The following is a 55,055-nucleotide window of genomic DNA, read 5'->3' on the forward strand; positions in this document are numbered from 1 at the left end:
AGTACAAAAGTACAAAAGGTACACAAGTGGTCGTCATTACACACAGGCAAATATCCAGCTGTAGGGTACATTCTGTATGAGTTGAAATATAGTATTTTAGGCTTTGAAAAGGATTGCCTGAACACAAACAGCTTTACTAAATTCCATCTTTCTCACGGGGTAAAGATGTATTTTTTGGTATGCATGATAAAGATTAAATGACAAATTTCATGTCAACTTAATTATATTTTTTCCTCTAACGTTAAACAGCACAAATAAAAGAACTAGCACTTCTCCAATTTTTATATTTTATTGTCATAGTAGTTTGCTTTAATAACATGTGAAGGCGCTCAAGCACACTGCCAGAACGCCATATAAGAGAAACCAAAAGTGGGTAAAAGCAATGGGAGACATGTACAACTAGGGTTGCAAAAATTCATTAATTTTCACAAAATTCCCAGGTTTTCCAGAAATCCTGGCTGGAGGATTCCAGATTTCCTGCCTACCCCCCCCCAATTCTGAATTTTGGGAAGTTAGTGGATATTTTCAACCCTTTGTACAACCAAGATAATAACATTTTGGTTTCAACTTGTTAAATTCTCAAACATCTTTTTTTTGTAAATAATATATTTTTCTGTATTACAAGCAAATCCTGGTCCTTGTCTGGTTACAGATATAACTGCTGCCATTTTAAAATGTTCAATGATGGAAGAAAAAATAAAAATAAAAAACTAAGAGAAAACAATTGTGTTTTATGGTCATGAGTAGACCAGAGTAGGGGTGTGAGGGAATGGGTTTGGGGGCAGGGCCTAACCCAAAAATGGCATAGCTGAGCTCTCAATATGAGAAAGCTGACTCGTGTGTACTTGATCTCGTTTTTCATTTGCTTAAAAACAGGTTTCTTTTTCAGATAAGTTTTTTAAGCTGATCATCGACAGGTCAAAGGGGGGAGAGAAGAGAGGGCCGCGAGCAGAGTTCCCATCAATGACCCCTGACCCCACTCTTCACCCCCACCCCACCATGGTGCCAGACTGTGACCGGGGACTCCCATACAACCGCTTCAGTCCCTCTCAGCAACGAGCTTCAACACCTTACCAATGGCAATGGTCTTACCTGGGGAGAGGACACAGACATAGGTTAACAGCAAAGCCTGTCTACTCAAGTCCAAATGGGCTAGTTTTAAATTGAAACTTCATAAGTGGAGACCCTCCACTCTCCGACCCCCTCCTACAGACTTTCTCCCTCTTTAGGGTCCCAATGAATGACCCATCCCCTCTACCACACTCCCCAAACAACAGTACTTTTCACCACAAATGCAACTCAACCACTAACAGAGACTTTAATCTAGAGCTGGGCAATATGACCAAAATAATCGTCACTGTATTTTTACAGTATGACCAATTTAAGTTGTTGAATAGTAAAGTTGTACATTTGCTTTATGAGTAGTGAGTGATCCTAGAGTGGCAACACATACATTCTACGTGATTTCAATGAGTCTTTCCCCATTCTGATTGAACAGTATAAAACAATTCAACCAAAACAAATGTCAGCACTTATCATTTCTGCATCTCCTGCACTCAAATGCAATGGTGGGAAAAATGACCGAATCGTCATACTTGAGTAAAAGTAAAGGTACTTTACTAGAAAATTACCCCAGTTAAAGTGAAAATCACCCAGTAAAATACTACTTCAGTAAAAGTATTTGGTTTTAAATATACTTAGGTATAACAATTAAATGTAATTGATAAAATGTACTTAAGTATCAAAAGTAAAAAATAAATACATAATTATTATTTTAAGCAAACCAGACGGCACTATTTTCTTGCTTACGGATAGCCAGGGGCACACGCCAACACTCAACAATAATTTACAAACAAAGCATTTGTGTTTAGTGAGTCCTCCAGATCAGAGGCAGTACATGACATGGGATGTTCTCTTGACAAGTGTGTGAATTGGACCATTGTTACATTTTGAATGCTGAGCAGGTACTCAGTACAAGTACTTTTAGGTGTCAGGGAAAATGTATGGAGTAAGAAGTATATTATTTTCTTTAGGAATGTAGTGAAGTAAAAGTTGTCAAATAAAAATAGTAAAGTACAGATAGCAAAAAAAACTAAACTTAAGTAGTATTTGAAAGTATTTTTTACACCACTGCTCAATTGAGAATTTCCATAGGGCTGCACGATATGGGAAATTAATCAAGGACTCATTTTTAACCAAATGTTGCAATTGCGACTTGACCTGCGAATTAGAGTAAAACTGTTTGAATCATGGAAACATAATGACTATTCTAATTCTATAGTTCGAATATAATAGTGGGCACTTTGAATACAGTGTTTGAGATGACGACAAATTAAAATGCCAGGGAGGAGTTATTGTGACAGGGAAGGAACTAAAGTGTTGATACGTGTTTCCTAGGGAACCCTATAAGCTTTGGCTACATTGCATGTTCTCTCTTAACTACTTCATGTAGCTAACATATTCCGCTTTGATTTAGAAGATACTGTTGCACAAACATGCTGATTTAGGTCTACACCAGCGCTGGTATTATCAGGCTGTATTAGCTAGCTACGTTTGCTCTTACTCAGTACATTTATTAGCTAGCTATTGGCATTAGGGGCGGCAGGCTAGCCTAGTGGTTAGAGTGATGGACTAGTAACCGGAAGGTTGTAAGGTTGTAAGTTCAAACCCCCGAGCTGACAAGGTACAACTGTCGTTCTGCCCCTGAACAGGCAGTTAACCCACTGTTCCTAGGCCGTCATTGAAAATAAGAATTTGTTCTTAACTGACTTGCCTAGTTAAATAAAGGTAAAATAAAAAATAAATAAATTAGTGGCTAACAATTAGTGTCTCACAAGATTTAGGGTCAACTTGCTACGAAAAGACAAACTAGCTGTTTGCTGATGTAAGAAACAAACGAATAGTGTCATTATAGAACGCTAGTGGATTTATATTAAGAATCAAAGTGAAAACAGCATCGTTGTCATCAACATTGTTGCATGTGCTGCATTGACCATGCAGACTCAACGCAAGTGTCTAGTGGTTGAGGAACATCAAATACGCTCCTTGAGTGACAGGGGGCGTGGCTAGGTCTGTGTGGAAAGTGGCAAGGAGAGAAAGAGTGGAGAGAGATGACAAGTAGTGAAGTAACCTATAAAAAAAATGACATTACACATGGCGTATCACATTTAACAAACCAAACATTCAAATACCGGTATAGAAGGTAAAGAAAAACCCAAACCGGTCGGTCCCTGCATCAACACCGGTATATCATAAAATACGGTATATCACCCAGCACTACTTTAACCTTTGTTTCAGTTTGGAATACATTTAAACCATTGTTCCTTCCAGCATGGCCATTTAGGGACTACTAACATTTTACATATATACTTTCATCATTCAACAGACGCTCTTATCCAGAGCAAATTACATAAGTAATCAGGGTTAAGTGCCTTGCTCAAGGGCAAATTGCCATTTTTCAAGTAGTCAGCTTGGGGATTCGACCGAGAGACCTTTCCTTTACGGGCTCAACGCTAGGCTACCTGCCGCCGACTAACAGCCCCAGTGATAGCAGACCCCGTACCTTCATCCCGTAGGGTGAACCGTCCCATCTGGGGGAAGTCTTTGAAGGTTTCAAGGCAGATGGTTCCGGCGGTGCGCAGACGGGCAATGCACACCTGGTCCTGTTTCACAAAGCGCGGTCGCGTCTTACTTTTCTCTCCCGACTTCTTGTCTACCAGACAGATTAAGGCCTAGATGTGGAGCGGAACCATCACAGTAACTATCCTGGCAGGTCTTTACAACACTATTTGTCAGGTGCAGCTCAAAGGGAATACATTGCAGATTCAAAATGAAGATGGTTCCTTTTGAAGGTTATGGCATTATGACAGTATCATTACCGTAATTTGCACTTCTTCGATGCAGGTGTGGATGTGGAGGACAGCATTGTATCCAGGGCAGATAATGGACTTGTGTTCAATGATGACAATCTGTGAGAACACACAACACGGAGTAAAAACAAACACCAATAAATCCAATATGTTTACCATTAGGGCGACATTCAGACAGGACTACGGTCCAACTCCAACTGCCTTAGTATCTGTGGTGGCATGGTGACTGGCGTACCTGGGCGTCAAAGGTGCGTCCAGAGTGGCAGAGGTTCTCAGCGTTACAGAGGATGAAGCCTGGCAGGATCTCCTCCTCCTCGATGCCCTTCAGTCTCAGCTTCAGGTTCTCTCCAGGAGAAGCATCGTCTGTCTCCACATCATCACTCAGCAAGCTCAACACCTCCACTGTGTGCTACAGGGAGGGATGGAGGAAGGATGGAATGGATACGCAGCCATTAACAAGTTTATAATAAGAGATGGAGCGAACACCTTTATGGTAAAAAAAAAAAAAAAATAGAGGGAGATACCGTGTGGCACAGACAAATGGTAAATACGAGAAAAAAATACCTATGACTAAACAACTCTGGCTTAAGATACTTGCCACCCCATTACCTAGGATTAGCTATAGCTCTAATGCTCTGATCGGCGTTGGATGTTTCATGGCAGACTGCTGGAGAATGTCTTACCCTGTTTGGCATCATGACAAGCTGCTGTGCTTTACTGATGGACCCCGACTCCAGTTTCCCCAGGATGACAGTACCCATGTCCTATAGGGTGGGGAACAACAGTAGAAAGAGGCCAGATTAAGTAACTCAAAGTCAGAAAAAGGTATTCTACAGTTGTGTGAGAGGGTTAAAAACTAGTGTGGTTTAATAGGCTTTTTATTACCAGGAAATAGGATGTTACATGTACAGTGTAGCTGCTGATGTGGGCAGTACGAATGCCATTAAAATACTGTCATGTAAAGGACAACCGTATCTAAATAAACATTTAAATATAATGGGTTGGTTGCCATATTAATGGCAGTAGAATAAAAAAGGTTTCATAATGTGGTCGTCTTCACCTTGTATTTGTCTACGATGGGTAATCTGACTGGTCCGTCGCTCGCTCTGTTTAAGTTTGGCAAACTGTCCAGATGTGGAATGAATGGTAACCCTCTGGAAGACAGAGAGGAGATAAACAGGTCAGGACAGTAGTGTCAGAAGAATACTCAATCCATTCACACTGAAATGTTATAGTACCTTTCGTGTGGCTTCATTAACAGAGAAGGAAGGACAAGAACAGATAGTACCTCTCCATTTGACTGTTTTCTTCCGTTTCATACCTAGTGAACACAGTCCAGGGACAGCAGTGTAAAAGCTGGTCATACTCACGTATACCAAGTGCACGACTCAACAGGCTCCTTGAGGTTGGCTCCTGTGAGGCCAGAGCAGGGCATGAAGTGAATGTCTTTCTTGGGGTTGAAGCCAACCTTCTTCAAAAATGGCACTAGTTTTTCCTTGCATTCTTCGTACCTGAGTTCAGGTTAAACAAAAAATAAATTGTGGGTTGAGCTGGATTTCAGATACATGAGAATAAATGTTAAACTCTCGAGCAAATCTTGTAATGATGTTAATGTATGCATGATTTCCGTTAAGGTTCTACAAAGACCCTACATCAACAAAGGGTTCCACCCTAGGCTTTGACCATAACCACATCATCTTCTCTGTAATGGGTGTTTTCTTGTTGATGTAAACTGGAGCAAGCACCCGTGACTACCAGTTTCCTGTAACCTGATGTGATTTCTGTGCTCTAAGTGGTAACTGCGCACCTCTCTAGGCTCCAGTTCACTGTGGGGTCGTCCATTTTGTTGACAAGGATGATCAGATGCTTCACCCCCGCCGTTTTGGCCAACATGGCGTGCTCCCGTGTCTGTCCACCCTTCTCAAAGCCTGTCTCAAACTCTCCCTTCCTGGCTGAGATCACCTAGGCAGGAGAAATACACATTGAAAATCATTCATTGGGGCGGTAGGGTAGCCTAGTGGTTAGAGCGTTGGACTAGTAACCGGAAGGTTGCAAGTTCAAATCCTCGAGCTGACAAGGTACAAAACTGTCGTTCTGCCCCTGAACAGGCAGTTAACCCACTGTTCCTAGGCCGTCATTGAAAATAAGAATTTGTTGTGAACTGACTTGCCTAGTTAAATAAAGGTAAAATAAATATAAAAATTAAAGGAACTCTGACATTGCTGTGTAGATTTCAAAACAATGTATTTTACAATCAAGTAAACAAATATTTATCGTTGTTAATTTCAAATCTTTATTTTTTAATAATCTTTATATTTACCATTTCAAGAGATCTTTCTCTCAACTGGATATTTTGGTATTTGCAGCCACAAGTTATTTCACCCCCCCCCCACACACACCTTGAAAAACATCAGCATGACACAATGGACTCACCAGCACAGCCAGGTCAGCCTGCGACGCTCCTCCGATCATATTGGGCACAAAGCTTTTGTGGCCTGGAGCGTCCAGGATGGTAAAGTGCTTTTTCTCAGTTTCAAAGTACGCTCTGCCCACCTCCACAGTCTTCCCCTTGTCTCGCTCCTCCTGGTTAGTGTCCAGAGCCCAGGAGAGGTACCTGGCAGACAGAGAAAGGGAGGGGGTTAAACCCTTGTCATACTGACAGGCTTTAGTCATGCCATTTCATATACTTTTTGCAGTAGACCCTGGTAAAAAGCAGAGTGTAACTCACCAGGTTTCCCTGTTCTTCTCCTTGGCTTCTCTTTCATACTTCTCCAGAGTTCTCTTCTCTACCATGCCTGTTAAATACCTACCAGTGAGGAAGAGGATAACCAGAGGGAGTGATGAAGAGAGAGGGGGAAGGAGCAAAGAGTGGAGGGGTGGTGAGAAATGCAACAGGTGTTAAAAGCCCCATTGGACTGAATGAATCATAACCACAACAGAAAGAGATACTCACATGATTTGTCCTCCAATGGTAGACTTGCCAGCATCTAGGGAGAGATGAGGGACAACAGGGAGTTGTGAGAGCAGATAAAAATGGCCTGTGCTGTCTAGCCTTGTAACAGGGCTGATTAAATGAAAAATGAATACAAAACATTGCCTGGTTTCCCACTGTTTCCTATTTATTCCCCTAGATTTGTTTCTTTGACAGACCCCCCAATCAGCAATCCAGGTGTGACAGTGACAACTATACACCATGGATGTTATATAGGGCTGCCAATAAACAAGTTTTATTGGACCAAATGAAACCCCAAGAAATAACAGAGCAACACCGAGATGACCCACACACCTAAGTGATAGTATGTGAAACCACTGCAATAGCCATGAAAAAGAGGAAGAAAGAAGCAGATGTGCCCCCACTCACCAACATGACCGATGAACACCACGTTCACATGTTCCTTCTTGGGCGCGTCTGGTGGTAGGGCGACCACTTTAGGTATGATTGGCACGTCTTCCTCCTCCTCTAGGACTTCCTCCTCCAGAATCTCCTCAACAACTATTGGTCCCCCGTCACCACCAGGCCCTCCTCCTGGTTCTTCCTCATTGGACTCCACCCCTTTCAGGTCCCATGTCTCCTCTGTGGTCATTTCAGAGTCGCCGTTCTCCACCGGGGCTGCCCAGGGACAAACCGAACAGAGCATTAGTGGTGTGGAAAAAATAATAATGATATGAGTTTGAAAATAGATTCCTCTGGTTTCAGGTCTGATGTGAAAAAGCCTACCACCGTAGCTAAGAATTTGGTAAATTACATTTCTCTACAAATGTTTAAGTTTAGATAGATAAAATACATGTAATTAGTTTGCCATAACATTTCATATTCAAAGGGGAAAACCTAACTAGGGCTACACTACAGGCTGGCAATGATGTAGAGTACTCACACAGTACAGTTAGAGCATATTAATTAGCCATGAGGGTATTGTTCTACGAAGCTTGTTAATGGTTACTACAGCTAAACTTCTGGCATCAGTTTTGACAAGATTTTACAGCTAAAACTACAGAATGCCAAATCTACAGAACATTAGAGCTTAAGGTCAGAGTTCATTCCAATAACATTGATACAATTTTCCTTATTTGATTTCTAGAAAAAGCAGTTTAACATCTGAAATAGTGTAACCATTCAGCACCCTACAGGCTTTAAAGACCGTAGTAGTGATGACAGACCATGCTGACACTTAGAGCATGGCTCATCATTCCAACTATGAGACGATTAAACACTACGGATTTCACTCTGGTCCTGAGGACCCAAAGGGTTGCACATTTAGTTAACTTAGTACTACACACCTAATTCCACTTAATCAAAGGTTAAATGAGTTGATTAGTGGAATCAGGTGTGTAATGCTAGGGGAAAAACTCAAATGTCTACCCCTTTGGGTCCCCAGGACCAGGAAACACTTGCAGTAGAATATGGGCTAGAGGTCAGTGAGTGTGCCATGGCAGCCTGGGCCTGGACATGTTTGGCTGGACTTCAAGCCTTTCTTCCATCCTGCACATTCAGAACTTTTAGCCTAATGTAAATGATGTAAGACCTCAACAGTAAGGAATGCTGAAGTAATTTTGCCAGTCACAGGAAAAGTCAGACTAATTGAATGGAGTGGCTGGGGATCATTCTGGACCCCTCTTCCCAACAGAGAAAGGTCCCGAAGCTTCTCATGTCGGTTTCTCTACTTTACCCAGTCTCAGCTCTACTCAGACGAATGGTGCTCATTCAATAAAGTTAGATCAAAGCGATTTCGATGTCTGCTAGATCACATAATGATAGTCTTCTACATAATATAATAACTAGTATAATGTTACTAGTTACTCTTGTTCAAAACTCATAATAAGTGCTTTGATTTAAACTAAACACACAGGTAGGCTAAGCTACAGCTTCTTAACACCATCTGCTTCAAACTTCACTCACTGGCTCGGTTACCATCCACGTGGACACAGGTTCACGCTAACATTCTCAAATCTGTATAAAAACCAACATGCACATTTCCCCACCAGAGATGAGTTTCCATCAAATATTCCTGTTGCAGATATAAGGCTGTGCGTGATGACAGTGCACATAAAAATACCCTTTGGGGTACAAGTTAAATGGGTTTCCTTCACAACGTGAGTTATGGAATTGGCATGCGCGCTCTAGCCAACAGCGCTATCTGCATGCTTTTGGCTAAAGAGCACATATAGCCTACCTGATATTATTATTTAGACAAAAAAAGCGAGATCATTTTAAATTTGTCAAAACGGTATCCAAGCATCGATCATCACCTTGCACTTTCACCACCCTGTGAAGTTCAGAACTTATTCCATCTGTAGTCTAATAGGCCTAAACCGCATGCTTTCCCAACGAGTCGTAGTGGGAGGACCAAACATGTCAGACTGACTCCAACTTTATGGTGGTTATTATATCAATATTTGTGCACAAGTGTTTCCACCGACATTTCATATAATTCAGTTAAACCAACAAAAGATCCCATTGTCTAGCGTAGTTATTTTGTCGATATTTTGAAAGTTCCCCACATTTGTTAGTCCCATTAGGCACATTTAACCGACATACTTTACTCGCATAAAAAAAATGGATGGAAACCTGGTTACTGTTCATCATTTTAGACAACTGTAGGCTACTTCCAAACTGTATAACTCAAGATCTAAATGAAAATCCCCATGAAACTGATCGAGATCAAACGGTTGGTATGCAGACGTTTCATCGGTAAAACTTTAATTATACCTCACTATGAGGTTGAGTGCACACTTTGGGGTAAAGTGGAAAATGGAATAGGCAGAGGCTACAAATACAGTTTCCACCCCCGCCCCTAACTTCTCAAAACGAATGAGCCAAATCATGTTCTGCGCATGTTATTTCACACACACACACACACACACACACGTTCAAGTCTCTCTTTACTCAATTCAAGGGGCTTTATTGGCATGAGAAACATATGTTAACATTGCCAAAGCAGGTGAAGTAGATAATATACAAAAGTGAAATAAACTATGCTTTACTGAACCCTCAACCAATTTGATTGACATGTAGCTCGTCTCTCTGCCTCAGTTCTGGAAAGCTGATTGAAACGAACATTCCTAAAATATATATGAAGGCTCTGTGTTGTAACATATTGCTGAAAATAAAAGTGCAATGTGTGTGTAAAATCAATATGTAAACATGACCCAGACATTGTGTAGGCCTATGCTATAATGTTTTCTTACAAAGAAAAATATGCGCACGTGTGACTCGAGTGAAGCGTGTCTGTAGCACAGTAGTTCTCATTTCCCACTCCGGGGTAAAGTGATGGGCTGTCACAGTGAAGTAGCTCTGTAGCCCTGGTGGTCCATCCATCTGTAGTAAGTGCAACACGGGGTGCATTGGTCAATTAATTGACAATTTCCTCTTTGGCTTGCTTACATAGAGCGGGGACTAAAACCTGTTTGCTGACACAGGTGCGAGAGGGCAAAGTTTATAACGTGGCTTGAGCACTTTCACGAGGTGATGAAACCCCCTTTTCTTCTCAACAACCGAGAATGGGCGCAAATATCTGCAGCTATAAAACATAGCTATCGCTCTTGTAATTTCCGTGGCAGAGTCAACTGCAAAGGGTTGCTTTAATGCAGATGGGAGACCGTTATTGTTTTGCATTTCCATCTTGCTCCAGTGGTTGGAATACTGTGGTGAAGTCAGCTTAAATGTGTCATGTTTGAGGCGTTGGCAGGTGTATAGGCATTTTTGTTGATCAGTGGCGACATACTCTGTTAATTTCCGCTGTAATCTTCTGGGAAGCAAATAGGTTTCCAAACAACGGAGAATCGTCCTGGTTTTTGAACACACTACTTGTACAGAACTAGTTCCTGGCTGCGCCTCACAAAAGAAAATATTTAAATGCGCCAAATTAGATTTGAGTTTTGATTAAGCTCTTGTTGTTAACCGAATAGCCCCCCCAAAAGTCCACTTTGACTTACTTGAGGCATACAACGCAGTGCAGGCCTAGCATTTTTATTTGAGTATTCATTCCGGTTCACAGTGCGGAATGAACCAAGGTCCCTGTACCAAACGGCTCAGTACGAATGTTTGTACCGTTAAACCCGTACTATTGACTGCCTGTCCGAGTCTTGCTTTGTTGATAGGCTGTGTACGTACATACAGCTTGCCTAAATAACAACCTCCCCCCATGAAAAAGTTGCGTCGTGCTTATGTTTGCTTTGATTACTGTTACAACAGACAAAGAACAACGTTTCTTCTAACAAGTGGCAGTGGAGTCACGGAGTGAGCAAGCACTGAGCAGTAGCTCAAAGAACTCGGAGGGGAAAGCACGCAGCGGATCCTGCACATGCACAAAAATCTCTTTAGTCAAAAACTTCAGTTTCGCAGAAAATTAGGAACTGCAGGCACTCTAAATGGAATAAGGCACCAAGTTGTAACACCAGACACCAAAGCTATGTACGCAGACAAAGCTAGCCAGCATCAATCTGTTTATTATGACAGTACAGCACCCTCACAGAATTCACTGGCACTACAGCACACCTTAATTCTACTTATAATAGAGGGGGTGGGTTCTTCTAAATATAATGTAACAAGACATTAGCTAGTCAACTGGCAGTCATCTACACATAATGAGACTAGAAAGGACACACAGCGGTCAAAAATAGCTGACATAGAGAACACTTCCACGGCAACAATGAATGTGCACAAAAAAAATGTGTTCTAGAAGCTGTACTAGATACATGTCAGAACTTTGTGACTACTAAATGAGAAGACTGAGGCCCACAAGCATCAATTAGTGATTCATACAAGTGACAGTTGCTTTGGTGGACGTTGAACAGTGGGTTGACGGGATTTACGGAGGCCTTTGTTAGAGGCCAGAGGCTGGGCCCATAGATTGTGAGGCTAGCTAAGCTATTCATGGATAATGCTGAACAGAGCAAAATGACCACAGGTGTAAAACACACGTATACATACCTGCAGTTTCTGCAACCTCCATGGTGACAACAACTGGTTCAACTTCCGCTAAAAAAAAAAAAGAGGTAGAGCGTATTCACATTAAGTCTTCTTTCATCTGACATTTTTCATCAAATAAAATGTAAGGTGGGATTGGTGTGAAATCTACCAACCAGCACTCTTCCAGTCTACCACAATAGTCACAACTACTACAGTTCTTATGAGGCCAACAAACTGCAACACCAGTTCCCCCAGTTAACTGGTTTGCGATATGTACTATAGACAGGTTGGTTGTTTTGCAACAACCAAAGCCTGCGCAACTATGGGGCAAAACATACGGGTTGACTTAGATTGTTGACAACATGTAAACTAGATTTCTTCAATGTTCATTGAAAAAAAAAATGCAAAATCAGCACTTGTGATCTCAAATACATTTTTACAGTTCTTGGTTATGTAGCAAATTTCAGTTAACATGGAATCAGTTAAAACACCTTAACACAAGACATGGTCTCAAGAACAAGATCACACTGGCTGACAGTAGTCACGATTCCCCACACGGCAGTTTCTTGTCATTGTTGGTAGCCATCTGGCCATCCAGAATCACATCCGACTTCTGCCCCATTGAAGCGTCAACCACTTGTGACATTGTCAGCTAACCCATCTATACGCAACAACACTCCACCGGAAGAGGTTAACCCACCAACAGCTTGATGTTTACTATACTTTTACTGGGCTGCCATTTTCCTCAAGAGCGGTTGAATATCTTGAGTATAAACACACATTGGTGATGTCGATCAACAGCAAAAAGCTTGTAAGGCGTGTTCAGCAGGTTAACAGGTAAGTTGAGGTTAAAGGATAAGAAAACGGACGTCCGTCAAAAATATCAGACTGGGAAAACAGCTAGATTTGAATCCCCTCATGACTTACAGGTTAGTATTGCCTACTAGATCATGCATAACCACCACAACCTAAGAGCTTTTCTAGAAAGGATGGTAATTTATGTTAAGACGAAGCATCTTACATACTCCCCTCCATATTGGATTTGGCAAAAGACAGAACTGACCAAAACATGCCACAGCTCATTTTCATTACATCAAAACGTAAAATAGTAACATCTATGAATGGTTCTGACTAGTTATTTCTGCTTTATTGGTCTGCTCAAATGGGACACTTTGTTCACAAGTTTGTCTTCCACTATGTAAAGTAAGATCGTCCACGTCACACCAATAATGTCAACACTAGTTACCAGTTTTTAAAGTTGTCATGTCTTGCAATTTATAAGGGGCAAGGTTGGACCCGTTCAAATAATTACTAGTTATCTACAGTAGCTAGTTGGGTACATATCTTGAAATCCTAACTTACATTGTGGGAAGGGTATAGCCCCAAAAAAGCACAATTGGCCAAGAATGTCTAAGCTAGCCATTTCTGACTAACGTTACATAGCCCACGTAGACAGTAAAAAAAATGTGGGACCGTTTGCCTTACCAACGTACACAATTGTTACACGACTGACATAGGATAGGCTAACTAACGTTAACTTAGTTATGCCAGTAACTAACATTTGGTAAAATGATAACGTTTTCTACTTTACCTAGTTAACTAAAACCTCGAATGTCCAAAACCTCACATATGTTTACAATTAGTTAACGTATGTAACTATAGACACTGTCGGCGACAGTTAGCTAAAAGCACACTAACCGGCAACTAACTAGTAAGTAGTGGATATAAACATAACGTTACTATAGTTAGCTAAAACCTACCGAAACTATTAGCTACATACAAGCCATTAACAATCCATCAACTACCGAATACTGCTAACGTTACAGTAACTTAGCTAACTAACTAGCCTAGCTAACTACCGTTAATTTGGTAACTAATGCTTACCCTTAACGTTAACTAGCTACTTTACCCGGTCTCTAAAGTGTTGACGCATGTGTGTTGTGGAGCTTGTTAGCTAGCTAACTAAGTTAACTTGCTAACAAGCTAGCTAACCATCTAGCCAAACGCAAACGTGAGTGACCGCGAACTTACCACCGGAATCAGGATCTTCCGAGGGGCCTTTCTGAAAGAAGGACGGGACAAATTCGACGGCATTTATGTTGGGGACAAACGGTTTGGCATTCACGTTGAGGGCGGCGAATTCGGAATCGAGTTTCCCGTCGACCGGGGCCTCAACATCATCCTCTTGTTCCCAGGAATCAGGGGCAGCGTCTCTCGGGTCCATCGTGGGTCTTTGCTAGATGTTCACTACTGTGGATAAATACTTGCGTTACGCAGTTGCTGAACTGGTGTCCGCCCCTATTATTAACCCGTTGTTGAGGTCACCTGATAAAATTGATCAACCTTCCCCTCTCTAATGTCTAATATGTGTTCGATTTACTTGCAATAAAATAGCCGGTTTCTCTCGGTAAAGGGATACGCGAAAGCAAGATTTTACTCAGCACTCCCAGCAAGTCCTCGTGTGCTGCTGACTCTCCCCAACCGATGGGAGCGACAACCAGTTGCATACTGGGAGATGAGGTGCATTGCAGGTGTCGCCGTTATTCAGTAGAACGTAATGGAGGATGCGAGAAAACTACATTTCCATACACACGGAAAGCACACTTTTTACGTCAACGTTACTGACCCATCTTGCAGGTTCAACATTTTTTAGTTCCGATTCGGCAAACGTTGCACGAGACGCTCAAAGGCTAGTCTGAACATTGAAAATAATTATTTACAGAACACACGTATCCCGTTTAAACTTAAATTGAATTACCTCAAATTAACATATCGCGCAAAAATCTAGGAAGTGTGTCTGCAACAAACTATCATTGGATATCTTTGTATAGGCCTGTCTGAGTTTGAGTTCTTTCCACAGTGTAGGCCTTCTCTATTGACAGACAGTGGGTAGCTAATGGCATTGCAGTCCTTTTCACATAAGTAAACATGCAAATTTAGTTCATTTTCATTCCCATTGAAATAAACGTGAACCATACTGAAAAAAATAAACTCAACATGCAACAAATTCAACGTGTTTACTGAGTTACTGTTCATAGAAGGAAATCAGTCAATTGAAATACATTCGTTCGGCCCTAATCTATGGATTTAACGTGACTGGGGAGCCAGGCCATGCCAAGCCTACCAGAATTAGTTTTTCCCAACAAAAGGGCTTTAATACAGACAGAAATACTCCTACTTCTTGATATGTCAAGTGGCTGGATTATCTTGGCAAATGAGAAATACCCACTAACGGATGTAAATAAATGTTGTGCACAAAACTTGAGAGTTCAGCTTTTTGTGCGTATGGATAATATGTGGGATCTTTTATTTCAGCTCATGAAACCACCACGGCATATTGCGTTTATAATTTCGTTCTGTATGGACACTGCTGAGGTTCAGCTGAGGCCTTGGTGCAAAGTACTAATTTTGCCACTAGGGGAAGACAATGTCCAGCAGCACAAAACGGTGCATCAACGAAAGCATGGCGAAATAACATTCAGGAAAAAGTGTGAGCATTGCAGTGTATTTGGGTTCTTAAATTCCCCATACTGATTCTATTGGTTATTTCTGACGGGGATAAACACATCAACCTGACATTGGTACTAAATCAGGATTTCAATGATGTTGACTGTGGAATTACTGATAACTAACTATTTGATTAACACCTTTGACTTGTAAATTCTAGAGTCCCTGCAAATGATTGATGACACAAAACTGTTTTAGATCATGTTTTAATAAAGCTGATTGGATTCTTCAATACATCCCTCTTTCCATCCCATGAAATTACATTTGACCAGTGTTTTTTTCAGACATCTTTGAGAAACATGCATTGAACTTCAATGAGATTAGTGCAGTAAGTACTTCAACCACCTATGTCCTTAAAACATGAATCTATTAAATATTTTCATTTCAGAAAACTAAATTAATGGTGTATCAAAAATAACACTCCCAGTTCAACATTAAATATCAGTTATTTCTCTTTGCTATGAGCAGATTATTGCACCAGAATTGCTGATTAGGAGCGGAATAAAAAGTAACATGTACAGACATGTTTAATGAACATGAAAACAATGTCCTCAATAAAGGTGATAAAGACACAATAACAAAGCCTTATGACATTAAACAGATATCATTTCCATTTGTTGTATATCAGAGTACGTACAGTGAACCAAGATCATCTTTATAGTATCAATTCAGAAGACAACAATTACAGTTGTATTTTCAAGTTAAGTGCACACCCTAAATTAAGTTTTTCTTAAGTAGAAGCTCATTCCATTCTGTCTGCTTTGGATAGAAAAATGTCTAACGGCACAGTGTTGTACAGTGGATACAAAAGCAGTTTTATAAGCAAATGATTCATCACATTTGAAAGTCATTGTAATGTCAATAGTCTACTGACACCCTAGGTCATTAAAGTTCTCCCAATTTGTATGACTCCATAGCAGAAATATGATTGGACAACGAGAATGTAACACCTATCATTTCAATAATAACAACTGTGTACAAAACATGTCGTAAACCCCCTTAGAGCTGTAGGTCGAGAATAGTTCAATTCTCTAGATGTCTTCAAAAGAGAGAAGTTAATGGTATGGAAGGAACATAAAACTGGATCCTTGACAAAAGGCTTAGAGAAAAGGTATGCGAAATCAAAGAGATTGTAATGGAAGCAGGACAGAAATATTGTTGTTTCATTTCAAGTTAGGAATCATAATTCATCAAATGAGTTATTGCAACAAATTATAGACTTATTTTGAGAGTTAAAAAATAAAATGCATTGAAAAAGGATGATTAACACATACTATGTGCAACATTACATAAGGTAGTGCAGTAATAATAATGGACAGAACAAATGGAATATATATATATTTTTAAACAACCCTGCATCCAAACCAAATCCTTTAACCTGCAAATATGCTATCAGTCAAGGCATTATAATAGCTACAGTATGTCTTTCTCACAGGAAACGTCAACATTAATTACAGCCACTATATTCTTTGGCAAAAAAATAATAATAAAAAAAAAAATCCTCAGAATGCATGTTAAGCAAGACTTTGCTTGTGAATGTAAGGAAATGTTAGCCCCATTGGTCATATTATTAAAAACATACATTTATATTGTAAAAAAAACATCCACCAATCAGAGTGAAGTATGTGCAAAAATTAAAAGGATGGTGTTTGACACACCGTGGAGGGTCTATTGGGGTAGTGCACAGAAGCAGGTGGGTGTGTGTATTCTCTCGTTCAATTCATATCACAGTATGCTTTCATTTTCCTACTATATTTCCCTCTATATAGATCTGTTTTTACTGATCATGATGGTGATTGAGTGGATAGAAATAGGTGCGCATACATTACATAGAAAATAAAATGGTTTTATTTCCAGTGTTAGTCACACGTTACTTGGCTTGCATATAAGCTGTTTTACCTCCGGGCCATGACGAGACCGACTGAAGTAGTGGAGGCCATGAACCAGGAAGTCCTCAGACGACCCTTCACCTTTGACTCCCTGCCTCAGGTGTAGTTCCTGCTTGACCAGAGTTCTTAGGTCCTACTCCTACATAGTTATTTATTAACCCACAATGATTGAGTCCTCAGACACAACCCTAGAGACTAAGGCTGGATTCCATTCTGAAATCCTGGTTCCTTCCCTTTGTCCTTGACCTCTCCCAGTCATCAAGGGACTGGAAAGAAAGAATAGAGATAAAATGACAAAAGCACTCCCTACCCTTCTGGTAGGCTAAGTGAAGCCTTCGCTGTCTAATTATCTCTCACCACAGTTTCCAGTCCCTTTAGATGTATAAAGAGACAGTTGTCAAGAAAAGATGCAAGGGAGAATTATTTGAGAATGGAATGAATCCCTGCTCTGCAACACCTGCTGGACTGGCCTGGAACCTTTCAGAGCTGGTTTCAAATAACCCTGCTCTGGGGGCTGTCCTATCTGCCCGTCTCCTCCACTGGTGCCTCCTGGCCCTCAGGCTCTCTCTCCTCCTCTTCCCCTTCCTGTGTACCCACCTCACCGTTCTCCTGCGTGGGGGGTCTCTGGGGGGTCTCTGGGCTCTCAGGGACCACGGAAACCGCCTCGTCTGGGACAGGGGAAGGTGGGGTGGGTTGTGGGAACCTCTCCCTGGAGAGATCCTCAGCCTGGCCCACGGAGCTGGTCTCACTGTGGGAGTCAGAGCCCCCCGCACCCTCGCGCTGGAACAGCCTCTGTCCTGCAAGTGGAGGAAAAAGAGAACAGTAGTCTAAGATTTCCAGTATTTTTTATAAATAAAATATAAATAAAATATGTCCCTATGACTGCGAAAGAACAAGAATATCCCATCTATAGACCATACCTGGCAGTCTCTTGGCAGAGGAGGTAGGGGTTTCTGGCGACGCCAGCCCACCTGTCTGGGCCTTCATGGAGTAGGTGGGCTCTGTGGAGTCCAGGGAGCCTATGGGAAACAGTCAATATACCATCGGAATGCAGATGTACAGGAGCAACCTAGGAGCAGGCACACACACACACACACACACAGTTGTGTACCTGCAGCCAGGTTAAAGGTTCTGCCCTTCACAGTGCTCTGGAACGGAGAGAACCAGTTCAACACGGAGCTGACCAGAGGAATCTGTCTCAACACACCCTGAGAGAGAGATGATGCATTTAAAAAAAAATACAAATCAGTCCATAAAATGTGCATGTATACAAAGCATTGATTAATGTCATACACATACAAAAACACGCGCACACACACACCTCCTCCATGAGTTTGTCCTGGTTGTCTTTCTGGAGCTGGAACTCTGCCTCCTGGATGCCTTTCCTCACCACCTCTGTCATGTTCTCTAATAGCTAGTGACAAGATGGGACAGATGAAAATAGTCATTTACAACTCAATCAATGCAATTATAGTATTGCATAGATTCTTTATTACATTTTATCATCAAAAATCTATATAATCTGGAAGTACCAGCCATGTTGGAGGAAGTGACAGACTGTAGGTAAACAGAGTAGAAGGAGATAGCGTTACCCTGCCGTTCTCCTCTATGTCCCTCCCCAGGGCGGCTATCGTATCCACTAGCTCTGCCACGTCTAGGTCCTCCGTTGCCATGCCAATAAATATGCAGTCCTTCTCGGGTCCGAACTCCAGGCCTGAGGATGGAGGGAGAGAAGTTAAGAGGTAAAGCAGGCAGAAGCAGAACCAGGTCTGAACCATTCCTTGAATTGAGGGAAGAATGAAACCTTGAGTGTCAGATGTGATAAAAGGAGCTCTGTGCTGTGGACAGGCACAGTACTGACCGGTGGAGAAGATGAGGTCTGCATCCAGATCCCCTAGTTTCACCAGCAGCTCACTGTTGATCTTCTCCACCTCCAGCTGTCTCTTACTGTCGTTCAGCTCCTCAATCCTCGGCTCATACCTGAGTGGATACACACAATCATTTTGTGGACAAGTTGTACATAATTTTACTGTACAGAAATGACCAGGTATTTACTATGAAATGGCATGGTAAAATGGTATTTACATAGCTACTAATGATACAAATACTGAATGAATAACAGTTCAGTTCATATTCAGTTCATATTCCTACCTGACGGCTCCCAGGCCAGGCCAGCTGAGGTCCTCTATGTAACTGAGGGCAGAGTGGCGGTACACCTCCTCTCTGAAGTCCAGTCTGAGACGCAGCGTACAGTTCAGCACAGGAATCAGCTCAATCAACCGCTCCACTAGCAGATCCACGTCACACCTCTGGGTCCCCAGGGCTGGGAGGGAACAGGTCAGAGGGCAGAGTTCAGAGGTCAACAGCTAAAGGGTCAACAAAAGGAGAGTTGTGCCTGACTGACAATGATCAGGTGTTCTTCATTAACTGTACAGGTGAGTGTGTGTAATACAAATTATGGTATATCTAACAGGTGTGTCTCTCACATGTGAATGTTTATTTTACAGGTGAGTGTGTGCCTTTCTTTATGATGTGTGTGTGTGTGTTACCTGCGGCGGTCATAAGAGGGGTGAAGCGGACACAGGTGCCCTCATCCTCCAACTCCACTATGTCTACCCCGCTGGCGGGCACCAGCTGTGCCAACTGCTCACACAGCTACAGGCAGACACAATCAATCAACCAACCAAGCAACCAACATGGTCTCACCCATTACATGTGTATACGAATGCTCACCCATCTGTTGAGGGAATCTAGCACTTCTCTCTCTCCAGCAAAGTAGCCCTCCACAGAACCACCACTGGATTCTGAGTAGAGGGAAGAGGGCATAGCATTATGGCCCATTACATATAACATGCCAAATTCAAACCCATAGTACATTTACATGATACTCATTTGAATTGCATCTAAAGTAAGTTGGATGCAGCTGAATAAGACTTCCTGGTTAGTTGAGGAAAATGTGTTGGAACAGGAAGAGTAGTGTTAACCACTCACCTGCACTGGTCTCCTGGGAGAACCTGAACACTACTACTGGAGAGTTGAGCTCATCCTCCACCTGCAGCACAGGAAAGGTAAGAGACACAGGTGAGGTTCCACACATCCAGGATCATAACCTTTGATCTTTAAAAAACTGTCGTCATTAACATGCAAACAGGTGTACTGTGTGAGAATGGGCTGGAGAAGCTGTGTGATGTGATGCTATGGAGATGCCTGGGTTTGTGACACATATCCTCTGTTTGAGCAGTCACGGAGATTGTTAAATCATGCAGCTTTAAAAAAAGTAAAATGTTTGGGCATAAATGTCAATGCCTATGACTTACATTCACAATGGACATGTCTGTGTTTTCCATGGACTTTATATACATGACTAACTTACAACCTACGACAAATCCACAACTGACCATTATATTGTATGTACTGTGTATACTTGTACATAAATCATTGAGTCGGGTAAATGTTAGTTTTGGAGAAAATCCCAGCACAGAATCCCTTTCCTCCTGGTAATTTCTCCCCACCTCTAACAATTCACACTACCCAGTACCCATAGGATTGACTTTTTTTAAACCTTTATTTAACTAGGCAAGTCAGTTAAGAACAAATTCTTATTTTCAATGACGGCCTAGGAACAGTGGGTCAGCTCGGGGATTTGAACTTGCAACCTTCCGGTTACTAGTCCAACGCTCTAACCACTAGGCTACCTTGCCACCCCGGTTGAAGTGACATGTTGGATTGTTACTGTTGTACCCTAACAGGGTAGTTATGTAAACACAGTGAGGTCCATCTGATGACGCCTGGGCCAAAGTTCAACTTTAGAGTCACCAGGACTCTGAAGACGTGGTGGTGGGGGGGGGGACAGGACATTCTCTGCTGTGCCTAAAACATGCCTGTAGTGATGATTGGACAGGAACCAGGAGTGGACTGATTGCTGTTTTAGCAAATGAGTGCCCTCGATTTGAGCGGTGTCTCAAACAGTGCCTTTCAGGTCATTCAGGTGGACAAACATGGTCAGGTACAGAGTGAAACAGAGAAAGAAAGGGGGGAGCAGGCAGGGAAAAGAGGGTTGGTCCCACCTACAATAGACAGAATGAGAGAGCCCAGCAAGTCCCGTAGAGAGCCCCCTGAGATCGGCGGGATCCGAGAGAGAGACACCACACCCTGTAACCAAGGCAACCCAACAGCTCACTATCTACAGTATACACACACACTTCAATACAACAAACGGTACTCAAAGCCAACATCAACACAGTAACCAGACCCACACACTGCTTGTTCACCAGATCAGCTTCAGCAGTTACTGCACCGTTCCAAGGATCTCTATATCATCTACATGTGTAAATCATATTCACACTGTTTCAGATTATATAAAGGTCACCATCTGCTCAGAGCTGATGCCTGTGAACAAGGTCTTTGTTTAGCGACAGTATGACGGAGGTCTCTGTTAGCGAGGCTCAGTGCTGTTTCTTTACCATAGTCAAAGCATCGACGAAAGAGATCTCAGAGTCAAGCTCATCCTGATGACAAAACAGACGTCAGACGCTCGCATCTTTATAAATGTGTGTTGTGTGTTCGAGGTGAGTGTGATCTTATGATTGTTTTCTTAAGTTATTGTATCTTAAAACTTAACAAGCAAAAGCTCATATTGGGGGCCTTCATCATTTGACTCACCTATGTGTAATGGCTTTATAGTGCCTTCGTTAACACCCATAGTGCGTTATTAAATACAATAAACAGCTTTTGACTGCTTAGAACAGCCTCAATGCATAAATGCTTTCCACACACATTAATAGTAGTAGATAGTTAAACAGCAAGTTGTGGACCTACTGAAGTCTTTATGGAAGCCAGAGTCTTCAGTTTCTCCAGAAGCTGTTGGCTCTACAGACAAAAACAGATACAACACAGGTCAGTTTGTTAGTAGTAAGGTGATAGAAATGAATACAGATCGCTAACCTACATGGTAATTACTAACCCAAGGTACTTACGAGCTCTACAGCGTGTCTAATCTTCTCCACTATCCCATCATGGCCCAGGTACTGCAGGGAGAGCCAGAGAGGCAGGGCACGCAGCTTCTCTACTGGCTGACTGGAGGTCAAACCAGCTGCCAGAGACTAAGACAGGAGAGAGAGAACTCAAATGGATAGGTGAAACCAAAGATTCCACCACATAGCTTTCACCAATCCAGTCATATCAGATCTCTAGTAACTTCAAGGGAGGCAGGAAGGAAGGATGCAAGTTTAAAGGCCCTACAGCTACAGACAGGGAGAGAGTTAAGAGGGGATACCAAAGAAGAGAACAGGAAGGAGAAAGCGTACCAGGGCTGGGTCCTCGTGTCTGTAGAGGGTGACAGCTGGGACAGCAGGCAGGCCCAGCCACGGACCCAGGGTCAGGGTCATACTGTCACTCCTGGTGGCCGCCTGGGGACAGGGGAGGGGGCAAAGATACATAGTAAACATATTACATTACCGTACTATACAGGCATCTTACAGTGTATTCATTTAGAGTTCTGAGGGTCACAGAACGGGAGAGCATATCCTATACGTACCGTAACGGGGGATGAGACCTCCCACAGAGCCAGAGTGGCCAAGTTGACCCTGAGAGACAGAAAAGACCAAGCCGTTATAAAGCATTTACAAACACCTCCAATATGGTTGGTTAAAGACATATTACAAGTATTACAAGTGTGTAATGTTGTTACCCACCCTTCTATGTGGAGCCACATGCCATACTGTTCACACAGCTCCTTTAGACGGCCCAGCTTGTCTGTGTGTCCCGCCCCAGGGGTGCCTGGGAAGACAGGTAGTGAGTACGCTCTGAGTCACTCTGCTGTACGTCTTGGTCAATAAGTCAGTGATAGACATGTTGATTTAACCTTTATTTGACCAGGTAAGTCATACAATAACATCCTGGTTGGTCAAGGGGTAAACATTGTTTCACTTTAGAGTAATACTATGTGTGTTGCTACCATGTTGTTGTCATGTGTTGCTACCATGTTGTTGTCATGTTGTGTTGCTACCATGTTGTCATGTGTTGCTACCATGTTGTCATGTGTTGCTACCATGCTGTGTTGTCGTCTTAGGTCTCCGTGTTGCATTGTCATTGTTGTGATGTGTGAACACACAGTGGGGCAAAAAAGTATTGTCAGCCACCAATTGTGCAAGTTCTCCCACTTAAAAAGATGAGAGGCATGTCATTTTCATCATAGGTACACTTCAACTATGACAGACAAAATGAGAAGAAAAAAAAATCCAGAAAATCACATTGTAGGAATTTTAATGAATTTATGTGCAAATTGTGGTGGAAAAAAACTTTTGTTATTGAACTTGCACAATTGGTGGCTGACAATACTTTTTTTGGCCCAGCAGGAGGCCTTTTGGTAGGCCGTCATTGTAGATAATACATTTGTTCTTAACTGACTTGACTAGTTACATAAAAGGTTAAATTACATTTTTAAAAACTGTCACCATGCTAGGTTTTTCAATAAGCACACTACCTTGGAGAAAATAAAACACTTAAAAGAGTAGATGTGTGTTCTCTGCCATTTCTTGTATTAAAAAGGTGATAAAATTCCCCACTGACCAGCATTGGCAATCAACAGCAATGGAAGCTTCCCAGTCTCCACATCCTCTCTAATCAGCTTGTCCAGCAACGCAATGTCCTACAAACAGCAAAACACCCAGGGAGACATATTGTTTTCCATTTAAAGATCAGGGTAGTATGGTAGGTAGTACGCATACAGGCACACCAGTGTCCTAAATGCATAAACTCAACAAAAAAAGAAACGTCCCTTTTTCAGGACCCTGTCTTTCAAAGATAATTCGTAAAAATCCAAATAACTTCACAGATCTTCATTGTAAAGGGTTTAAACACCGTTTCCCATGCTTGTTCAATGAACCATAAACAATTAATGAACATGCACCTGTGGAACGGTCGTTAAGACACTAACAGCTTACAGACGGTAGGCAATTAAGGTCCCAGTTAAGAAAACTTAGGACACTGAAGAGGCCTTTCTGCTGACTTTGAAAAACACACAAAAAAAAGATGCCCAGGGTCCCTGCTCATCTGCGTGAATGTGCCTTAGGCATGCTGCAAGGAGGCATGAGGACTGCAGATGTGGCCAGGGCAATAAATTGCAATGTCCGTACTGTGAGACGCCTAAGACAGCGCTACAGGGAGACAGGACGGACAGCTGATCGTTCTCACAGTGGCATACCACATGTAACAACACCTGCACAGGATCGGTACATCCTAACATCACACCTGCAACAACAACTGCCCGGGTTACACCAGGAACACACAACACCTCCATCAGTACTCAGACTGTCCCCAATAGGGTGAGAGAGGCTGGACTGAGGGCTTGTAGGCCTGTTGTAAGGCAGGTCCTCACCAGACATCACCGTCACCTATGGTCACAAACCCAATGTCACTGGACCAGACAGGACTGGAAAAAAGTGCTCTTCCCTGACGAGTCGCGGTTTTGTCTCACCAGAGGTGATGGTCGGATTTGTATTTATCGTCGAAGGAATGAGTGTTACCCCGAGGCCTGTACTCTGGAGGGTCCCTCATGGTCTGGGACGGTGTGTCACATTATCATCGGACTGAGCTTGTTGTGATTGCAGGCAAACTCAACGCTGTACGTTACAGGGACGACATCCTCCTCCCTCATGTTTTACCTTTCCTACAGGATCATCCTGACATGACCCTCCAGCATGACAATGCCACCAGCCATACTGCTCGTTCTGTGCGTGATTTCCTGCAAGACTGGAATGTAAGTGATCTCAATCCCATTGAGCACGTCTGGGACCTGTTGGATTGGAGGGTGAGGGCTGGGGCCATTCCCCCCAGAAATGTCCGGGAACTTGCAGGTGCCTTGGTGGAAGAGTGGGGTGACATCTCACAGCAAGAACTGGCAAATCAGGTGTAGTCCATGATGAGGAGATGCTGCATTAAGTACTGCGGTGCTGGTGGCAACACCATATACTGATTTTGACCCCCCCGTTGTTCAGGGACACATTATTGCATTTCTGTTAGTCACGTCTGTGAACTTGTTCAGTTTATGTCTCAGTTGTTGAATCTTATGTTCATACAAATACTTACACGTTAAGTTTGCTGAAAATAAACAGTTGACAGTGAGAGGACGTTTATTTTTTTGCTGAGTAGATATAGATACACACACGTATGTATATACACACACACACAGTGCCTTGCGAAAGTATTCGGCCCCCTTGAACTTTGCGACCTTTTGCCACATTTCAGGCTTCAAACATAAAGATATAAAACTGTATTTTTTTTTGTGAAGAATCAACAACAAGTGGGACACAATCATGAAGTGGAACAACATTTATTGGATATTTCAAACTTTTTTAACAAATCAAAAACTGAAAAATTGGGCGTGCAAAATTATTCAGCCCCTTTACTTTCAGTGCAGCAAACTCTCTCCAGAAGTTCAGTGTGGATCTCTGAATGATCCAATGTTGACCTAAATGACTAATGATAAATACAATCCACCTGTGTTTAATCAAGTCTCCGTATAAATGCACCTGCACTGTGATAGTCTCAGAGGTCCGTTAAAAGCGCAGACAGCATCATGAAGAACAAGGAACACACCAGGCAGGTCCGAGATAATGTTGTGAAGAAGTTTAAAGCCGGATTTGGATACAAAATATTTCTCAAGCTTTAAACATCCCAAGGAGCACTGTGCAAGACATAACATTGAAATGGAAGAAGTATCAGACCACTGCAAATCTACCAAGACCTGGCCGTCCCTCTAAACTTTCAGCTCATACAAGGAGAAGACTGATCAGAGATGCAGCCAAGAGGCCCATGATCACTCTGGATGAACTGCAGAGATCTACAGCTGAGGTGGGAGACTCTGTCCATAGGACAACAATCAGTCGTATATTGCACAAATCTGGCCTTTATGGAAGAGTGGCAAGAGGAAAGCCATTTCTTAAAGATATCCATAAAAAGTGTTGTTTAAAGTTTGCCACAAGCCACCTGGGAGACATACCAAACATGTGGAAGAAGGTGCTCTGGTCAGATGAAACCAAAATGGAACTTTTTGGCAACAATGCAAAACGTTATGTTTGGCGTAAAAGCAACACAGCTGAACACACCATCCCCACTGTCAAACATGGTGGAGGCAGCATCATGGTTTGGGCCTGCTTTTCTTCAGCAGGGACAGGGAAGATGGTTAAAATTGATGGGAAGATGGATGGAGCCAAATACAGGACCATTCTGGAAGAAAACCTGATTGAGTCTGCAAAAGACCTGAGACTGGGACGGAGATTTGTCTTCCAACAAGACAATGATCCAAAACATAAAGCAAAATCGACAATGGAATGGTTCAAAAATAAACATATCCAGGTGTTAGAATGGCCAAGTCAAAGTCCAGACCTGAATCCAATCGAGAATCTGTGGAAAGAACTGAAAACTGCTGTTCACAAATGCTCTCCATCCAACCTCACTGAGCTCCAGCTGTTTTGCAAGGAGGAATGGGAAAAAATTTCAGTCTCTCGATGTGCAAAACTGATGGAGACATACCCCAAGCGACTTACAGCTGTAATCGCAGCAAAAGGTGGCGCTACAAAGTATTAACTTAAGGGGGCTGAATAATTTTGCACGCCCAATTTTTCAGTTTTTGATTTGTTAAAAAAGTTTGAAATATCCAATAAATGTCGTTCCACTTCATGATTGTGTCCCACTTGTTGTTGATTCTTCACAAAAAAAAAATACAGTTTTATATCTTTATGTTTGAATCCTGAAATGTGGCAAAAGGTCGCAAAGTTCAAGGGGGCCGAATACTTTCGCAAGGCACTGTATATACATACATACACAAACAAAGAATGTGGACACCCCTTCAAACTAGTGGATTGGGCTATTTTTGCTGGCAGGTGTATAAAAATCAAGCTCAGTGACTTTCAACGTGGCACCGTCATGGGATGCCACCTTTCCAACAAGTCAGTTGTCAAATTTCTGCCCTGCTGGAGCTACTCCGGTCAATTGTAAGTGCTGTTATTGTGAAGTGGAAATGTCTAGAAGCAACAACAGCTCAGCCGCGAAGTGGTAGGCCCCACAAGCTCACAGAACGGGACTACCAGTGTTGAAGTGCGTAAAAATGATCTGTCTTCGGTTGCAACACACACTACCAAGTTACAAACTGCCTCTGGATGGAATGTCAGCACAATAACTGTTCGTCAGGAACTTCATGAAATGGGTTTCCATAGCTGAGCAGCCGCACACAAGCCTAAGATCACCATGCACAATCACAAGCGTCAGCTGGAGTGGTGTAAAGCTCACCGCCTTCTCTGGAGTGATGAATCACGCTTCACCATCTGGCAGTCCGACGGACGAATCTGGGGTTGGAGGATGCCAGGAGAACACTACCTGCCCCAATGCATAGTGCCAACTGTAAAGTTTGGTGGAGGAGGAACATTGGTCAGGGGCTATTTTTTATGGTTCGGGCTACGCCCTTTAGTTCCAGTGAAGGGAAATCTTACCGCTACATTATACAATGACATTCTAGACGATTCTGTGCTTCCAACTTTGTGACAACAGTTTGGGGAAGGCCCTTTCCTGTTTAAGCATGACAATGCCCCCATGCAGAAAGCGAGGTCCATACAGAAATGGTTTGTCGAGATCGGTGTGGAAGAACTTGACTGGCCTGCACAGAGCCCTGACCTAACCTCACCTCCATCGAACACCAACTGCGAGCCAGGCCCAATATCAGAGTCCAACCTCACTAATGCGCTTGTGGCTGAATGGAAGCCAGTCCCCAGAGCAAAGTTCCAATATCTAATGGAAAGCCTTCCCAGAAGAGTAGAGGCTGTTTTAGTAGCAAAGTGGGGGGACCAACTCGATATTAATGCCCATCATTTTGGAATGAGGCGTCCACATACAATGTACACTACCAAAAGTATGAGCCCTATCTAAATGAGGCTGATGTACCATTTGGTGCTGGGATCCAAAAATGGTGTTACAGGGGACGGTACACAGGCTGGACAGAGGCAGACCCAGCTGAGGAAGAGAGGATTTCTGTTAAAGTCAATCTACATTGAATAACTTCTGAAATATCTGCTCTTATAACACTAAAGTAACATCAAAAAGGTCTGTCTGTGTGTCTTCATGTATGAACACGCAATGCATTTCTATGTCTGCTTCTACACCTACTTGGCTGCAGAGGTGCTGTCCCAGTCCAGGCCTGCAGGTGGCGCTCTGGTAAATGACAGGCTGTCTGGAGTTGAGCACAGTGTAGCCCTCTGTGGAGTAGTCCTCATAGCGGGTGTTGATGACCAGGCGACACACCTTCAGCAGGCCCTCTCTGTCATCTTCATGGTAGTATGCTGAGCCACTCTCATATCTGGCAGGACATCAAAATCCAATTAGCAATGCACCAGGAACAAGCACACACATGCACTCGACAGACAGACCCACACACCTGAAGAGTCTGCAGAGCCAGAGTGTTGTGTCAGAAGCGATGCGTGTGATCAGCTTCCTGAGTCTCTCCCTGTCCAGCACTGAGATGTAGGCTGCTAGGCTGTGTCCTAGCAACGCCATGTGACCCTGCTCTCCGACATTCTGCATCCTGCTGGAGGGACAAGACACGCACAGGAAGTGAGGTCACAAAGATGTGATGTTGATAAACTGTATTATACTGATTGTATTGGGAATATTTAAGATTAATAAAGTTCATATACAGTGAAGAGTGATTAACACAATGCTTAGCATATTTATATGTTTTCACGTTCTGTTTGTGCAAGGTTCTGTTGATAGTGATTGACACCAGACTGGAGGTACAAGGACACTGATTATTACTGTATTCTGTGAAACACGGTGTGATTCTGTAGCAGCTGACAATGTCACTGCAATTTATTTTGACTTCCTACAAGCCTCTTGGGCTGTTTTTTACAGAACACTTGGTACTGTCTGATTAGAATATAAAGGGCTTGTCTCCAAGAGGCCAGATATACCTTTTCTCTGCCTCTGTTCTGGAGGTGTCTCCCTGTTGCAACTTTAATAAACCAGATAGATTTTTTTATTGATATTATCAACAACTTATTTTTTTTCACTTGGAAATTCTTATTATACTGATAAGAAAATTCTAAGATGGCCTTCCAACTGACATATGCTCTCAGTAGTGGTGTTTTAATGTCAGACCTACCGATGGCTTGGCTTATCTTCCTCTTCATCGTCATGCATGAGATTCTGGACCAGTTGGAGTATACTGGCCACATCCTGCCCACTGGAAGTTTGGAAAAAAACACACAACGAGTTGCTTGAGGGAACTCATTGCTTCTGTGAAATACCATCCACATTTATGTGTGAGAGAGAGACAGAAAGATACTAGATTGAAAGTGAGAAACAGGGGTATCTACTGTACTCACTCCCCCTGTAGGGGTCCAGGGATACTACTCCTGCTGAACTGTCGTCTATCTGCATCCGGTTCTGATGCTCTGGAGAGAAACAAACAAAACCAACAAGTCAGATAGTCCTTCAGGTGTGTGCATCGGACTTGTGTTAACATACAGTATGTGTGAAGAGATGTGTCATTAACAGCCAGTGTAATACTAGTCAATACATCTTTATGAACAAACACCAATTCATAAAAGCTCACTTTCCGCCATCCTCCAAGATCTTCATGGCCTCGTTGAGATTCTTGCCCATTTCAGCGAGTGTGGGGTCGACCATCATCTACGGTCAGAAGTCAGAGACTGAGCAAAAAGACACTAAAGCAGATGGATACCTCATTCAATCTCAGGGTTAGACAGAGCCATTGCCAGAGGCTAGCTAAGAACACATCTTTCAGTTCTCTCCACCCCTAAAGCCTTATATTTAACACTAATCCTCCCTCTACCCTCCTCTGTCACCTATTAGACTGCACATTAAGGTAGAGCAGAGGTATAGTAGACAGAGGTCAATCTAATTGTTAACATTAGTAAAATATTGACATTGGCATGATGTAACAGACTACCATAGTCTAGCTCATGTTATTGCCAATTCCAGGTGACTGGAGAAGCAGTTGAAAGTAAATACAGTCTGACTATAACTTCTATTCATTACCAGTGGTGCCTCAAGGCCCTAATTTGTCTGAAATGATAATGGTGTGGTTATGGATGCACCTGTTATGTGATAGAGTTGGATTACCTGGCTGATTTCATCAAACCGGATTTTCTGCTTCTACAACGTACCACTCAATATATTTATGATCTGCCTAAATATTTGTCTTTCAGTAAAATGTCTGTTAAGCAACAAATAACATCCTTGATCATGAGGACTCTGGCTGCCTACTGAAGTATGTTCTGACCAGGGGAGTTTAAGAGCCCTGACGCTTGCTCTATAACACGCATCGCTTGCTGTACGGTTTTGGAAACATAAGGAACGTATTTTCCATATCATATGAAAATACTACACAGCCATATATCCAAGTTGCATTACTTGTTTACGTAAGACATAGATGGCCACCTATGCTAAATAGCCATCTAGCATGCTCCAAATATCTGTGTAATCGTAACTGTAGAAAGTGTAGTTCGTCGACTGGAAGCACACATCTTGTGGGTATGTGCAAAATGCTAAAGTAAGTGTATATTTTTATTTATTGCTGATATGAAAAGAGACATTTCAGCATGTTTCGAAAACCGGCTTGAAAGCGGTGATTATTGACCTTTCTACATGTTAAAACACCAGCATCGGAATTGTAGTTTAAAACGATTTTCCCAGTCGGAGGTCGTTCCCCCCCGCGTTTTCAGTTGTCTTGGGGGTGCTGAAGTCGGAGATTTCAGAGTTCACAGATGTTTTGAACGCGGCAACTGCGCTAGTCAGTCAGTTAGTTATCCGTGACCATCCATAACAAATTAGCAGCATCGTCATCACGATGATAAGCTCTTATGATTGGAAAGTGGCAGCTTCTTAATTGACGACATAAATCATTAAAAAACAAGGACATGCAAGGGTTAAATGCCACATTGCATTGCGTGAATAAAGGAAATAAATCTAGTTTCGCGTAATTCTTCGCAATGACAGCTGGTTTACCGCTGTTGGTGCTGCTAGCCTAACTAGCATTGCTAGCCATAGTTTGCCTAGCGTTACCACTTGGACCACACCAAGATTGACAGCTCGTTTGTGCTTACCTTGTGACGCGGTGGTTTCAGACAGTTGGAAAGCTTGAGAAAAGGATACGCCGCCTATCCACTCTGTATGAACGTGAGGAATATTATAATATTGACGGCTGAACAGCTTCGTTATCCCGATAATTTTAACTTCCTGGACTGGCGCTCCGTATTCCACGCTGGCAGAGCTGACGTATCGCTACGCTTGCTTCACCACCAATGTGGTGCTGTGTGTATCTTGATTGGCTGATAGCTGCTTAGCTAATTAGCAGGCAGTGGCGTGCAGGATTTTTAAATTGGGCTCCTGTAATACTTTGAAATAGCCTAGTTATTAATTCCTCCATTCATTGAAGTAATGATCTAGTGCATAATGCACCAGTCCATCATAGTCCATCATCATTTCAGTGACGGTAGGATGTATTCAAACAGAGGTAGATTTAAACACAGAAAAAGCCTAAATTTGATATATTTTACAATTTATCTTCTTGAAATCTGATTTTAAACCTAACCTTAACAGGTAGTGGTTAGAGTGTTGGGCCATAACTGAAAAATTGTTGTCAGCTCAGGGATTCGATACAAGGCAAAAATAAGTCGTTCTGCCCTGAACAAGCCGGTTAACCCACTGTTCCCTGGTAGGCCGTCATTGTTAGTAATAACTTGTTCTTAACTGACTTGCCTAGTTCAATTTTAAAATAATTGTAAAAACCACACAGAAAACCTTATGCCTAACCTTATATTAAGACCAAAAAGCCGATGTGTCATCTAGTGGAAACCACTCCCAATTGGATGAGGTCAAAGGGGAGGAGAAGTTAAGAATCAAAGAAATGCAATTGAGATTGTCCCAGAGTGCAGTACACGTTCTTATTATTATACCTCAGTGGTAGTACCCTAGAAGAAATGACGATGACTAATAATGAGTATGGATGTAATTATATTACTATGTAATTATTTGGACAGTAATGCTGAAACTTTTAATTTGGCTCTATACTGCAGCATTTTGAATTTGAGATTTTTAAAAATTAACATGAGGCAACAGTGCAGAATGTCATCATTTATGTTTTTTTCATAAATATCTGTTTTATCGTTTAGAAATGTAAGGACTGTGAATCAAGTCCCCCCATTTGAAGGTGCCAGAAGTACACTACATGACCAACAGTATGTGGACACCTGCTCGTTGAACATTTCATTCCAAAATCATTGGCATTAATATGGAGTTGGTTCCCCCTTTGCTGCTTCCCAGAAGAACAGCCTCCGTTCTTCTGGGAAGGCTTTCCACTAGATGTTGGAACATTGCTGCGGGGACTTGCTTCCATTCAGCCACAAAATAATTAGTGAGGTCGGGCACTGATGTTGGGTGATTAGGCCTGGCTCGCAGTTGGCATTCCAATTCATCCCAAAGATGTTCGATGGGGTTGAGGTCAGGGCTCTGTGCAGGCCAGTCAAGTTCTTCCACACCGATCTCGACAAACCATTTCTGTATGGACCTCGCTTTCTGCATGGGGGTATTGTCATGCTGAAACAGGAAAGGGCCTTCCCCAAACTGTTGTCACAAAGTTGGAAGCACAGAATCGTCTAGAATGTCATTGTATGCTGTAGCGGTAAGATTTCCCTTCACTGGAACTAAGGGGCATAGCCCGAACCATGAAAAATAGCCCCTGACCATTATTCCTCCTCAAACAAACTTTACAGTTGGCACTATGCATTCGGGCAGGTAGCATTCTCCTGGCGTCCGCCAAACCCAGATTCTTCTGTTGGACTGCCAGATGGTGAAGTGTGATTCATCACTCCAGAGAACGCGTCTCCACTGCTCAAGAGTACAATGGCGGCGAGCTTTACACCATTCCAGCCAACGCTTGGCATTGCGCATGGTGATCTTAGGCTTGTGTGCGGCTGCTCCGCCATGGAAACTCAGTTCATGAAGTTCCTGACGAACAGTTATTGTGTTGACATTGCTTCCATAGGCAGTTTGGAACTTGGTAGTGAGCATTGCAACTTAGGACAGATGATTTTGTATGCACTACGCGCTTCAACACTCGGCGGTCCCGTTCTGTGAGCGTGTGTGGCCAACCATTTCACGGCTGACCAGTTGTTGCTCCTAGACGTTTCCACTTCACAATAACAGCACTTATAGTTGACCTTAGAAGCTCTAGCAGGGAAAAAATTTGACAAACTTACTTGTTGGAAAGGTGGCATCTTATGACTGTGCTACGTTGAAAGTCACTGACCAGTGAGGCCATTCTACTGCCAATGATTGTCTATGGAGATTGCGTGGCTGTGTGGCTGAAAAAGCCAAATCCACTAATTTGATGGAGAGTCCACATACATTTGTATATACAGTGCATTCAGAAAGTATTCAGACCCCTTCCCTTTTTCCACATTTTGCTAAGTTACAGCCTTATTCTAAAATGGATAAAAAATATTTTTTCCTCATGAATCTACACACAATACCTCATAATGAAATATTAGAAAATGTATTACATATAAAAAACATTTACCTTATTTACAGAAGTATTCAGAACTTTTGCTATGAGACTCGAAATTGAGCTCAGGTGCGTTTCCATTAATCATCCTTGAGATGTTTCTACAACCTGATTGGAGTCCACCTGTGGTAAATTTAATTGATTGGACTTGATTTGGAAAGGCACACACCTATTAATATAAGATCCCACAGTTGACAGAGCATGTCAGAGCAAAAACCAAGCCATGAGGTTGAAGGAATCGTCCGTAGAGCTCAGAGACAGGATTGTGTTGAGGCACAGATCTGGTGAAGGGTACCAAAAAATGTATGAAGCATTGAAGTGAAGGTCCCAAAGAACACAGTGGCCTCCATCATTCTTAAATGGAAGAAGTTCGGAACCACCAAGACTGTTCCTAGAGCTGGCCGCCAGGCCAAACTGAGCAATCGGGGGAAAAGGGCCTTGGTCGGGGAGGTGACCAAGAACCCGATGGTCCCTCTGACAGAGCTCCAGAGTTCCTCTGTGGAGATGGGAGAACCTTCCAGAAGGACAACCATCTCTAAGGCTGAAATCGCTGCCAAAAGTGCTTTAACAAAGTACTGAATACTTATGTAAATAGGATATTTCAGTTTCTTATTTGTAATACATTTGCAAAAAATTGTAAACTGTTTTTGCTTTGTCATTATGGGGTATTGTGTGTAGATTGAGGAGGTAAACATGTTTTAAACGTCTATTTTAGAATAAGGCTGTAACGTAGCAAAATGTGGAAAAAGTCAAGGGGTCTGAATACTTTCTGAATGCACTGTATAGTGTCTGTACATTTAGGTTGGGGTAAAAGTGACTAGGCAATCAAGATAGATAATAACAGAGTAGAAGCAGTGTATGTGCAGTGTGTGTATGTGGGACGTCAATATGCATGTGTGTGTGGGGTTTGCGTCTTTGAGCGTCTTTAGTGTATGTATGTGTGTTGGAGTGTCAGTGGAAGTATGTTTGAGTGTGTGGGTAGTGTCCAGTGAGTGTGCAATGTTCACGATTATCTGTAATCATGGCAGCATCCACGTTAATGTAGTAGTGTTCAGAAACATATACAATTCTTATTTACAATAAAAGTGACTCCAATATGACACCATTCATTTCTATTGGGCACAACATAATCTGAAACACAACCAAAACAAACTAGAAATCCATCAAACAAGTTGATAGAGTCACAAGCTTGATGTAGTCATTGCCTCCTAGTAATATGGGGTCAAATATTAAACTTGTGAGTAAATTGTTTACAATTTCAGTGAATCTGTCCAAACACTTATGACACCTTCAAATGGAGGGGACTAGATACATAAAGTGCATTCATTTCTAAACCGTAAAACAGATATGTTTGAAAATTCCCTCAAATAAAAATATATTTCATCTGTAATCCAAAATGCTGGAGTATAGAGCTACATTTAAATGTTTAGCTTCACTGTCCAAATAAATAAGTAGGGGGGTGTATATAGCTGCACTGTTAAAACATGCAAATGCAGATGAACCAAAGTTCATTCAACCGTTATAGGTAGCCCAGCAGGAGTTGGACCTGTAGCCGAAAAGTGTTGAGTTGGTATCCCGGGCCGGGTGCTGGAAGAAGGGAAGAATTGATCCGGCAACTGGAGGGTTGCTGGGTTCACATCCTCAAGCTATTCCCCTACTGTTGAGCCCTTGAGCAAGGTCCTTAACCTCACTTTCCACCCAGGGATGGATGCACTGCAGCTTGACCCTGTGCTCATCTCAAATTGTATGTGGTGATGTACACATACTTGTACAGAGCAGGAGACACATTTTTGTTGTTTGCAGTAACATATGGCCAATAAAGCTGTATTGTATAACATTTTCTCAACCTCACATGTATCAGGTATTGATTCTGCCCACTGGACACAAACTGGTTGAATCAACATTGTTTCAACGTAATTTATCAAGATATTGTGATGTGGAATCTATGTGGAAAATATATTTTTTTTTACAAAAAGTCATCAACGTAAACTGTTGTTTTGAGGATGACATTTCAACCACAGAATTGTCCTCATGGTAAAAATGTTAAACATAGACAAACCTTGTTTAACATACTGTATGTTGGATTTGTACCTTTGAAACACGTCAGATCTTCTATGTTATATCCACAACCTCCTACTGGAGAGTTGGTCTATCTACAGATATCAATTTGATCTCCCATCCAGGGTTTTAACCAAGTTCAGCCCTGCTTAGCTTTGTCACGGATTACTACCAATATGCTATCATCAGAATGATTAGATGTGTCTTAATAACTAAATAGATTCACGGTTGGTATTGAAGTCAATCCAAAGGGTAGGTTTAATAGAGCAAATTAAATATAACCATACTCTATAAGTCAATGATACTATTTAGGCCTATGTAGAATTTGTGAAGTCATCAACAGCTATTGTTTCAATTCAAACCAGGGTTATATATAAGGTTATAACAAAAAATATGCTTTGGTTGATGTCAAATTTAATCTTCAAGTTAATAATGAATATGTTGGATTCACGTCTCCATTTCAACCACATTTCTAAGTTAAAGAATACGACATTTAAAATTTGATTTGATTTAGTCCTATTCTTTAACTTGGATTTTTGGTTGAGATGGAGACGTGAATCCAACATATCAATTACAAAGTTTTAGACAAACTGGAATTAAAGTCAGACTAAGTCAGTGGTACAAAATATACCTCTCCTTCAAATGTTGATATTTGGTTGTGTTGATAACCAAACACAATGCAATGCAATATAACTTTTTCAATACAGTAAATAGCCTATTAACTTGTCAATAAGTTAACAAATTATGTTGGATTCACGTCTCCAACTTAACAAAAAATGTAAGTTAAAGACTAGAATTACGGCAGTGGCTCATATGTAACTGTCCAAGCATTAGATACATCTCCTTTAAATGTTGATATTTGGTTGCGTTGTCAACCTAACACAATTCGATATGACTTTTGTAATACAGAATAATGTAACAGTTTTAATTCAACCTTAAAATGAGTAACTCATCCATGGCCACATTTTGCGGGTACTATAAAAGTCTTATTATGTAATCATAGAATTTCAAGATGGCAGGCAAAGGTCGGAGGTGGAGATCCACAATATAAATATCTGCACAGAATCTCGAACAGCATTGATCACTTGTATTATGTACTTTTAATGTAACCTCAACTGCAATTCAGGTCATTTGGTTGTGCTATTAGATGAAGCACAGTGATATCACATTGCTGTATAAATACAAAATATCTGACATTGGTGTTTCCATTTCAACTTTGTTGTCCCTTTAAAATGGTTGAAAGTGCAGTGATAACACATTTAGATGACAACTAAACCAAAAATCCCACATTGTTTTTCCATTGGAATTTGGTTGTGCTTTTAGATGGTTGAATGCATAGTGATAACACATTAGGAATTCAACAAACTTCTGTCTCTCTTTTTGAGTGGGCCAATAAAAAGTAGAAATATCTCTGATCAACATCTCATCCAAAACGTACCCACATTTTCCACGTTGAAATGACTCTGTGTTGTTGTTTGTGTTGCACTGCTTTGCTTTATCTTAGCCAGGTCGCAGTTGTAAATGACAACTTGTTCTCAACTAGCCTACCTGGTTAAATAAAGGTGTCACGTCTTCCGCTGAAGTTGGTCCCTCTCCTTGTTCGGGCGGCGTTCGGCGGTCGAAGTCGCCGACCTTCTAGCCATCGCTGATCCTCTTTTCATTTTCCTTTGGTTTTTGTCTTGTCTTGTATCACACCTGGTTCCAATCCCATTCATTACATGTTGTGTATTTAACCCTCTGTTCCCCCTCATTGTCCTTGTCGGTGATAGTTTGTTTGTAAGCATTGTGCAATAAATGTTCTGGTGTGCGACGGGTTTTGTACCCACTTGTATTATTTAGCATATTTTGATTTTCGGAGTTTTTGAGCACTTACTAAACTGCTCCGTTTATACCAAGTTCGATCTCCTGCGCCTGACTTCCCTGCCACCAGCACGCATCCCTTACAAAAGGTGAAAAATAATAATAAAGTGGTTTGCCCAGTGGCGGAGCTCATACAGCAGGTTTAAACATTCTTATTACGTCAATAGAATACAGGCCTATAAGTGGGAAAGGTTTGAAAGACAGTGAATGGAAAATGAAAACTTCAAAGAAAAAGGACTTGAAAATAGCTTTATTTGTAGCAATATCGGAATTACAGTATCTGCACCTGTAAGAGTATGTACATCTTATTGACATATAATGCAGATATACAGTCAGAGATGCACAGGCATCACCTCATGCAATAAAACCCTGAAATGATGTATTTATTTGTAGATATACCAATTTGGGCCAACCCAATCCGCCACATTCACCAGACAAGGTAAATAGCGATTTCCTTGAAAATAAAAGTGCCATACAAGCAACCATGGCATGGCAATGCATTTCTGTAGACAATAACTACAGTTTTGTATCATTGTCTACACATACACAATATATCATTTTAGAAATAATACTGATCATAATACTTGCAGAGTATATGTAACGCAGAGTTCAATAAACACATTGTAGCAACCCTGTGATACACATACTACGACCACTGCCAAGAGGGCTAGTCCTCTTGGCACTGCAGCTACAGTAGTGTACATGCCCAGCATGGGAGTTGCTGGTTTCATACCAGACAGAACCAACAACCCCCTGATTTCTATACAATATAGTAGACCTCAAAATATCAAGAAATGAAAAAAATAAAATGTGCATTCGCTAGTTTCCCATTTTTTACTTCTTGATACAATCTACGCCCGCATCGATGTCTGTTATGAAGACGACGATTAGATAGTGAATATTATTACTTAGAATAAAAAGGCAGGTAGGGGGTGGTAGCAGCTATATTCAAAACATATATCCAGCAAATATTTTATATGTTTGTAGAGGAAGTAAATATAATATAGATTCAGGAAGATAAGTAAACACAAACTTGTGAACGGAGCAGCAGCCTTAATCACTGCAAGAGCTCCAGAGAACATTAACAATGACAGACTATCTGTCATTAAGCAATTATAACTCATGCAATAAAAACAGAGTGAAGGCTAATTTTACTTAATGGCTGTTCGTAAAGTGCAGAGAGAGAACAAATGGATGTTACTGAACAGGAATGACTGTCGACGAGTCAGTGAACGGAAAGGGTTTTCCACCAGTAGCCTTTATAAATGGCATATATTATCATATTATAAAGAAGAGGGTTAGACTGTACAGTTGTGTAAAGGGTGTTAATAAGTATAATTATTATGAAAGACAGAGCAGTCTAAAGAGCAGTCTAAAGACATAAAATACAGTTTGAGTCTGTTTTTTAAAATATACTAGCATGCACTAATCATGCTCTACGATGACATTCTGCAAATTCAAGGCATCCCAACACTAAGAAGCATTCAAGCAAGCATTCAAAGTATTTTGAAAGAAAATATGATCTTAAAATACTCCATGAAGCAAGCATTCACAACCATAGCTTGCAATGTTAACAATGTATATATTTTTTTACAATATTACATTTGTTTACTATGGAGGTTACGCTCAGTTCATTTCTTATCTACAATACAGGAGTTGCTTTCAGTACTTTTCAATTAAATGCATCACTCATCTGTCTACAGTTATCTCTTAATAACTTCTCTCATCTACCCTTTTCCCCTTTCTATTTCATTTCAAGGAACTACTATCTAAAACTCCTCCCTTTCACGCATTTCCCATCCTGTTAAAAAGTGATAAAAGTCTGGCCAAAGAGCCAGCAAGGATATAAAGGCTTAGGAAATATATTTAAAATTGAATCACCAGTTAGTTAGGCAAATAGATGGCTTTCAATAGTCATGATGGACATGACGGTGGAAATCTCATCAGGGAAAGCAAGTCATTGGTTTCCAAATGACAAATAACACGTGTGACATATGAATCAATATGAATCTATGCCAGCAGCAATGTCTGATAGAATCTATGTAATGGTCTTTGCTCATCAGTATGTAACAACACTTAAGCAGCTTATTCAATTTACTGCTCTAATTTAAACCTATTGACATCCATCAGAGAGACCATTACTGTATCCCAATACAACGAGGGCAGAGTATGGGTAGAATGTTTTTATTAATCACATAACTTACCATAGAATTAAAGGTAACTACTTTCTCATTCTAAACCTAAATTAAACTACAGTAAAAGTTAATTGTACCTGGGCTATGAAATTATAATGATGATGATGTGCATTTCATGGAATTACATGTAGAATCCCATAAAACTGGTTACTATTCATATAATTCTAGAACCAATTAAGATCTCTGTGGAGCATTCATCCAGCCTATACAGTAATTGGTTTCCCCAATGTTTGCATTAGGGTGTCATGGAAAGGTTTGCGGCACTGTCAGATACCTTCTGGACAATTCATCCTGCTGCTTTCAGTATACGCTATTATGAGGTCCACACTATAGTGAGGAGTTAGTTAGGAAACAAACTACTGTAGTGCAAAACCTACTAAATAAATACACAACACAATGGTGTCATAGAGGACAAACATACTTTCTTAATATCCACAACAAATCTGGGTTGGCCAAGCCTCAAACTGAGCCCATTCCTTCAGGTCTGATCTTTATCTAACTACCACACATGATGCAGGAGCCATTCTACACAGAACATGGACTAAGCATGCACTCCAGACTGGGAGATAACCAACAGCACATTCACTTCCACCAAGAGCATGGAATTCCTGATTATGACACAAATGTATTTACTTAGGCAAGACCATTAAGAACAAATTCTCATTTACAATGACGGCCTACCCCGGCCAAACCCGGATGACGCTGGGCCAATTGTGCGCCGCCCAATCTAACCATGGTCTGTAGTAACACCTCCAGCACTGAGATGCTGTGCCTTAGACCGCTGCGCCACACGGGAGCCCATCATAGATGGGTAACTTTCCTTCTAATCAGCAGTGGTGTAAAGTTATTAAGTAAAAATACTTGCAAGTACTACTTAAGTAGTGTTTTTGGGTATCTTTACTTTACTTGACTATTTATATTTTTTATTTTTTTTTATTTTACTTCACTACATTTCTAAAGAAAGTTATGTACTTTTTACTCCATACATTTTCCCTGAAACACAAAAGCAGGACAGGAAAATTGTCTAATTCACACACTTATCAAGAGAATATCCCTACTGCCTCTGATCTGGTGGACTCATTAAAAACATGCTTTGTTTGGAAATGATGTCTGAGTGTTGGAGCATGCCCCTGGCTATTTATTAAAAAAAGAAGGAAGATGACGCTGTCTGATTTGCTTTATATAAGGAATTTAAATTATTTATACTTTAATTTTAATACTTAAGTACTATATTTTAGCAATTACATTTACTTTTGATACTTAAGTAGATTTCAAAACAAATACTACTCAAGTAGTATTTTACTGGGTGACTTTCACTTTACTTTTACTCAAGTATGAAAATTGGGTACTTTTTCCACCACTGCTAATCAGGGACTGATTCAGACCTAGGAAAACAGGTGGGTGAGCTATTGATCTATTAACTACCAGGACAAGACAACTGGCAATAATCCTGATTTTGAGGCCAGGAAGTGTGAATCCCCCAGGACCAGCAGAAGCAAAATAGCCCCATAAAATGAAAGACCCACTACCACATTTTAAAGTAGGTATGGGGTTATTTTCTGCATATGCATATTTATTTCAGTGCAAAACCCACCACTGGTGTGCGTGGCCAAAGATCTCTATTTTCACGTCATCTGACCATAGCACTGGTTCAAATCCAAGTGCCAATGCCATTTAACAAACTCCAGGCGTTTACATTTGTTGGACGACATGAAAATATAACTCTTTAGCCATGCACACCAGTGCTGGATTTTGCGTGGAAAGAAAGAATGCATATGCAGAAAATAACCCCATACCTACTGTAAAATATGGTGGTGGATATTTCATGTTATGGGGCAATGTTGCTACCAATGGTCCTGGGGCCCTTGTTAACGACATCATGAATTATACTCAGTACCAGGACATTTTAGCCAAAAACATGGTTGCCTCTGCCAGGAGGCTGAAACCTAGCTGCAAGTGGATCTTCCAGCAAGACGATAACACCAAACACACATCAAAAGCCACAAAGAAATGGTTAATTGACCACAAAATCAACATTTTGCAATGTCCATCTCAGTCCCCAGACATGAACCCCATTGAAAACCAGTGGTATGGAGGAATGGTCTAAGATCCCTCCCAATGTGTTCTCCAATCTCATAAAACATTTGAGAAAAAAGCTCAGTGTCGTTATGGTTACATTTCTCCAGGCCCTTCCCTCAGATTTTTACCAAAAAAGTGTTTGGTTGACCACTTTGTTATTTAAGGATTCTAGCTTTCAACAAAATCTCTTTCTCTGAGTAATTGTCTTAGTATAAAATTATATCATGTTAAATTTCTTTGGAGCAGACAATATAGCTCAAAATGTGCATTATTTAGTGTGTTTTGCTCATCTTTATCAAGGGTGCCAATCATTTTGGACCTGACTGAGAGCCACTTGAAAAAGGGGAGAAACATTCCCTTTCTAAAAAGTGCAAAGTCATTCATGGACTAGGTCGGAGGAACAGCTCTGTATAAGACCCTGTATAAGTATCTCTTACAAATGTGTTCAGAATCTTTCCCATACAAAATACATACTGTATCAGTACAGTACATGTAAACGTCAAAGTTTCCTCGTTTAAGAACTTTAGAAACTCCCCCATTAGAATGTACGTTTTTGAGAATAGCAACTGAAGACAAACATAGTGCATGTAATCCAATTCTAATCTCTTTTGAGATATTGAAATAAAGAGTAGGGTTAGTACTTTGGATTGGTCGTGTTCTAGCAACAGCACACTGGAACAAACCCACATATTCTGCTGTGTAGTAAAGAGCAAATATACAGTACATGTCAAGGTCATTGGAGGAAGATCACTTTATATTCACAAAACATGAAACTGACCTTAGATAAGTGCCTACATATAGGTATACAAACTGTACTGTGTGCTTCACTGTGTTTGGTTGGAGGGCAACACACAGACTTATTGTGGAGATGTGACTATAATGGGGGTTACAGCTCATAAACAAAGAGGAAGAATGGCCCAGATTCTGCCGAGATCAGCTCTCTTTTCTGAATGTGTATGAAAAGGGTGGACTATCTGTCTTCTATCCCTCAATTCTCTGCTGTCTTCCTCTCCATCTTGAAATCCAAGAGCTGCACTCTATATACCTCTCTTTCTTCTGCCTCTCACTTCCTCTCTCTACGATTTCACACCCAGAGCCTTCTTCATGTGTTCGTATACCACGTACGAGATGCTGACAGCAGGAATAACCTTCAGGAAGTTGGGGGCGATGCCGCGGTAGAGCCCAGGTACCCCGTCATGTGATATGATGTGCTTGAACTGACCGACCATGGACAGCTTGGGCCCGCCCTCAGTGGAGGCTGTTGGAAAGAGGGAAAGACGGCGAAAACGTCTGTTGTTCAGTTCAGTTATATCCGTTAGATAGCTATTAATAGATAGGGGAAAGGGGGATACCTAGTCAGTTGTACAACTGAATGCATTCATCTCTGTTTGGATAGCCCGAACAGTAATACAGTGCCTTCGGAAAGTATTCAGACCCCTTGACTTTTTTCACATTTGTTACGTTACAGCCTTATTCTCAAATTGATTCAATTGTTTTTTCCCCTCATCAATCTACACACAATAGCCCATAATGACAAAGCAAAAACAGGTTTTTAGAAATTGTTGCTAATTTATACAAATAAAAAACTGAAATATCACATTTACATAAGTATTCAGACCCTTTACTCAGTACTTTGTTGAAGCACCTTTGGCAGCGATGACAGTATTATGTCTTCTTGGGTATGATGCTACAAGTTTGGTAAACCTGTATTCGGGGAGTTTCTCTCATTCTTCTCTGCAGATGCTCTCAAGCTCTGTCAGGTTGGATGGGGAGCTTTGCTAAACAGCTATTTTCAGGTATCTCCAGAGATGTTAGATTGGGTTAAAGTTTGGGCTCTGGCTGGGCCACTCAAGGACATTCAGAAGCCACTCCTGCATTGTCTTGGCTGTGTGCTTAGGGTCGTTGTTCTGTAAGAAGGTAAACCTTTGTCCCAGTCTGAGGTCCTGAGTGCTCTGGAGCAGGTTTTCATCAAGGATCTCTCGGTGGGCCTCCCGGGTGGCGCAGTGGTTAAGGGCGCTGTACTGCAGTGCCAGCTGTGCCACCAGAGACTCTGGTTTCGCGCCCAGGCTCTGTCGTAACCGGTCGCGACCGGGAGGTCCGTGGGGCGACGCACAATTGGCCTAGCGTCGTCCGGGTTAGGGAGGGGTTGTCCGGTAGGGATATCCTTGTCTCATCGCGCACCAGCGACTCCTGTGGCGGGCCGGGCGCAGTGCGCGCTAACCACGGTTGCCAGGTGCACAGTGTTTCCTCAAACACATTGGTGCGGCTGGCTTCCGGGTTGGATGCGCGCTGTGTTAAGATGCAATGCGGCTTGGTTGGGTTGTGTATCGGAGGACGCATGACTTTCAACCTTCGTCTATCCCGAGCCTGTACGGGAGTTGTAGCGATGAGACAAGATAGTAAGTAGCTACTAAAAACAATTGTATACCACAAAATTGGGGAGAAAACGGGGTAAAAATTCAAAAAAACAAAAAAAAGGATCTCTCGGTACGTGGCTCTGTTAGTCTTTGCCTCAATCCTGACTAGTCTCCCTGTCCCTCTAGCTGAAAAACATCCCCACAGCATGATGCTGCCACCACCATGCTTCACCGTAGGGATGGTGTCAGGTTTCCTCCAGACATGACGCTTGGCATTCAGGCCAAAGAGTTCAATCTTGGTTTCATCAGACTAGAGAATCTTGTTTCTCATGGTCTGAGAGTCTTTCGGTGCCTTTTGGCAAACTCCAAGTGGGCTGTCATGTGCCTTTTACTTTTACAGATGGCTTCCATCTGGCCAATCTACCATAAAGGCCTTATTTGTGGAGTGCTGCAGAGATGGTTGTCCTTCTGGAAGGTTCTCCCATCGCCACAGAGGAACTCTGGAGCTCTGTCATAGTGACTATCGGATTCTTGGTCATCTCCCTGACCAAGGCCCTTCTCCCCCGATTGCTCAGTTTGGCCGGGCGGCAAGCTCTAGGAACGTCTTGGTGGTTCCAAACTTCTTCCATTTAAGAATGATGTAGGCCACTGTGTTCTTTAGGGACCTTCAATGCTGCAGGGATGTTTAGGTACCCTTCCCCAGATCTGTGCCTCGAAGCAATCCTGTCTCGGAGCTCTACAGACAATTTCTTCGACCTCATGGCTTGATTTTTGCTCTGACATGCACTGTCAACTGTGGGATCTTATATAGACAGGTGTGTTCCTTTCCAAATCATGTCCAATCAATTGAATTTCCCACAGGTGGACCAATCAAGTTGTAGAAACATCTCAAGGATGATCAATGGAAACATGATGCCCCTGAGCTCAACATCGAGTCTCATAGCAAAGGATCTGTATACTTATGTAAATAAGGTATTTCTGTTTTTAATTTTTAATAAATGTGCTAAAATGTCTAACAACCTGTTTTTGCTTTGTCATTATGGGGTACTGTGTGTAGATTGCGGAATATCATTTTTTATTAAATCTATTTTAGAATAAGGTTGTAATGTAACAAAATGTGGATAAAGTCAAGGGGTCTGAATACTTTCCGAAGGCACTGTAGATATAGGGTAATAGGTTGACATGGTAGGTAGTAGTATTCATTTGTTATAGATTATGTTATAGAATGTAATATAATCTATATTATCTATGTAATATCATCTATGTTATGTAGTAAGGTAGAAGGTATAATTGCAGTTCAGTTGTACACCAGTCTCACCCTGGGCCTGCATACGTGTTCTAATGAGAGCCAGGGGGTAGGAGGCCAGTTGTCCACAGGTACTAGACACAGTACCACAGCCCAGCAGTACCAACACCCCCGGGTCAGCAGAGCCCTTACTGTACCGCTGGAGCCAGGCATTCTTCAGAGTCTGAGATGGAAAGGGGGAGGGGACGAGAGAGAAGAGGGGAGAGAAAAGAGAAGGAAATAATAAAAAGAGAGAAAATAGAGAGGAGAAAGAGGAGGGGTGAGAGTAGAAATGAGAGAGGAATAAGAGAAGGGATAGAGAAGCTACATTGTTAATTTGACCGATATTTTATTGTGTTAAAAAAAATGAGGACATAGTAGAGAGAACCACGGCTCATTGACTGCTAGTAAAAGTAAAACTCAAAGTTCACTTAAACACATAAAAGTCATTTTTTACGAGAGACCTGGGCAACAGTAACAGCAGCATACATACTGACTGGCATTTTACTTGAGTACAAGGGACAGGGCCAGCGATGAGGTTTAGCTTCCCAGAAAACATCAAACACAGTTGGCAGGCAGACAAATACACACACACACACACACACACACACACACACACACACACACACACACACACACACACACACACACACACACACACACACACACACACACACACACACACACACACACACACACACACACACACACACACACACACACACACACACAAACACACACCATTTAGTTGACTGGTCAATTGCTTGGTCAATAGGCTCTTGGTTGACATTTGTCTGACTCGTGCCTGTCTCAGTGGACTAAAACATTGAGGAGGCCATGGGGATGGCACAGTCCATCACTCTATCCTATTTCCGGCAACTTCAGGAGCGTACCGGCAGAATCTACGAAGGCTAGCAGCAGCGGGAGGAGGAGGGTCGAGAACAGATTTTTTTCTTCTGGTTATCTTGATCTCTGGCTCCCTCTTGAGTCATATGTGTGTCTTAATTATTTCATCAAGCAGTGTGCTTAAAGCATCAGACAAGCTCAGTGCATATAGTTGATTTTATTAAAACATATAAAGGTGTGTCTATATATGGAAAAATATATGTTTGTACATTTCAACGACAGTCAACCAAGATGTTTTTTTTTTTTTCAGGGACAGCCCTACTCTCTCTCTCACACACACACGCACTTTCTCACACACACCTCGTAGACGGCCAGGTCTATTCCAGCATACGGTATGATGCCAAGTGTGTTGGGCACGTAGCCCCTGTAGAAGGCTCGCACCCCCTCCTTCCTCAGGATCTGACGGGCACAGTCTACAATGCCAGAGTACTGGCCAGTCTTCCTCAGGGTGAGACGAGTCTTCAGCACCTGGGAAGCGAGAGAGGGAGGAGAAAGGGGAAAGAGAGAGGGTGTGCAAGGAAGAGAAGGAAAATGAGAGAAAAGTCCTATGTTTCTATATTCAATAAAAAGTCTGTCTATCTTTCTGTCGGTCTGTCTCCCCTCACTCACCTCCATAGGGTAGATGATGGTCTGTGCAGTGGCTCCAGCCAGCGAGCCAGCGATGAACCTCTCCTGCACCCGCAGAGTACCCGCTTCATTTCTGCCCCGGATCAGCCACTTGATCTAAGATGGAGGAATCAGGGGAGACAGGGGGAGAGGAGAGACAGGCAGGTGGAAGAGAGTCAGGGATATACAGGGATTAAGGGGTGAGGGGGATAGATTGTGGGAGGTGGGATAGGCAGGGATACATAATGAGGGGGAGGTGTAGATTGGGGGTGAGGGGGGAATACGTGAGTCACACTGGGGTGGAGGAGGAGAGTCAGAGACACAACACGTAGAGACACAGGGTGTGTCTGACAGGGTGAGAAACAGAGTGTGTGTGTGAGCAACATTTCACACCTCAGTGTGGGTGTGTGACTCCTTCATTCCTATGCTTCACTAATGACTACTCCATACACCAGAACTTATTTACAGATGTGTATCAGTGTTCTCCTTAGATTGGTCCATAATAAATCCAAATCAACCTCTGGGACCTCTTACACCCACATTTGTGTACAGGTGCGTACAGTCCTCTTCCTTCACCTGTTCGTAGGCCATGAACTTGATGGCAGACTCTGGGGCTATTTTGAGGACGTTGATGCCGTTGCCCCTCCAGAGGGCTCGTACACCCCCCTCCTGGACCATCCCCCTCAGCCCCGTCCACAGGTTGATCCCCCTAGAGCTGGAGCCATGCACCTAGAGAGACAGCATTGTCAGTAACTCTAATAACATTCTGTACATCAGGGATGGCTAACCCTCCTCCTGGAGAGCTACTGGATGTGCAGGATTTTGTTCCAGCCCTGCTCTAGCACACCTAATTCTACTAATCAGCACTGCACAGACCTCTAACCTCTGAGCCTGTAGTAAACACAACAGTAACCCTTCACCTGTAGGAAGACCTTGAGACGGTCGAGGGGGGCGGTTCCTGTACGTGACACCGCCCCTGCCATCGCCCCGGCAACCAGCTGCCTCCACACTACCCCCGACTGGCGCTCTTGTTGGGAAAACTCTGGCGGCACTGTCATGTGCTCTCCGATGTCAAACATCTGAGAAATCACAGAGATGCCAATCAATAAACTTGATTGACATCCAGAACTATCTGTATTCACCAAATGTAAATTACATGAACCCTTCTCTAAGGTTACCAAACTAAAATTCCTGGATAAAGCATCAGAAACAGTTTAAACTGTGTAAACTATAACATAAAATGTAATTACAGAGTAACTATAAATACATAGATTGAGAAAATGGCCACATTTGTAATGAAAGGATACTGGCAAAATGTTTAGTTTCTATAGTCAATATGTAATTACATTTTACTACATCAATAATTGAAAATTCCATGTAATGCTATCTGTGCTACTTCATGTCAAGCAAAGATCTAAACTAGAGAGTGTAGAGATAGAAGGCATAGATAGGCAGTACTGACTGACCAGAGAGTGTTTCCAGTAGTGGGCGATGCCCTCCATGTTGTGAAGAGGGTTAAACAGGAAGTGATCTCGCCACTCACTCCAGTTGATAGTCATGGTGCCATCCCTGTCCATACTGAGAGAACACACAGAGCAGTGTCAACACACACACACACACACATACACACACATACACACACACACACACACACACACACACACACACACACACACACACACACACACACACACACACACACACACACACACACACACACCTCTGTAGTATTTTGATGGCGTGTTCTGTGGACACCTCCAGTCCCAGGTTGTGCAGCGATTGTTGAATCTCCCCGACATCAATGCGCCCTGCATAAACAGTGAATCCCATCAGTGCCCACAATATGCAATATGTACCTACAGGCATACAGTACAGTTAGAGCACAGTGATGTGTGTGTGTGGCTACTTTGTGAACTACATGCATTAATGTGGTATGATACTAAATACCATTCATGCAGTCATACCACACATTCAGATAAATTACCATACCAGTGCAATGTGACATAGAATGCTCTGTGCATGTATGAACAATTTAAACTGTGTTTTGTGAGTGAAAGGACATTGTATCCAAGTGGCCCTCCTACATGTGTCTACTTATGTGTGCTTAGATCAGACTTGGGTTCAAATACATGATTATCTAAGCAATAATGTCACGAACCTCGCCGAGGTTGGTGCCTCTTCCTGTTCGGGCGGTGCTCGGCGGTCGTCGTCGCCGGCCTATTAGCTGCCATCGATTCCCTTTCCGTTTGTTTTGGGTTATTGGTTAATTGGGTACACCTGTTTTGTATTAGGATTTGTTTGTAGGGTATTTAAGGGCACTAGGCCCGCTGGGTATTTGTGCGGGCTTGTTTTTGTTACTCTGTGTTTTGTTGGTGTGATTTATTATTGTATTTATTCTCCGGACTGTTTAGTCCTGTTGTTGTTTTGGACTAGCAACGTATTTACGCCCTGTGTGTTGGCGTGACTGTTTCTGTTGCGCTGGGGAATAAATCTGAGGAAAACGACTGAACCCTGCTCTCTGCGCCTGATTCCACCCACCACACCTAGTAGATCTTAACAGAAGCCCGCACCTCCTGAAATGGAGTCAGCAGGAGCAGCGACCACTCCTCTCCCCACTATGGAGGAGCGCGTTCATCACCATACAGCTGTCCTCCATCGGATTGGTACCGCGATGGACCAGATGATGGAGAGGATGGAACGATGGGAGCGGAGTGGTCTCCCGACATCTACCCCAGCTCCCCCACTCCCGACACCACCTACTCCACCTACATCGTCCTCTGGGTCCGGCGCACTACGTCTCTCCCCCCCGAGGGAGTACGATGGAGCGGCTGCTGCGTGCCAGGGATTTTTGCTCCAGTTGGAGCTCTACCTGGCTACCGTGCGTCCGGCTCCCTCGGGTGAGGAGAGTGTGAGCCTCCTCGTCTCCTGTTTAACGGGCAGGGCCCTGGACTGGGCTAACGCAGTCTGGAACAGTCCAGACTCAGCTCGGGACAACTACCTGGAATTCACTCGCCGTTTCCGAGCAGTGTTCGATCATCCACCAGAGGGTAAAGCGGCGGGTGAGCGACTGTTCCACCTCAGACAGGAGACGAGGAGCGCGCAGGACTTCGCGTTGGAGTTTAGGACCCTAGCTGCTGGTGCTGGGTGGAATGACAGGGCCCTGATGGACCATTACCGGTGTAGTCTCCGGGAGGACGTCCGCCGGGAGCTGGCTTGCAGGGACACAACTCTCTCCCTGGATGAACTAATAGACATGTCTATTCGATTGGACAACCTGCTAGCTGCCCGCGGGCGTTCAGAAGGGGTCCTGTTAATTCCACCGTCCAGCTCTCCCACTCCCACTCCGATGGAGTTGGGAGGAGCTGCATCTAGGGGGATCAGAGGGGGCTCCTCCTGCTCCTATTGTGGACGGAGAGGACACACTTCGGACCGGTGTTGGAGGAGTCCCTCTGGGAGTCGAGATGGTCGGCAGAGCGCTCCTCGGCCACCCCAGGTGAGTAAGCACCAAACTCACCCAGAGCTCCCTGTTGGTCACATGTTTTTGTTAATTTTTTTCCCTGCATTTTTCCCCTCTCTTCAGCATAAGGCGCTAGTCGATTCAGGCGCAGCTGTGAGCTTTATGGATCGTGGACTCGCCCGTAAATTGGGTATTCCGTTAGTGCAGATAGACCCACCTGTCCCCGTGCACTCCTTAGATAGCCGACCGCTAGGGTCAGGGCTGGTCAGGGAGGCCACGATTCCGCTGGACATGGTAACGCAGGGGAATCATAGGGAGAGGATCAGTTTCTACCTTATTGATTCACCTGGGTTTCCGGTGGTGTTGGGGGTTCCCTGGCTGGCTATTCACAATCCCCTTATTTCCTGGAAACAGGGGGCTCTTAAGGGGTGGTCAGACGAGTGTTCAGAGAGGTGTTTAGGAGTTTCCATCGGTGCCACGACGGTGGAGAGTCCAGACCAGGTTTCCACCGTGCGCATTCCCCCAGAATATGCCGATTTGGCTATCGCTTTTAGCAAGAGGAAAGCGACCAAATTACCACCCCATCGACGGTGGGATTGCGTGATAAACCTCCTGGAGAACGCTGCACTTCCCCGGAGTCATGTGTACCCACTGTCACAGGAGGAGACGCTGGCTATGGAAACATATGTCACGGAAGCTCTGAGACAGGGGTACATTCGGCCCTCCATGTCACCCGTCTCCTCGAGTTTCTTTTTTGTGAGGAAAAAGGAGGGAGGTCTGCGTCCGTGCATTGATTATCGAGGTCTCAATTCGATCACAGTGGGTTTTAGTTATCCGCTACCTCTCATCGCTACGGCGGTGGAATCATTCCACGGAGCGCGTTTCTTCACAAAACTGGACCTCAGGAGCGCGTATAATCTGGTGCGTATTCGGGGAGGAGACGAGTGGAAAACAGCGTTTAGTACCACATCAGGCCACTATGAGTACCTCGTCATGCCGTATGGGTTGAAAAATGCTCCAGCCGTCTTTCAATCCTTTGTAGATGAGATTCTCAGGGACTTGCACGGGCAGGGTGTGGTAGTCTATATTGATGACATCTTGATTTATTCTGCCACACGCGCCGCGCATGTTTCCCTGGTGCGCAAGGTTCTTGGGCGACTGCTGGAGCATGACCTATACGTCAAGGCTGAGAAATGTGTGTTTTCCAAACCAGCCGTTTCCTTCCTGGGTTATCGCATTTCCAGCTCGGGGATGATGATGGAGTGTGACCGTGTTAATGCCGTGCGTAATTGGCCGACTCCGACCACGGTAAAGGAGGTGCAGCGGTTTTTAGGGTTTGCCAATTACTACCGGAGGTTTATCCGGGGTTTTGGCCAAGTAGCGGCGCCCATTACCTCACTGCTGAAGGGAGGGCCGGTGCGTTTGCGGTGGTCAGCAGAGGCTGATGGAGCCTTCAACCAGTTGAAGGTACTGTTCACTGGGGCTCCCGTGTTGGCGCATCCGGACCCTTCGTTAGCATTCATAGTGGAGGTGGATGCGTCCGAGGCTGGGGTTGGAGCCGTGCTGTCTCAGCGCTCGGGTACGCCACCGAAGCTCCGTCCCTGCGCTTTCTTTTCTAAGAAGCTGGGTCCGGCAGAGCGGAACTATGATGTGGGGGACCGGGAGTTACTAGCTATGGTAAAAGCCCTGAAGGTGTGGAGACACTGGCTAGAGGGGGCTAAACACCCTTTTCTCATCTGGACTGATCACCGTAATCTGGAGTATATTCGTGCAGCGAGGAGACTGAATCCGCGCCAGGCTAGGTGGGCCATGTTCTTTACACGTTTTAGATTTACGATCTCTTACAGACCAGGTTCCCTCAACACTAAGGCCGACGCGCTGTCCCGTCTCTATGACACTGAGGACCGGTCTATCGAACCCACTCCCATCCTTCCTGCTTCTCGGCTGGTGGCCCCAGTGGTATGGGAGGTGGACGCGGACATCGAGCGGGCGTTGAGGGTTGAACCTGCGCCTGCACAGTGTCCGACTGGCAGAAGTTACGTACCGCTTGGTGTTCGTGATAAGTTGATTCGGTGGGCTCACACACTACCGTCTGCGGGTCATCCGGGGATCGATAGGACAGTGCGGGGTCTTAGAGGGAAATACTGGTGGCCCACCTTAGCTAGGGATGTGAGGCTCTATGTCTCTTCCTGTTCGGTATGCGCCCAGAGTAAGGCTCCTAGGCACCTTCCTAGAGGGAAGTTACAGCCCCTCCCGGTTCCACAACGGCCATGGTCCCATCTCTCGGTAGATTTCCTTACTGATCTTCCCCCATCTCAGGGGAACACTACCGTTCTGGTCGTTGTGGATCGGTTCTCTAAGTCCTGCCGTCTCCTCCCATTGCCTGGTCTCCCTACGGCCCTACAGACTGCAGAGGCTCTTTTTACCCACGTCTTCCGGCACTATGGGGTCCCAGAGGATATCGTCTCCGATCGGGGTCCCCAGTTCACATCTCGGGTTTGGAAGGCGTTTATGGAGCGTCTGGGGATCTCGGTCAGCCTTACCTCTGGTTATCACCCCGAAAGTAATGGGCAGGTGGAGAGAGTAAACCAGGAAGTGGGCAGGTTTCTGAGGTCGTATTGCCAGGACCGGCCAGGAGAATGGGCAAGGTACGTCCCATGGGCAGAGTTAGCCCAGAATTCTCTTCGGCATTCGTCCACGAATATGTCGCCATTCGAATGTGTACTGGGTTACCAGCCGGTCCTGGCTCCGTGGCATCAGAGTCAGACCGAGGCTCCTGCGGTGGAGGAGTGGGTACAGCGCTCTAGAGAGACCTGGCGGGCAGTCCAGGATTCTCTCAGGCAGGCCAGTGAACGGCAGAAGAGAGATGCTGACCGCCACCGCAGTGAGGCCCCGGTGTTCGCACCAGGGGACAGGGTCTGGCTCTCGACCCGAAACCTGTCCCTCCGCCTGCCCTGCCGGAAGCTGGGGCCGCAGTGTGTGGGGCCATTTAAAGTCCTGAGGAGGATAAACGAGGTGTGTTATAGATTGCAACTTCCCTCTTATTATCGTATTAACCCCTCGTTTCATGTGTCTCTCCTCAGGCCGGTGGTAGCTGGTCCCCTACAAGACAGTGAGGTACCGGAGGTCCCTCCACCCCCTCTGGACATCGAGGGGTCCCCGGCGTACACAGTACGAGCTATTCTGGACTCGAGACGCCGGGTGAGGGGCCTGCAGTACCTCGTGGACTGGGAGGGGTACGGTCCGGAGGAGAGGTGCTGGGTACCGGGGAGGGACATTTTAGATCCTTCCCTCTTGAGGGATTTCCATCGCCTCCACCCGGATCGCCCTGCGCCTCGTCCTCCGGGTCGTCCTCGAGGCCGGGGTCGGCGCGCTGCGGGAGCCGCGCGTCAGGGGGGGGGTACTGTCACGAACCTCGCCGAGGTTGGTGCCTCTTCCTGTTCGGGCGGTGCTCGGCGGTCGTCGTCGCCGGCCTATTAGCTGCCATCGATTCCCTTTCCGTTTGTTTTGGGTTATTGGTTAATTGGGTACACCTGTTTTGTATTAGGATTTGTTTGTAGGGTATTTAAGGGCACTAGGCCCGCTGGGTATTTGTGCGGGCTTGTTTTTGTTACTCTGTGTTTTGTTGGTGTGATTTATTATTGTATTTATTCTCCGGACTGTTTAGTCCTGTTGTTGTTTTGGACTAGCAACGTATTTACGCCCTGTGTGTTGGCGTGACTGTTTCTGTTGCGCTGGGGAATAAATCTGAGGAAAACGACTGAACCCTGCTCTCTGCGCCTGATTCCACCCACCACACCTAGTAGATCTTAACAAATAAGGCTTGAGGGGGTGTGGTACATGGCCAACATACCACGGCTAAGGGCTGTGGTATATTGACCATTTACCACAAACCCAGAGGTACCTTACTGCTATTTTAAACTGGTTACCAACTTAATTAGAGCAGTAAAAATATATGTTTTGTCATAGCCGTGGTATACAGTCTGATATACCACGGCGGTCAGCCAATCAGCATTCAGGCCCCCGAACCACCCAGTTTATAATGTTATTTAAATACTTATTTTCTGTGTGTGTGAATGCATTAACTGTAAGTCGCTCTGGATAAGAATATCTGCTAAATGACTAAAATGTCAAATGTAAATGTGTATGCATGTGCGTGTGTGAGTGAGGTGGCCAAGCCGACCGTCATGGTTGCGGTCCAGTGTGTGGAACATGAGCCGCAGTTCCTTCTCGTGGGCCCACAGGTACTGAGAGAACTCCTCAAAGTCCAGCAAGCCATCATGGTTGGTGTCACTCTCACGCACTATCTGCAGGAGTAGGATTGGGGTGAGAGGAGGGGTAAAAATAGCAGATAGGGAGGGGGTGAAGGGTCAAACAGTGTAGGGGACAGGGGGTGAGAGAGAGGTTGAGGGGGATGTGACAAGGTGAAAAAGTGTGGGGTGGGTTGGGGCCAGGGGGGAGATTTAGGGTAAGGTGATAGTTTGAGGGGGTGAGAGGTAAAT

At 43.4% G+C, this 55,055-nt stretch overlaps 3 protein-coding genes across 9 annotated transcripts in view; all 3 read right to left on the bottom strand.

The window, feature by feature from the left end:
• Positions 1-273: 273 nt before the first annotated feature.
• LOC110486741 (eukaryotic peptide chain release factor GTP-binding subunit ERF3A) lies at positions 274-14,295 on the bottom strand. Its single transcript, XM_021558564.2, has 14 exons — positions 13,810-14,295; positions 11,800-11,847; positions 7,231-7,479; positions 6,823-6,856; positions 6,598-6,675; positions 6,303-6,483; positions 5,677-5,831; positions 5,240-5,380; positions 4,930-5,023; positions 4,553-4,633; positions 4,105-4,278; positions 3,879-3,968; positions 3,563-3,731; positions 274-1,092 (listed from the first exon to the last, which is right to left on the bottom strand). Exons 1-14 carry the CDS (start codon positions 14,000-14,002, stop codon positions 1,040-1,042), a joined length of 1,740 nt encoding a protein of 579 aa, XP_021414239.1. The 5' UTR covers positions 14,003-14,295; the 3' UTR covers positions 274-1,039.
• A 1,180-nt stretch (positions 14,296-15,475) lies between these two features.
• LOC110486742 (pyridoxal-dependent decarboxylase domain-containing protein 1) lies at positions 15,476-37,407 on the bottom strand. Of its 7 annotated transcripts, XM_021558566.2 has the most exons (25): positions 31,292-31,476; positions 29,779-29,855; positions 29,549-29,617; positions 29,326-29,406; positions 28,603-28,752; positions 28,335-28,524; positions 28,113-28,181; positions 23,745-23,823; positions 22,868-22,952; positions 22,711-22,759; positions 22,481-22,582; positions 22,151-22,276; positions 21,993-22,043; positions 21,246-21,326; positions 20,166-20,226; positions 19,908-19,978; positions 19,724-19,829; positions 19,326-19,497; positions 19,036-19,154; positions 18,767-18,888; positions 18,496-18,588; positions 18,286-18,382; positions 18,095-18,193; positions 17,772-17,971; positions 15,476-17,440 (listed from the first exon to the last, which is right to left on the bottom strand). In XM_021558566.2, exons 2-25 carry the CDS (start codon positions 29,853-29,855, stop codon positions 17,363-17,365), a joined length of 2,427 nt encoding a protein of 808 aa, XP_021414241.2. In that variant the 5' UTR covers positions 31,292-31,476; the 3' UTR covers positions 15,476-17,362. The 7 variants fall into 7 exon arrangements, with proteins under 7 accessions (XP_021414241.2, XP_036797340.1, XP_021414242.2 ...); XM_036941445.1 differs by lacking the exon at positions 31,292-31,476 and adding an exon at positions 37,357-37,407 and having other exon boundaries at positions 15,476-17,971; XM_021558567.2 differs by having other exon boundaries at positions 15,476-17,971; positions 28,603-28,749.
• A 5,271-nt stretch (positions 37,408-42,678) lies between these two features.
• LOC110486743 (calcium-binding mitochondrial carrier protein SCaMC-3) overlaps positions 42,679-55,055 on the bottom strand; it is a 38,562-nt gene continuing 26,185 nt past the window's right edge. The window contains exons 2-10 of the mRNA XM_021558572.2: positions 54,737-54,860; positions 48,817-48,904; positions 48,563-48,674; positions 48,017-48,175; positions 47,673-47,825; positions 47,100-47,213; positions 46,791-46,958; positions 45,618-45,768; positions 42,679-43,200 (exon numbers count right to left, since the gene is read on the bottom strand). Of these exons, the coding sequence (XP_021414247.2) occupies positions 43,019-43,200; positions 45,618-45,768; positions 46,791-46,958; positions 47,100-47,213; positions 47,673-47,825; positions 48,017-48,175; positions 48,563-48,674; positions 48,817-48,904; positions 54,737-54,860 (1,251 nt within the window). The 3' untranslated portion in view covers positions 42,679-43,018. The remainder of the gene's footprint in view (positions 43,201-45,617; positions 45,769-46,790; positions 46,959-47,099; positions 47,214-47,672; positions 47,826-48,016; positions 48,176-48,562; positions 48,675-48,816; positions 48,905-54,736; positions 54,861-55,055) is intronic.

This window comes from Oncorhynchus mykiss, chromosome 13 (genome assembly GCF_013265735.2).
Source record: "Oncorhynchus mykiss isolate Arlee chromosome 13, USDA_OmykA_1.1, whole genome shotgun sequence".
NCBI classification, from domain to species: Eukaryota; Metazoa; Chordata; class Actinopteri; order Salmoniformes; family Salmonidae; genus Oncorhynchus; species Oncorhynchus mykiss.

Coding starts and splice junctions, on each gene's coding strand:
- LOC110486741 (XM_021558564.2), bottom strand. CDS start 14,002: ATGGACCCGAGAGACGCTGCCCCTGATTCCTGGGAACAAGAGGATGAT. Junction 11,848..13,809: donor GGAAGATCCTGATTCCGGTG/GTAAGTTCGCGG, acceptor TTTTTTTTTTAG/CGGAAGTTGAACCAGTTGTT. Junction 1,093..3,562: donor GTTCACCCTACGGGATGAAG/GTACGGGGTCTG, acceptor TCCTCTCCCCAG/GTAAGACCATTGCCATTGGT.
- LOC110486742 (XM_036941445.1), bottom strand. CDS start 29,855: ATGATGGTCGACCCCACACTCGCTGAAATGGGCAAGAATCTCAACGAG. Junction 19,155..19,325: donor CCTGGCCTGGGAGCCGTCAG/GTAGGAATATGA, acceptor GTATCCACTCAG/GTATGAGCCGAGGATTGAGG. Junction 18,383..18,495: donor AGGACAAACTCATGGAGGAG/GTGTGTGTGTGC, acceptor TCTCTCTCTCAG/GGTGTGTTGAGACAGATTCC.